Genomic DNA, 71160 nt, shown 5'->3' on the forward strand with positions numbered 1-71160 from the left:
GGTTCATCGTGATCGGAATTATATATATAATTTTTGGCCTCGTGAAGGAGAAAGTATCGCTCAAGCTTGGGGAGGCTTAATTCAATGTTATATTCATCCCCCAATCATGAGCTCTCAAGAGAAATTATTATTCAAAAAATTTATGCTCGGCTTTCTCATAATGATCGATCCATGCTCGATACTTCTTATACTGGTTCTTATATGATGAAGGATATTGAATTCAAATGGAATTTATTAGAAAGAATTAAATGCAACTCTGAAGATTGGGAACTCGACGAAGGTAAGGAGTGAGGTATGAGCCTTAAGTTTGATTGTGTTAAATCTTTTATGGATACCGATGCTTTTCATGATTTTAGCACTAAATATGGACTTGACTCTGAGATAGTAGCTTCTTTTTGTGAATCTTTTGCTACTCATGTTGATCTCCCTAAGGAGAAGTGGTTTAAATATAATCCTCCCATTGAAGTTAAAGTAGTAGAACCTATTAAAGTTGAAGAAGAAACTATTACCTATAATATTGATCCTATTATTCCTACTGCTTATATTGAGAAACCACCTTTTCCTGTTAGAATAAAGGATCATGCTAAAGCTTCAACTGTGGTTCATAAGAGTTATACTAGAACATCTACACCCCCTGAACAAATTAAAGTTGAACCTAGTATTGCTATGGTTGAAGATCTCTTGGTCGATAATATTGATGGGCATGTTATTTATTTTTGTGATGAAGCTGCTAGGATTGCTAAACCTGATACGAAAGATAAACATAGACCTGTTGTTGGCATGCCTGTTATTTCTGTTAAAATAGGAGATCATTGTTATCATGGCTTATGTGATGTGGGTGCTAGTGTGAGTGCAATACCTTTTACCTTATATGAAGAAATTATGAATGATACTGCACCTACTGAGATGGAAGATATTGATGTTAATATTAAGCTTGCCAATAGAGATATTATATCACCAATAGGGATTGTTAGAGATGTTGAAGTCTTGTGTGGGAAAATAAATACCCTACTGATTTTCTTGTTCTTGGTTCCCCACAAGATGATTTTTGTCCCATTATATTTGGTAGACCTTTCTTGAATACTGTTAATGCTAAGATAGACTGCGAAAAAGATATTGTTACTATTGGTTTGGGAGGTATGTCTCATGATTTTAATTTCTCTAAATTTCATAGACATCCCCATGATAAAGAATTGCCTAGTAAGGATGAAATTATTGGTCTTGCTTCTATTGTCATGCCTCCTGCTGATCCTTTAGAACAATATTTGCTAGACCATGAAAATGATATGTTTATGAATGAAAGAAGGGAAATAGATGAAGTATTCTTTAATCAGGGGCCTATTTTGAAACACAATTTGCCCGTTGAAATCCTTGGAGATCCTCCTCCACCCAAGGGTGATCCCGTGTTTGAGCTTAAACAATTACCTGATACTCTGAAATATGCTTATCTTGATGAAAAGAAGATATATCCTGTTATTATTAGTGCTAACCTTTCAGAGAATGAAGAAAAGAAATCATTGAAAACTCTGAAGAAGCAATGTGCCGCTATTGGATATACTCTTGATGATCTTAAGGGAATTAGTCCCACTCTATGTCAGGACAAAATCAAATTGGAGAAAGACGCTAAACCAGTTGTTGATCATCAACGACGGTTAAATCCTAAGATGAAAGAAGTGGTAAGAAATGGAATATTAAAGCTTCTGGAGGCAGGTATAATTTATCCTATTGCTGATAGTCAATGGGTAAGACTTGTTCATTGTGTCCCTAAGAAGGGAGGTATTATTGTTGTTCCCAATGATAAGAATGAATTGATTCCACAAAGAATTGTTACAGGTTATAGAATGGTAATTGATTTTCGCAAATTGAATAAAGCTACTAGAAAAGATCATTACCCTCTACCTTTTATCGACCAAATGCTAGAAATATTATCCAAACATACTCATTTTTGCTTTCTAGATGGTTATTCTGGTTCCTCTCAAATACATGTGTCAAAAGAAGATCAAGAGAAAACCACTTTTACTTGTCCTTTCGGTACCTTTGCTTATAGACGTATGCCTTTTGGTTTATGCAATGCACCTGCTACCTTTCAAAGATGTATGACTGCTATATTCTCTGATTTTTGTGAAAAGATTGTTGAGGTGTTCATGGATGATTTCTCCGTTTACGGAACTTCTTTTGATGATTGCTTAAGCAACCTTGATCGAGTTTTGCAGAGATGTGAAGAAACTAATCTTGTTTTGAATTGGGAGAAGTGACACTTTATGGTTAATGACGGTATTGTCTTGGGGCATAAAATTTCTGAAAGAGGTATAGAAGTTGATAAAGCTAAAGTAGATGCTATTGAAAAGATGTCGTGTCCTAAAGATATCAAAGGTATAAGAAGTTTCCTTGGTCATGCTGGTTTCTATAGGAGGTTTATTAAAGACTTCTCTAAAATTTATAGGCCTCTCACCAATCTCTTGCAAAAAGATGTTCCTTTTGTTTTTGATGATGATTGTGTAGAAGCATTTGAAATACTTAAGAAAGCCTTGATTTATGTGCTTATAGTTCATCCACCTGATTGGAACCTACCCTTTGGAATTATGTGTGATGCTAGTGATTATGCTGTTGGTGTTGTTCTAGGACAAAGAGTTGATAAGAAATTGAATGTTATTTAGTATGCTAGTAAAACTCTAGGCAGTGCTCAAAGAAATTATGCTACCACTGAAAAAGAATTTTTAGCAGTTGTATTTGCATGTGATAAGTTTAGACCTTATATTGTTGATTCCAAAGTAACTATTCACACTGATCATGCTGCTATTAAATATCTTATGGAAAAGAAAGATGCTAAACCTAGACTTATTAGATGGGTTCTCTTGTTACAAGAATTTGATTTGCATATTATATAGAAAGGGAGTTGAGAACCCCGTTGCAGACAACTTGTCTAGGTTAGAAAATGTTCTTGATGACCCACTGCCTATTGATGATAGCTTTCCTGATGAACAACTAAATGACATAAGTGCTTCTCGTAATACTCCATGGTATGATGATTATGCTAATTATATTGTTGCTAAATTTATACCACCTAGTTTCACATACCAGCAAAAGAAAAAGTTTTTCTATGATTTAAGACATTACTTTTGGGATGACCCACACATTTATAAAGAAGGAGTAGATGGTGTTATTAGACATTGTGTACCTGAGCATGAACAGGAACAGATCCTACGCAAGTGCCACTCCGAGTCTTACGGAGGACACCACGCTGGAGATAGAACTGCACATAAGGTATTGCAATCCAGTTTCTATTGGCCCACTCTCTTCAAGGATGCTCGTAAGTTTGTCTTGTCTTGTGATGAATGCCACAGAACTGGTAATATTAGTAGACGTCAGGAAATGCCGATGAATTATTCACTTGTTATTGAACCATTTGATGTTTGGGGCTTTGATTATATGGGACCTTTTCCTTCCTCTAATGGGTATACACATATTTTAGTGTCTGTTGATTACGTTACTAAGTGGGTAGAAGCTATTCCAACTAGTAGTGCTGATCATAACACTTCTATTAAGATGCTTAAAGAAGTTATTTTTCTGAGGTTTGGAGTCCCTGGATATTTAATGGCTGATGGTGGTTCACATTTTATTCATGGTGCTTTCCGTAAAATGCTTGCTAAGTATGATGTTAACCATAGAATTGCATCTCCTTATCATCCTTAGTCTAGTGGTCAGGTAGAATTGAGCAATAGAGAGATTAAATTGGTTTTGCAAAAGACTGATAATAGATCTAGAAAGAATTGGTCTAAGAAACTTGATGATGCATTATGGGCTTATAGAAGTGCTTATAAAAACCCTATGGGTATGTCTCCATATAAAATGGTTTATGGAAAAGCATGTCATTTACCTCTTGAACTAGAACATAAGGCATATTGGGCTATTAAAGAGCTCAACTATGATTTTAAACTTGCCGGTGAGAAGAGGTTATTCGACATTAGCTCACTTGATGAATGGAGAACCCAAGCCTATGAGAATGCCAAGTTGTTTAAAGAAAAAGTTAAAAGATGGCATGACAAGAGGATACAAAAGCGTGAGTTTAATGTAGGTGATCATGTTTAGCTATACAACTCTCGTTTAAGATTTTTTGCAGGAAAGCTTCTCTCTAAATGGGAATGCCCTTACATTATCGAGGAGGTCTATCGTTCCGGTGCCATAAAAATCAACAACGCCGAAGGCACAAATCCGAAGGTGGTAAATGGTCAAAGAATCAAACATTATATCTCAGGTACTCCCATAAAAGTTGAGACCAATATAATTGACACCATAACACCGGAGGAGTACATAATGGACACTTTACAAAACATTTCAGACTCCGAAAAGGAATAGGTATGTGGTACGGTAAGTAAACCGACTCCAAAACGTTTCCAATGATAAATTTTATCCGTTTTGGAATATTTAAAAAATTAGGAAAATTAAAAGTAGTCTGAATGAGACACGAGGCCACCACAAGGGTGGAGGGCGCGCCCCCCATCCTTGTGGCCACCTCGTGTGCCCTCTGGACTCCGTTTTCTTGCACAATACTTCTTTTGGTCGGTAAAAATTCATTATATAATCTCCCGAAGGTTTTGACCACCGTACCACGGCAAAATCCTCTGTTTTTGTTTTGAGTTGTTTCTGTAGCAGATTTAGAGCAAGATGTCTTCGCAAGAGTCGGTCGAGGAGAGTCGGGTATCTCACCTGGCACTAGGCCTAAGAGCATACAGCGAAGCTGACCACTTCGGGCAATCAAGGGAGGAAGAGATGGAGGCTGACTTGAAAAGGGTGGATGCCATGGAAGAGGATCAAGAACTTACCTCTCGTCTTCAAACAGATTCATGATGGAGGAACTTCAGAGCTCAGCAATACCAAATTCGGTCATTCCTCCCAACGCTAGATTTCTCTCTTATGAAAATATGAAAAAGAGTGTTGATTTTTCTCCCGCAGCTATGAAACATCCATGGGTGAATGGAGCTCTAGCCGTCACGGGTAAACTTCGCAAGGAAGTAATGGATCTTAAGCAGCAAATTTATAAGCTTGAGGAAGAGAATCTAATCCTAAGGGGCATCATCGCCAACAATATCACATCACCACCTCCGAAGAAAGAGACATAAATACATGGGTATGGGCACTCCCCTTGGAAATTGCCAAGCTTGGGGGAGGTGCCCCGGTATCGTATCACCATCACACCTCTATCTTTATCGTCTTTCTTAGTTCGATCCTTTTGGTTATATCTTGATCTAGTAGAATAAAATTTTAGTATGATCCAGCTTTGAGTTTTGTTTTGATCTATATCTTTGTAATCGAGTTCGTGAGTTATATATAATAAAGAGTAGTTTTGAGTTGAGGGCTTTGCTTTCTTGCTATGACCTTGAGGGAATTAAATAAAAGAAAGAATAAAAAGAAATAAAAAAATAATCATATGTTGATCTTATGGATAGTAATGACTTCACATATAAAGAGTATGATGAATAAAAGTTGTTGAGAGTTGACAAACATAGTTCTGGTCATTGTTGCAATTAATAGGAAGTAATAAATAAAGAGAGGTTTTACATATAAATATACTATCTTGGACATCTTTTGTAATTGTGAGCACTCATTAAAATATGACATGCTAAAAAGTTGATGTTGGACAAGGAAGACAACATGATAGGTTATGTTTTCTTATATCCGAATAGAAGTTATATTGTCATGGATCCTCCAACATGTTGAGCTTGCCTTTCCCTCTCATGCTAGCCAAATTCTTTGCACCAAGTAGAGATACTACTTGTGCTTCCAAACATCCCTAAACCCAGTTTTGCCATGAGAGTCCACCATACCTACCTATGGATTGAGTAAGATCCTTCAAGTAAGTTGTCATCGGTGCAAGCAATAAAAATTGCCCTCTAAATATGTATGATCTATTAGTGTGAAGAAAATAAGCTTTATACGAACTTGTGATATGGAAGAAATAAAAGCGACGGAGTGCATAATAAAGGTCCTTATCACAAGCGGCAATATAAAGTGACGTTCTTTTGCATTAAGATTTTGTGCATCCAACCATAAAAGCGCATGACAACCTCTGTTTCCCTCCGCGAAGGGCCTATCTTTTACTTTTATCTCCTACCCTTATACAAGAGTCATGGTGATCTTCACCTTTCCTTTTTACACTTTTTCCTTTCGCAAGCACTATGTGTTGGAAAGATCCAGATATATATATATATATATATATCCACTCGGATGTAGGTTTTCATAAAGTATTATTGTTGACATTACCCTTGAGGTAAAAGGTTGGGAGGCGAAACTATAAGCCCCTATCTTTCTCTTTGTCCGGTTGAAACTTTGTACCCATAAGTATCGTGTGAGTGTTAGCAATTGCGAAAGACTAAATAATAGTTGAGTATGTAGACTTGCTGAAAAGCTCTTATATTGACTCTTTCCGATGTTATGATAAATAGCAATTGCTTCAATGACTGAGATCATAGTTTGTTAGTTTTCAATAAAGTTTCTCATTCATACTTTACCTTGTGAACGAATTGTTACTTTAACATAAGAAATTATATGACAATATATGTTGCTGTTCTAAAGATGATCATGGCCCTCATGTCCGTATTTTATTTTATCGACACCTCTGTATCTAAACATGTGGACATATTTTTCGATATCGGCTTTCGCTTGAGGACAAGCGAGGTCTAAGCTTGGGGGAGTTGATACGTCCATTTTGCATCATGCTTTTATATTGATATTTATTGCATTACGAGTTGTTATTACACATTATATCACAATACTTATGCCTTTTCTCTCTTATTTTATAAGGTTTACATGAAGAGGGAGAATGCCAGCAGCTGGAATTCTGGACTGGAAAAGGAGCAAATATTAGAGACCTATTCTGCACAACTCCAAAAGTCCTGAAACTTCATGGAGCATGTTTTTGGAATAAATAAAAAATGTTGGGCGAAGAAAATACCAGAGGGGGGCCACCAGCCAGCCACAAGGTTGGAGGGCGCACCCTACCCCCCTGGGCGCGCCCCCTGACATTGTGAGCCCCCTGGCAAGCCTTCGGTGCCCATCTTCTGCTATATGGTGTCTTTTACCCTGGAAAAAAATTAGAAGGAAGCTTTCGGGACGAAGGGCCTCCATCTCGAGGCGGAACCTGGGCAGAACCAATCTAGGGCTCCGGAGGAGCTGTTCTACCGGGGAAACATCCCTCCGGGAGGGGGAAATCATCGCCATCATCATCACCATCGATCCTCTCATCGAGAGGGGGGTCAATCTCCATCAACATCTTCACTAGCACCATCTCCTCTCAAACCCTAGCTCATCTCTTGTATCTGATCTTTGTCTCAAAACCTCAGATTGGTACCTGTGGGTTGCTAGTAGTGTTGATTACTCCTTGTAGTTGATGCTAGTTGGTTGATTCAGTGGAAGATCATATGTTTAGATCCTTAATGATAATTAATACTCCTCTGATTATGATTATGATTATGATTATGATTATGCTTTGTGAGTAGTTACGTTTGTTCCTGAGGACATGGGAGAAGTCTTCTTATAAGTAATCATGTGAATTTGGTATTCATTCGATATTTTGATGAGATGTATGTTGTCTTTCCTCTAGTGGTGTTATGTGAACGTCGACTACATGACACTTCACCATGATTTGGGCCTAGGGGAAGGCATTGGGAAGTAATAAGTATATGATGGGTTGCTAGAGTGACAGAAGCTTAAACCCTAGTTTATGTGTTGCTTCATAAGGGGCTGATTTGGATCCATATGTTTCATGCTATGGTTAGGTTTACCTTAATTCTTCTTTCGTAGTTGCGGATGCTTGCAAGAGGGGTTAATCATAAGTGGGAGGCTTGTCCAAGGAAGGGCAGCACCCAAGCACCGGTCCACCCACATATCAAATTAGCAAAGTAACGAACGTGAATCATATGAGCATGATGAAAACTAGCTTGACAGTAATTCCCATGTGTCCTCGGGAGCGCTTTGCTTTATATAAGAGTTCGTCTAGGCTTGTCCTTTGCTACAAAAAGGATTGGGCCACCTTGCTGCACCTTGTTTACTTCTATTACTTGTTACCCGTTACGATTTATCTTATCACAAAACTATTTGTACCGATAATTTCAGTGCTTGCAGAGAATACCTTGATGAAAACCACTTGTCATTTCCTTCTGCTCCTCGTTGGGTTTGACACTCTTACTTATCAAAAGGACTATGATAGATCCCCTATACTTGTGGGTCATCTGTACATCGAATAGATCTCCAAGAACATCAAGGAGAACATTGTATTGAAGATCAACGCGAGAGAATAAGTCATCTAGCTACTAACTATGGACCCGTAGGTCTGTCGTAAACTACTCACACATCATTGGAGGGGTAGGAACGTTGATGTAGAACCCCGTGGTCGATTCCCCCTCTGCCAGAGTGCCAGAAAAGGCCCTAGATGCCGTCTCTCGAGAACAGAAGCTTGCGGCGACGAAAAAGGTATTTTGGGTGGCTCTCTTTTGGTTTCCCAATTTTAGAGAATTTATAGATTCAGAATTTGGTCAAATAGTTGAATGTGGGCCCCACAAGCCACCAGGGCGCGCCTGCACCCCCTGCCGCACCCTGGTGCCTTGTGGGCTACTCCTTCATCTTCTAGCCCTCTCCCGAAGCTTCCAGGGTCTCTTTTGTCCAGAAAAAGTTGTCAAAAAGTTTCGTGGCATTTGGACTTCATTAGGTAATGGTTTTTTGGAAAACCAAAAACAGGCAAAAAACAACAACTGGCACTTGGCGCTAAGTTAATAGGTTAGTCCCAAAAAATGATATAACACTGCATATAAAACATCCAAGATTGATACTATAACAGCATGGAAGAATCAAAAATTATAGATATGTTGGAGACGTATCAGGCACTCTGCCAGAGGGGGAATTGATCATGGAGGGATTCTTCATCAACCTTGCTGCCCTTCCGATGATGTGTGAGTAATTTACTATAGACCTACGGGTCCATAGCTAGTAGCTAGATGGCTTCTTCTCTCTCTTTCATCTTCAATACAATGTTCTCCTCGATGTTCTTGGAGATCTATTCGATGTAGTACTTTTCTACGGTGTGTTTGTTGGGATGCGATGAATTGTGGGTTTATGATCAGATTATCCATGAATATTATTTGAGTCTTCTCTGAACTCCTTTATGCATGACTATTACAGTTTTGTATTTCTCTCTGATCTATCCGTTTGGTTTGGCCAACGAGATTGATTTATCTTGCAATGGGAGAGGTGATTTGTGATGGGTTCGATCTTGCATTGCTCAATCCCAGTGACAGAAGGGGACATGACACGTACTTGTGTCATTGCCATTAAGGATAAAATGATGGGGTTTATTCATATTGATTGGATTTACTTTGTCTACATCATGTCATCTTGCTTAAGGCGTTACTCCGTTCTTTATGAACTTAATACTCTAGATGCATGTTGGATAGCAGTCGATGTGTGGAGTAATAGTAGTAGATGCAGGCAGGAGTCGGTCTACTTGTCTTGGACGTGATGCCAATATACATGATCATTGCCTTGGATATCATCATGGTTATTTGCTTTTCTATCAATTGCCCAACAGTAATTTGTTTACCCACTGTATGCTATGCTCAAGAGAGAAGCCTCTAGTGAAAACTATGGCCCCGGGGTCTATTTTAATCATATATTAAAATCCAAAAATACCTTGCTGCAATTTTATTTACTTTATTTTATTTTGTATTTTTGTTTATCTATCTATGACTACAAGATTTGATCCTTGCAAGTAACGGCCAAGGGATTGACAACCCCTTGTTTGCGTTGGGTGAAAGTATTTGTTATTTTGTGTGTAGGTACTGCTAACGAGGTATTGCATGGTTCACCTACTGGATTGATTACCTTGGTTCTTAACTGAGGGAAATACTTATCTCTACTATACTGCATCATCATCTCCTCTTCGTGGAAATCCCAACGCAGCTCACAAGTAGCACATACCTAACCCCACAAAGAACCCTCACATAGACCATGGGTTAGTACACATACCATGGGGTCACTTGATCACTCTCGGTACATCTTCTATGCTTTATGTGTTGATCAACTTGAATCACTCTTTGACTTAGTCTTGATCAACCCTGTATCTTATCTTCTTTCTTCATAAAGATGATGTCTTGAAGATAAAAATGAGTGTTCACACAATCTTCTTCTTCAAGACAGGCTTGCAATAGACTCAACTCTCACATGACCAATCTTCAGATAACTCCTTGAATAACACCTTGGTCAACACATAATCTTCTTCTTTCAACCTTGAAACCAACAAATGGTCTTCAAGCAATGCCTATGGACAAACCCTTTAAATACAACTCAAGGAAACCATTCGTCCATAGGTATTGTCATCAATTACCAAAAACAAACATGGGGCACCATGCTCTTTCAGCTTTGATAGGAGAAGCAAGGTTTGAAGGGCTCTTAGGGCATCTCCAATGCCAATCCACAAATTTTCTTCGGCATCCGTCCACTGACAGGGGGGCAGTCCGCGGACATTGGTGCCGGAGGCGGCCATCCAACACTACCCACATACATTTCAAACACGGTTCAAACTAACCGGATGAAATTCATGCAAACACCATGGATTATCATATAAGCGGGACAAGATTCATTACGTTTCGGATATATTTCATATAAACCAGACAAAATTCATTACATTTTGGACAATTTTTTACTAAACCCTATTCTAAAACTAATCTAAATGATCGCCGGCTCCCGTTCCCCATGTCCGGCAATGAGTCCCGAGAACTAAAGCTCTGGCACTTGCCTTTGCCTTCTCCAATTCCACCTCGGTGCTCTCCAGCTTTGCCTCCGCAGCCTCCGCCACCACAGCTTGAATGGCTAATCGATCGACAATTTTCAGCCTGCCAAGCTTGGCTTCAGGCAGAGGGGAAGAGCGGTGGCCTTCCTGGGACCTGAGAAGCGGCAACCTACCACGCACTACTCTTCCTTGCTACTGGCGGCTCCCGCGGACGTGACAGCTTCGTCGTCCTGGCGGCGGGGCGCGGCCTTGGTAGAGCCGGCAGTGTCCTCCTCAGCGTCACTCTTGCCCCATAGATCGTCCGTTGCCTCATCCATATCCTTGTAGGCGGCATCTAGTTCCGCCTAACGCTGGCGGTACCACCAGTGGTCGCGGCTGATCTCGCAGGCGGAGCGGTTGGACTCAAGCAGCGCCACCTACTCGCCACGTCCGCGTCTGGGGGGGGGCCCTGCCAGCGGCGAGCTGTGATGTCTACTACGCAACCTTCTTCTTGTTGACGTTGTTGGGCCTCCAAGTGCAGAGGTTTGTAGGACAGTAGCAAATTTCCCTCAAGTGGATGACCTAAGGTTTATCAATCCATGGGAGGCATAGGATGAAGATGATCTCTCTCAAGCAACCCTGCAACCAAATAACAAAGAGTCTGTTGTGTCCCCAACACACCCAATACAATGGTAAATTGTATAGGTGCACTAGTTCGGCGAAGAGATGGTGATACAAGTGCAATATGGATGGTAGATATAGGTTTTTTTAATCTGAAAATATAAAAACAGCAAGGTAACTATTGATAAAAGTGAGCGTAAACGGTAATGCGGTGCTAGGAAACAAGGCCTAGGGTTCATACTTTCACTAGTGCAAGTTCTCTCAACAATAATTACATAATTGGATCATATAACTATCCCTCAACATGCAACAAAGAGTCACTCCAAAGTCACTAATAGCGGAGAACAAACGAAGAGATTATTGTAGGGTACGAAACCACCTCAAAGTTATCCTTTCTCATCGATCTATTCAAGAGTCCGTAGTAAAATAACACGAAGCTATTCTTTCCGTTCGATCTATCATAGAGTTCGTACTAGAATAACACCTTAAGATACAAATCAACCAAAACCCTAATGTCACCTAGATACTCCAATGTCACCTCGAGTATCCGTGGGTATGATTATACGATATGCATCACACAATCTCAGATTCATCTATTCAACTAACACAAAGAACTTCAAAGAGTGCCCCAAAGTTTCTACCGGAGAGTCAAGAAGAAAACGTGTGCCAACCCCGATGCATAAGTTCACAAGGTCACTGAACCCGCAAGTTGATCACCAAAACATACATCAAGTAGATCACGTGATATCCCATTGTCACCACAGATAAGCACATGCAAGACATACATCAAGTGTCCTCAAATCCTTAAAGACTCAATCCGATAAGATAACTTCAAAAGGGAAAACTCAATCCATTACAAGAGAGTAGAGGGGGAGAAACATCATAAGATCCAACTATAATAGCAAAGCTCGCGATACATCAAGATCGTGTCGAATCAAGAACACGAGAGAGAGAGAGAGAGAGATCAAACACATAGCTACTGGTACATACCCTCAGCCCCGAGGGTGAACTACTCCCTCCTCGTCATGGAGAGCGCCGGGATGATGAAGATGGCCACCGATGAGGGATCCCCCCTCCGGCAGGGTGCCGGAACAGGGTCCTGATTGGTTTTTGGTGGCTACAGAGGCTTGCGGCGGCGGAACTCTCGATCTATTCTGCTCCTCGATGTTTTTAGGGTATATGGATATATATAGGCGAAAGAAGTCGGCCAGGGGAGCCACGAGGGGCCCATGAGGGTGGGGGCGCGCCCAGGGGGTAGGGCGCGCCTCCCTGCCTCGTGGCTTTCTCGTTGCTTCCCTGACGTATACTCCAAGTCTCCTGGATTGCTTCCGTTCCAAAAATAACTCTCCCGAAGGTTTCATTCCGTTTGGACTCCGTTTGGTCTTCCTTTTCTTCGAAACACTGAAATAGGCAAGAACAGCAATTTGTGCCGGGCCTCCGGTTAATAGGTTAGTCCCAAAAATAATATAAAAGTGCATAATAAATCCCATAAACATCCAAAACAAATAATATAATAGCATGAATACTTCATAAATTATAGATACGTTGGAGACGTATCAGCATCCCCAAGCTTAATTCCTGCTCGTCCTCGAGTAGGTAAATGATAAAAGAAATAATTTATGTAGTGTGAATGCTAGCAGGAGCACAAGTTTGATCAATGATAATTTCAATCACCTTTTCTAGCATCATTATATATCATAACAGTAGCTCATCTAATAAAGCTTCTCATGATCAAGTAACAAGCTATTCACATGTTAAAGTATAGATCATAAACTTTCTTGAAAACTAACAAACCGTGTTATTAATCATCAAACAATTACAATTCATCTTATTTTCAGGAAGAGTCTATGTCAGAGCTTTGATTTAGCAAACTCCACATACTCAACTATCATTTAGTCTTTCACAATTGCTAACATTCACGCGATATTTATGGGTTCAAAGTTTTAATCAGACACAGAGAAAGATAGGGGCTTATAGATTCGCCTCCCAACCTTTTACCTCAAGGGTAATGTCAACAATAATAGCTCATGATGCCTTACATCCAATTGGATATATATATCAGAATCATTCCAACACAATGTGCTTGCCAAAGGATAAAATGTAAAAAGGAAAGGTGAAGATCACCATGACTCTTGCATAAGGTAAACGACAAGAATAAAAGATAGGCCCTTCGCAGAGGGAAGCAGAGGTTGCCATGCGCTTTTATAGTTGGATGCACAAAATATTAATGCGAGGGAACGTCACTTTATATTGCCACTTGTGGTAGGGGCCTTTATTATGCAGTCCGTCGCTTTTATTGCTTCCATATCACAAGATCGTATAAAGCTTATTTTCTCCACACTAAAAGATCATACATATTTAGAGAGCAATTTTTATTGCATGCACCGATGACAACTTACTTGAAGGATCTTACTCAATCCATAGGTAGGTATGGTGGACTCTCATGGCAATACTGGTTTAAGGGATGTTTGGAAGCACAAGTAGTATCTCTACTTGGTGCAAAGAATTTGGCTAGCACGAGGGGGAAAGGCAAGATCAACGTGTTGGGCGATCCATGACAATATACTTTATTTCGGATATAAGAAAACATAACCCATTACGTTGTCTTCCTTGTCCAACATCAACCTTTTAGCATGTCATATTTTCATGAGTGCTCACAATTACAAAAGATGTCCAAGATAGTATATTTATATGTGAAATCTCTCTTCCCTCAATATTCTTTCATGAATTGTTCAAGTGACCAATACAATGTTTGCTAACCTTCAATAAATTTACCACCTCTACTTCTTATATGTGAAGTCATTACTCCCCATGGGATAAGCATATGAAACATATATAATTTCAGATTTATTATATTCAATTCTTTCAACCATTTACTCATAGTATATAAGTGAAGCACACGAGTAAATGACAAACTACTCCAAAAAGATATAAGTGAAGATCAATGAGTAGTTAAATAATTATGTAGCTATGTGAAGACTCTCCCATTTAATAATTTCAGATCTTGATATTTTATTCAAATAGCAAGAAAAACAAAATAAAATGACATTCTAAGAATAGCAAACATCACGTGAAGAAGCAAAAACTTAGGATCAACCGAAACTAACCGATAGTTGTTGAAGAAGAAAGGTGGGATGCCAACCGGGGCATCCCCAAGCTTAGACACTTGAGACTTCTTGAAATATTATCTTGGGATGCCTTAGGCATCCCCAAGCTTAAGCTTTTGTGTCTCCTTAATTCTTCTCATATCACGGTCTCCCTAAATCTCAAAAGCTTCATCCACACAAAACTCAACAATGACTCGTGAGATAAGTTACTATAAACCAATGCAAAAACCTTATCATACTCTACTGTAGCAAATCACTAAAATTATTATTCAACATTGCATACTAAATGCATCTGCATATTTAATAGTCCTATCCTTAAATAGAATCATTAAACAAGCAAACATATGCAAACAATGCAAACATAACAGCAATCTACCTAAACAGGACAGTCTGTAAAGAATGCAGCAAGATCCATACTTCCCTAGCTCCAAAAATTATGAAAGAAAATTACCACTGTAGTAAATTTATCAGAGCTTATTATGCAAGAGGTTTCATCATTTTATCATTTTCTGACTTTTCTAGGGAATTTTTGCAATAGCGGTAAACTTTCTGTTTTGAAACAGCAACATGTATACTTGCAAAATAAGCATGGTAAAGGCTATCCTTGACATTTTTATTGAAAATATAGATGCAAAACATTATTCTAAATAACAGCAAGAAAAACTAAATAAAATAAAATGATGCTCCAAGCAAAACACTTATCATGTGGTGAATAAAAATATAGCTCCGAGTAAAGTTACCGATGGACGAAGGCGAAAGAGGGGATGCCATCCGGGGCATCCCCAAGCTTAGGCTTTTGGTTGTCCTTGAATATTACCTTGGGGTGCCTTGGGCATCCCCAAGCTTAGGCTCTTGCCACTCCTTATTCCATAGTCCATCGAATCTTTACCCAAAACTTGAAAACTTCACAACACAAAACTTAACAGAAAACTCGTAAGCTCCGTTAGTATAAGAAAATAAATCACCACTTAGGTACTGTTGTGAACTCATTATAAATTCATATTGGTGTAATATCTACTGTATTAGAACTTATCTATGGTTCATACCCTCCGATACTACTCATAGATTCATTAAAATAAGCAAACAACACATAGAAAACAGAATCTGTCAAAAACAGAACAGTCTGTAGTAATCTGCATCAAACGCAAACTTCTGGAACTCAGAAAAATCCGCCAAAATAGGAAGGCCTAGATAATTTTATTATTAATCTACTTCAATTGGAATCAGTATTTTATCACTTTCTGGTGATTTTTAAAAATTGTTTTCGTGAGCAGAAAGTTTCTGTCTTTTTCAGCAAGATCAAATAATTATCATCCAAGAAGATCCTATAGGTCTTACTTGGCACAAACATTAATTAAAACATAAAACCACATCTAACCAGAGGCTATATGATTTATTTATTACTAAATGGAACAAAAATCAAGGAACAAAAATAAAATTGGGTTGCCTCCCAACAAGCGCTAACGTTTAACGCCCCTAGCTAGGCATGATGATTTCAATGATGCTCACATAAACGATAAGAATTGAAACATAAAGAGAGCATCATGAAGAATATTACTAGCACATTTAAGTCTAACCCACTTCCTATGCATAGGGATTTTTTGAGCAAACAACTTATGGGAACAATAATCAACTAGCATAGGAAGGCAAAACAAGCATAACTTCAAAACTTTAAGCACATAGAGAGGAAACTTGATATTATTGCAATTCTTACAAGCATATATTACTCCCTCATAATAATTTTAAGTAGCATCATGAATGAATTCAACAATATAACCATCACATAAATCACTATTTTCATGATGCACAAGCATAGAATTTTTATTACTCTCCACATAAGCAAAATTCTTCTCATTCGGAATAGTGGGAGTATCATAAGAGACTCGAATAATATAAATTGTTTCCACATTAAAAGAGTAATATTCAGAAAAAGGGTAATCATAATCATGACAAGTTTTATAAATATAATCATCACTACTCTTTATAGCATAAGTATCATCACAATAATCATCATAGGTAGCAACTTTGTTGTCATCATAATCCGTTGAAACCTCTTCCAAGATACTGGAATCATTACTAAATAAAGTCATGACCTCTCCAAATCCACTTTCATAATTGTCACAATAAGATTCAACACCCTACAAAATAGTGGGATCATTACTTCCTAAAGTTGACACTCTTCCAAACCCACTTTCATCAATATAACCATCATAAATAGGAGGCATGCTATCATCATAATAAATTTGCTCATCAAAACTTGGGAGGCTAAAAATATCATCTTCATTAAACATAGCATCCCCAAGCTTGGGACAAACATTAATTGCGGCAAATAAATTCTCAGACATGTCATTCTCATCAAACATAGCATCCCCAAGCTTGGGCCTTTTCATATCATAAGCATAATCACTCTCGTCATTAATAGTATGGATAGCACCAATAGTATAGCAATTATCATCATCACAATGAGTAATAGGAGCAACATCATTTGGGAGGGATACCTTTTTACCTTTGCTTCTCCGTCTTTTCTTTTTCTTCTTCACATCATGTGTGGGTTTAATCCTCTTTTTGGAGCTCCTTATTAATGAGATTGGTTGAATAGAAACCTCCTCCTCGTTACCTAATTCATCATAAGAAAGAATAGGAGGATATTGGGAAATCTCTTCCCTTTCATTAGTATTCTCTTCTATTTGTTTTCTTGTCTTTATGTAATTGGCAATATAAGGATTTTCAATGCAATTCACCGCACAATACATATAAATTTCTTCTAGATCAAAATCAAGAAATCTATCAAGATTAAATTTTGGAATACCCTCAGTTATACGTTTCATTTATTCATACCCCAAAAGAAGACTAAGCTCTTTATGATGCTCAAGGGTAATCAAGTTATCACAATTTTTGGACACGATTTGATCATGAAACAAATAGCATTGGAGCTTTAAATGACCATGTTCATTGCAAAGTTCACAAGGATGGCGATAAATATTGAATCTTTCAGCACAATCATCTAGCCTTTCTTGCAACCATTTAGTTTCCAAATACTTATGCCTCTTGCAAAATCTATCTTCCCTATTTGGCGTGTACTTGCAAGCTCTATGTATTCCACAAAAGTTGACATGCTTATAAGAGACATTTTCATCATGACTAGTGCAATCATCATTAGTACTATGGATATTTAAAGAATTCATACTAACAACATTGCAATCATGCTCATCATTCAAATATTTAGTGCCAAACATTCTAATGTATTTTTCTTCTAACATTTTGGCACAATTATCGGAATCCTTATTTTCATGAAAGACATTAAAAAGATGAAGCATATGAGGCATCCTCAATTCCATTTTTTTGTAGTTTTCTTTTATAGACTAAACTAGTGATAAAACAAGAAACAAAAAGATTCGATTGCAAGATCTAAAGATATACCTTCAAGCACTCACCTCCCCGGCAACGGCGCCAGAAAAGAGCTTGATGTCTACTACGCAACCTTCTTCTTGTTGACGTTGTTGGGCCTCCAAGTGCAGAGGTTTGTAGGACAGTAGCAAATTTCCCTCAAGTGGATGACCTAAGGTTTATCAATCTGTGCGAGGCGTAGGATGAAGATGGTCTCTCTCAAGCAACCCTGCAACCAAATAACAAAGAGTCTCTTGTGTCCCCAACACACCCAATACAATGGTAAATTGTATAGGTGCACTAGTTCGGCGAAGAGATGGTGATACAAGTGCAATATGGATGGTAGATATAGGTTTTTGTAATCTGAAAAAATAAAAACAGCAAGGTAACTATTGATAAAAGTGAGCGTAAACGGTATTGCAATGCTAGAAAACAAGGCCTAGGGTTCATACTTTCACTAGTGAAAGTTCTCTCAACAATAATAACATAATTGGATCATATAACTATCCCTCAACATGCAACAAAGAGTCACTCCAAAGTCACTAATAGCGGAGAACAAACGAAGAGATTATTGTAGGGTACGTAACCACCTCAAAGTTATCCTTTCTAATCGATCTATTCAAGAGTCTGTAGTAAAATAACACGAAGCTATTCTTTCCGTTCGATCTATCATAGAGTTCGTACTAGAATAACACCTTAAGATACAAATCAACCAAAACCCTAATGTCACCTAGATACTCCAATGTCACTTCGAGTATCCATGGGTATGATTATACGATATGCATCACACAATCTCAGATTCATCTATTTAACTAACACAAAGAACTTCAAAGAGTGCCCCAAAGTTTCTACCGGAGAGTCAAGACGAAAACGTGTGCCAACCCCGATGCATAAGTTCACAAGGTCACTGAACCCGCAAGTTGATCACCAAAACATACATCAAGTAGATCACGTGATATCCCATTGTCACCACAGATAAGCACATGCAAGACATACATCAAGTGTCCTCAAATCCTTAAAGACTCAATTCGATAAGATAACTTCAAAAGGGAAAACTCAATCCATTACAAGAGAGTAGAGGGGGATAAACATCATAAGATCCAACTATAATAGCAAAGCTCGCAATACATCAAGATCGTGTCGAATCAAGAACACGAGAGAGAGAGAGAGATCAAACACATAGCTACTGGTACATACCCTCAGCCCCGAGGGTGAACTACTCCCTCCTCGTCATGGAGAGCGCCGGGATGATGAAGATGGCCACCGGTGAGGGATCCCCCCTCCGGCAGGGTGCCGGAACAGGGTCCTGATTGGTTTTGGTGGCTACAGAGGCTTGCGGCGGCGGAACTCGCGATCTATTCTGCTCCTCGATGTTTTTAGGGTATATGGATATATATAGGCGAAAGAAGTCGGTCAGGGGAGCCACGAGGGGCCCACGAGGGTGGGGGGCGCGCCCAGGGGGGTAGGGCGCGCCTCCCTGCCTCGTGGCTTCCTCGTTGCTTCCCTGACGTATACTCCAAGTCTCCTGGATTGCTTCCGTTCCAAAAATAACTATCCCGAAGGTTTCATTCCGTTTGGTATTCATTTTCTTCGAAACACTGAAATAGGCAAGAAAACAGCAATTTGGGTTGGGCCTCTGGTTAATAGGTTAGTCCCAAAAATAATATAAAAGTGCATAATAAAGCCCATAAACATCCAAAACAAATAATATAATAGCATGAATACTTCATAAATTATAGATACGTTGGAGACGTATCAAGCTGCTCCTCCGCCTGCTAGTGCTCCTCGAGGATCTGGAGGTTGTAGGCCTAGTCGCCCTTGCGCCTCCCAGAACTGCTTCCTCCCGCACCATGTCCATATAGTGGGCACGGGCCACGCCAATGGTCTTGCTGACATGCACCAGCGAGTAGGATGGCGCCGGCTCGTCCTTAGCCTCATCCTCCATTGGGACGGTGGCGGCCTCCGACTGCCTACCGGTAGCAATGGCGGCCATCTCCTTCTTCTGCTCCGACGGTAGTCCGTCCTAGAGGTATTTGGAGCAGGAGGAGGCCATGGTGGGAGTGGTGTGGAGAGGAGAAAGGGACTGGAGGAGGATGACTGCGGCTATGGCTAGCGCTGGAGTTTTTATAGCGGGATATGGTAATGGTAGGCGGCAGAAGGATGGGTGTGACGCCCAGATAATTAGGCTACAATAATCCCACGTTAATGATGCCACGTCACCACGGTTACTGTTGTTAATCTCGTGTTAGTTCAAAATCGATTCGAAATTCAAACTTAAAATAAAGTCAAACGGTAAAGATTTTCAAATGTTAAAACTAAAATGTTGGGGTGTTGCCAAATAATGCATAGGTAATTATTGTGGAGAAACCACATTTTTATAAAAGGTTTAAATGCACTTAAATGATTAAAACAGTAGGTAAAACTATTAAATAAATGCCTTTTGAATATTATAAAATGCTAAACTATTTTGATCAGGGGCAAAACTTTCGGTGAAAGTAGTTGGAATTGTAACTCTATTTTAGGTATGGGTTTTACTTTTTGTAAAACTATAAATTATTAAATAAATAAAAGAAGGCAGAAAAGAAAAAGTAAAAATAAAACAAAACAATAAAAGGAAAAGAAAACGGAGGACCTAACCTACTGGGCCATTTGGCCCACCTAACTAAAACAGGCCTAACCGGCCGAACCACCAACTCCCTTATCCCCCCACGTCCTGAAACCCTAACCCCCCCCCCCCCCCCCACCACGCACTCCCTCCCCCACTCGCTCTCTCCCCCCCACTCCCCCGATCCAGATCGGGATCGGGGCGACCACGCCCCCGCCCCCGTTGACTCCTCGCCCCTCCTCTCCCTCGCGCGACGCCCGCCGGAAGCCGCGGCCACGCCTCGCGCCAACCGCGCCGCCGACTGGATCGCCACCTCGCCGTCGACCAGGACCACCTCGCCGGCCTGCCCCCGTCCTCCCCGCCGGTCTGCCTCCTCCACGACGCACCGTCTCCGTCCTCCTCCTCACGCACCACTGCCCCGTCCCTACGCACCCCGGTGAGGACCCCGGTCCTCCTTCTTCCCGTGCCTCGCACCTCACCGCGGCCGCCCTCGCTTCACCTCGCCTGCGTCGCTCCCTCGCCCGCGACGGCGCCATCCGCGCCCGCTGGACATCGCCGCGCTCACCGCCCCGGTCTACAGACGCGCCCCTGCCCCTCCTAGCTCGTCGTCGACCGCGTCCCCTGCTCTGGCGGCGACCTTGGCTGCCCGCGCGCGCCCAGCACCCATCGTCCTCCTGCCCTACGCGAGCCACGGCTGCGCCTACGCGCGTGCCCGGACCCCGCCGCTGCCCTCGCCGCGCCGTTGCTGCGGCCTGCTGTCCGCGCACAGCCGCGCCTGCCCCGTCTCCGCCTGGCCACACCCCACGCCATCCCCGCCTACTCCTGCACCACGTTGCAGCTCTGCTGCTCCGCTGCCTGCCTGTTGCGGCTCCGGCCGACGCCAGTGGACCACTTCCATGCCGACCCCATCGCTCTGCTGTCGCCGGCGAGCACGCACGCGCCCGTGCCCATCCAACCCCCTGGTGGCCCTATAGGCCACTGCCATATGGGATCCGCCCCTGTAAAATGAAAAAAATGGGGTAAAAGGAAAATGATACTAATCAATTAATAAATTAAATTAATTAATGTAGCTTAATTAGTTAATTAACTTCTAATTAGCTTGATGTGTCAATGACAGTAGGGCCCCACCTCTAATTAGACTGTTTTAAGCTTTTTGTTAAAACACATGTGACACTGACATATGGGGCCCCATTGACCCAGTTGAGTGGTCAACTTTGACCAAGTCAATGCTGACTGTACTGCTGACTGGACTTTGGCTGGCCCCACATGTCATCGATTGTGGCTGGCTCAGTCTGTGTTTAAAAAGTATTTACTGTTATTTTCAAATTAAATAAATTCCAGAAAATTAGAAAATCTTTTAAATCTTTGAAAAATCATAGTAAATAATCCGTAATTCGGATGAAAATACTTTGTACATGAAAGTTGCTTAGAACGACGAGACGAATTCGGATACGCAGCACGTTCGCCCGCCACACATCCATAGCATAGCAAACACGCAACTTTCCCCCTCCGGTTCATCTGTCCGAAAACGCGAAACACCGGGAATACTTTCCCGGATGTTTCCCCCCTTTCCCTGTACCACCTCCTACCGTGTTAGGGCACACCTAGCACCGCGCATTGACATGTCTTCCATCGTCATGCTTATGTTTGCATTATATTTCTTGTTTCTTCCCCCTCTTCTCTGGTAGACTACGAGACCGACGCCGCTGCTGGTGCCCCGACCGACTACGCTGTTGATGACCCCTCCTTCTTGGCTGAGCTTCCAGGCAAGCCCCCCCCCCCCTTGATCACCAGATATCGCCTATTCTTCTCTATACTGCTTGCATTAGAGTAGTGTAGCATGTTACTGCTTTCGGTTAATCCTATTCTGCTGCATAGCCTGTCATTGTGACTACAGTTGTTACCCTTACCTGCTATCCTACTGCTTAGTATAGGATGCTAGTGTTCCATCAGTGGCGCTACACTCTTGTCCGTGTGCCATGCTATACTACTGTGCCGTGATCACTTCGGGAGGTGATCACGGGTATATACTATATACTTTATACATGATACATGTGGTGACTAAAGTCGGGTCGGCTCGAGGAGTACCCGCGAGTGATTCACGGATTGGGGGCCGAAAGGACCTTTGTCCCGACGGCCCTCTGGGTGGATCTTTGTGGCGGAGCGACAGGGCAGGTTGAGACCGCCTAGGTGAGAGGTGGGCCTGGCCCTGGTCGGTGTCCGCGATTACATCAAATAACACGCTTAATGAGTTCTTAGTATTTGATCTGAGTCTGGCCATTTGGTCTATACGCACTAACCAACTACGCGGGAACAGTTATGGGCACTCGACGTCGTGGTATCAGCCGAAGCCTTTGTGACGTCAGCGACTGAGCGGCGCGCGCCGGATTGGACTGAACGCCGGCTAGGCTAGGTCTGCTTCCGACCACGTTCGCAATGTGCAGGTGTGCAAGGGCGATGGGCCCAGACCCCTGCGCCATAGGATTTAGACCGGCGTGCTGACCTCTCTGTTGTGCCTAGGTAGGGCTGCGACATGTTGATCTTCCGAGGCCGGGCATGACACAGGAAAGTGTGTCTGGCCAAATGGGATCGAGCGTGTTGGGTTATGTGGTGCACCCCTGCAGGGAAGTTTATCTATTCGAATAGCCGTGTCCCTCGGTAAAAGGACGACCCAGAGTTGTACCTTGACCTTATGACAACTAGAACCGGATACTTAATAAAACACACCCTTCCAAGTGCCAGATATAACCCGGTGATCGCTCTCTAACAGGGCAACGAGGAGGGGATCGCCGGGTAGGATTATGCTATGCGATGCTACTTGGTGAACTTACCATCTATTCTCTTCTACATGCTGCAAGATGGAGGTGGCCTGAAGCGTAGTCTTCGACAGGATTAGCTATCCTCCTCTTATTCTGGCATTCTGCAGTTCAGTCCACCGATATGGCCCTTTACACATATACCCATGCATATGTAGTGTAGCTCCTTGCTTGCGAGTACTTTGGATGAGTACTCACGGTTGCTTTTCTCCCTCTTTTCCCCTTTCCTTTCTACCTGGTTGTCGCAACCAGATGCTGGAGCCCAGGAACCAGACGCCACCGCCGACGACGACTCCTACTACACCGGAGGTGCCTACTACTACGTGCAGCCCGCTGACGACGACCAGGAGTAGTTTAGGAGGATCCCAGGCAAGAGGCTTGCGCCTCTTTCGATCCGTATCCCAGTTTGTGCTAGCCTTCTTAAGGCAAACTTGTTTAACTTATGTCTGTACTCAGATATTGTTGCTTCCGCTGACTCGTCTATGATCAAGCACTTGTATTCGAGCCCTCGAGGCCCCTGGCTTGTATTATGATGCTTGTATGACTTATTTATGTTTTAGAGTTGTGTTTTATATCTTCCCGTGAGTCCCTAATCTTGATCGTACACGTTTGCGTGCATGATTAGTGTACGATTGAATCGGGGGCGTCACAAGTTGGTATCAGAGTTGACTGCCTCTAGGAATCCCCCTTCCACACTCCTTGGCCGAAGTCGAGTCTAGACATTACAAAACTTTTACTAACATGGCTATGTGTCTTACGGGCCCACGTCGCCATTGGGTAGTATTAGGATCTTTTATTCCTCGTCTATACTCTGGGACTCTGATCACTCTTCTATTCGGGTTAAATGATTTTGCTGAAAACAAAACTAACTTTAGGTTCTCGAAAATACTTTCTCCCGGAGAGCCCCTAAATTCAGATGATCGCCTGCTACACTAGAAGATTCCGAAGTTACTCTATGATGTTCTCTCAAGTCTTTGTGCCATCGCATTTGCGATTTCCTTCCACCGTCAACCCCTATGAAAACTGCATACACTTGTCATTCATACAATCATTCCCCGTTGATCTTGTTATTACAAGATGCCCCAAAATACTCTCTGTTCTCCTGACAATCCTTTGAGCTTACTGCCTTGTAGTTCCTTACCACATGAATACTCCTACGGATAATTCCTCACACTTACCGAGTATCCGTACATCCACAGTTGATTCCTGTATTTCACAAATGACTTTCAAATACCATTCAATCTTTCGAAAATCCTCATGAGCCTTTTTGCTCTTGAAATTCTTGCTTACTTGCATTATGATTAATCTTAAGTCTCGTAATATTATTGGCATCTCTTGTCATTATCATTTTGAGTCCGTTGATTCAATTTGTTGCGAATGCTCGCAATCCTCAATCAGATCCTAGAATTCATCCTTCCGGCTCAGACGTCATTTGAAACGTGACCTGGTTCTCGCCAATCAAATTGTCGTCGATTGTGCCCCTATATCTATTGAACTTATCCATCCTTGATCAGAGCATCTGTTTCTGATCCTTCGCTTTGTAAATCATAATTCCTTTGCAATTGAGCTCTAAGTTACTTAGTTGTTTCTATAATCCAAGGTCCTTGCATTGATTCTTCCTCTGGTTGTGTGTCGATACTCACATCAGATCCTTTATGGACCATCAGAACCTTGTTGGATTTTATCTGACGACGTCCTTCATATTCAATAACTTTGTGAGTCTTTTCTCGGATACATAATGCCTTTGGTAAATTGTATCATCTGCTTTGTCAACCATGCTCTACTTTTGAGCTGGTGATAATTACTCTCGAAGCTGGTGGCATATGTTTCTAAGTTGCCCTGATGGGTTGAACCTATGCCTTCCTTAATCTGTGTGAACCCGAAAGTTTTCCAAGGTTCATACTCCTCTGGTAATTCACCAGGTAGGTCTTTGCACTCAAATTATTTTTAATAGAGCAGTGAATGAAAGGTTATGCATTGCAGAAGTGGGAGTCGACCTTGAACTTTGTGTTCATGCCCATGGACACGATGTAGATCTTATCATTAAAAGCTTCTCTTATATTAATTATTCCCTTTGTATAAGTTCATCTTATATCTGGGATCTGGCCTTTTGCAATCGTGGTTCCGACCATGTTCTCCTTTAAATACCATTTCTCGTACAAGTTAAACACTTGTCTTCTGCAGAGCAATACCCCAGTCCAACCTCTACTTTGGTTTGTCATCGAGTATTACCCCCCTGGTATCTCGAGATTATCACGGAACTGCATAACTTCTTATGAGTTCTCCATCAAGTGCTACATTCTCATTGATTCCAATTTTTCACGGGCTTCGAGTTTTTAAACACTCAAAACCACCGATAACTGAATCGAGTCTGCACTGCGATTAAACAACTCTTAGTAATCTTCTTTACTTATGAGTTTGTACCCGATCACGTCATTCCTAGCCTGATTGGCTACATCATTATCGTGCTGAATTTTAACTGTGCTACTTGGCCCTTATTCCCGGAACACAACTCTCGATGATGAGCTAAGCTTAAGTCGATCTTCCTCGTCATATCATTTCTCCTTGAACAGAAAACTTGATTTCAGGTTTTTGTTGTACCCATGGTTATAATAGCCTTTTGCTTCATCATTCCTTAAATTTGATGTCATCGTCGATCGATTACATCTTCATGAAATCTCTCGACAAATGTGTCGTGATCATCATCAACATTCTGAGCATTTCCAGAATGTCAATCAAATCCATGATGAGAGATATCATCCTTTCCCCCTTGATGATTGTGTTAACATCGACAACATTCTTGCATTTCTGCAACACAAAACTTGTTCTAGTTTTGCGTTGTACCTTGAGTTCCTTACCATCCGACTTATGTTATGCTCTACCTTGAAGTATTACCATCTTTTATGTCAAGAAGGTCGTGAGAATTGCTCCGCCTCTTAAAATTTCTTGGTATAGTGATACTTCTCACCATCACCATTCTTTCTTGGTCCCAATGTTGATTCTAACCGGAATACCAACAAGTGAACGATGCTGCTTGGATTTTGTACTCCTAGCAACCCTATTTGCATTGGAGTTAATGGTCGACAGTTCATTCTTAGACTATTGGATAATTAATCACCATTCTAACATTGATCGTGCTACCTAAGCCCATATGTCGGGTGCACCTTTTTCAACCATTTTTAATTGTGTATGATTTCCTCGAGCATACATCATTATATCATTTGATCTGACTAATGATATCTCCTTGTTCACATAATTGTGGAAACCCATCTTTTGGAAGTCTCGATGAATTGTCGCTGAGTTCATCAGCTACCTCCTTATCCCTTCATTTGTTTAATGAAGAGCTCTTGTTTCGAAACTCGCTTCCATAGTACATTTCCCGAGAATCTTACAATGTCGTCTCATCAATTTGTGTTGCACCTTTCCTTCTCAGGCATCCTGAGTCTGAGGTATCCTGCCACCTATCAGATCTGAATCTCTGTCAGATTTGATGGTTGGAACATTTTCCAAGAGTTATAACATTGGTCTTTATATGACCCGGTAAGGTGATGTCATGCCTAGCACACCTGGCTGGAGGGCCTATTGTTATAGTTCTTCCTTTTAGCAATGTTAACCATTCTTCCATGAGGAAATTGAAAGACTTATTCTATAAGTTGTTCCTGATGAATCCATTGAGTATCCAATGTCCGACCTTTGCTTCAAGTCCATGTCAATGCTATCTCGAAGCATGTCTGTGGTACTCCGATTTTCAACAAGAACATTTGAAGCCCAATGCTAAATGTTCCTTGCTCAATTATCCAAACACCGTTGTATGGGTAATGTCATGAAGTTTCTCTCCCCTTACCTAAAGGGTTTTCTACATTATATCTTGTCACAGATATCATGCTCTGCTTGTCCTTGGGAAGGATATGCCCCTAAAATATGTGTTTAAACACATTTTCCTTTCCATTGTTTTGTTTAATCTGATAATCATATTTTCCTTTCCATTATTTGGTTTAACCTTTCTTGTGATCTATATGATCTAAGCAATAATATTCTCCTGCTTATGTAAACACCACGGTGTACAATTCTATCAGCAAGACCTTGTTACTATTGTGGATGACATTCCGGTAACCACCGATGGACGAGAACTTTGCCTATTGGTCCGCCTCGTTCAACGAGCTGGATAATGGTTCTCTTCGTCCCTCGCCCTTGGTACCGATGTTGTTGCCGACATAACTGACAGGCTATCCTCTGACATGCCTTGCTTACATGATCGTGTAAGACGTCATCGCCTTCCTACTTTTAACCCACATGGTGGGCCCATAACCCACAGTTCCACAGGATCAAAACCTGACTCTCCTGTACACCCCCTGTTCCCAAGGTTGTTCCTCGGGTGTGGCCTCGTATGTAATTCACGGGCCACCTTCCTAGTGATCTATTTTCGTAACAGACGCAATACTTAATCTCGTTGCTCTAGACCCCTTTCGCACTTTGTTTCAGACATCGAACCATTGACTATCCGTTTGAAACTTCTCATGGTACCTTCTTACTTTGCTCTCGATATCTTCTTAAGTTTCAATTCGAGAGATACTTATGCTTCTTCCCCCGAGTTAACCGTCTGATGCTCAATCCTGTTAGAATCCGTCCTTATAGAGTTTTCCCTCTTAACCTTTCGTAAGTACGGTGAAGATCCTGAAGGAAGGACGGCAACTTCATCATGATGACCTGGAGAAGAGGAATGAAGGCATCAACTTAATGGATCGACCTCTTCGAGAAGAGTAACCAAGGCCGAGAAGATCCGTTAGAATTTCGTAACTAAACCTTCCCCCCTTTTCACTACCTCTTAAATTTCGGGACGAGATTTCTTGTAGTGGAGGAGAATTGTGATGCCCGGATAATTAGGCTACAATAATCCCACGTTAATGATGCCACGTCACCATGGTTAGTGTTGTTAATCTCGTGTTAGTTCAAAATCGATTCGAAATTCAAACTTAAAATAAAGTCAAACGGTAAAGATTTTCAAATATTAAAACTAAAATGTTGGGGTGTTGCCAAATAATGCATAGGTAATTATTGTGGAGAAACCACATTTTTATAAATGGTTTAAATGCACTTAAATGATTAAAACAGTAGATAAAACTATTAAATAAATGCCTTTTGAATATTATAAAATGCTAAACTATTTTGATCAGGGGCAAAACTTTCTGTGAAAGTAGTTGGAATTGTAACTCTATTTTAGGTATGGGTTTTACTTTTTGTAAAACTATAAATTATTAAATAAATAAAAGAAAGCAGAAAAGAAAAAGTAAAAATAAAACAAAACAATAAAAGGAAAAGAAAACGGAGGACCTAACCTACTGGGCCATTTGGCCCACCTAACTAAAACAGGCCTAACCGGCCGAACCACCAACTCCCTTATCCCCCCACGTCCTGAAACCCTAACCCCCCCCCCACCACGCACTCCCTCCCTCACTCGCTCTCTCCCCCCACTCCCCCGATCCAGATCGGGATCGGGGCGACCACGCCCCCGCCCCCGTTGACTCCTCGCCCCTCCTCTCCCTCGCGCGACGCCCGCCGGAAGCCGCGGCCACGCCTCGCGCCGACCGCGCCGCCGACTGGATCGCCACCTCGCCGTCGACCAGGACCACCTCGCCGGCCTGCCCCCGTCCTCCCCGCCGGTCTGCCTCCTCCACGACGCATCGTCTTCGTCCTCCTCCTCACGCACCGCTGCCCCGTCCCTACGCACCCCGGTGAGGACCCCGGTCCTCCTTCTTCTCGTGCCTCGCACCTCACCGCGGCGGCCCTCGCTTCGCCTCCCCTGCGTCGCTCCCTCGCCCGCGACGGCGCCATCCGCGCCCGCTGGACATCGCCGCGCTCACCGCCCCGGTCTAAAGACGCGCCCCCGTCCCTCATAGCTCGTCGTCGACCGCGTCCCCTGCTCCAGCGGCGACCTTGGCTGCCCGCGCGCGCCCAGCACCCATCGTCCTCGCGCCCTACGCGAGCCACGGCTGCGCCTACGCGCGTGCCCGGACCCCCGCCGCTGCCATCGCCGCGCCGTTGCTGCGGCCTGCTGTCCGCGCACAGCCGCGCCTGCCCCGTCTCCGCCCGGCCACACCCCACGCCATCCCCGCCTGCTCCTGCACCACGTTGCAGCTCTGCTGCTCCGCTGCCTGCCTGTTGCGGCTCCGGCCGACGCCAGTGGACCACTTCCATGCCGACCCCATCGCTCTGCTGTCGCCGGCGAGCACGCACGCGCCCGTGCCCATCCAACCCCCTGGTGGCCCTATAGGCCACTGCCATATGGGATCCGCCCCTGTAAAATGAAAGAAATTGGGTAAAAGGAAAATGATACTAATTAATTAATGTAGCTTAATTAGCTAATTAACTTCTAATTACCTTGATGTGTCAATGACAATAGGGCCCCACCTCTAATTAGACTGTTTTAAGCTTTTTGTTAAAACACATGTGACACTGACATATGGGGCCCAATTGACCGTGTTGACTGGTCAACTTTGACCAAGTCAATGCTGACTGTACTGCTGACTGGACTTTGGCTGGCCCCACATGTCATCGATTGTGGCTGGCTCAGTCTGTGTTTAAAAAGTATTTACTGTTATTTTCAAATTAAATAAATTCCAGAAAATTAGAAAATCTTTTAAATCTTTGAAAAATCATAGTAAATAATCCGTAATTCGGATGAAAATACTTTGTACATGAAAGTTGCTTAGAACGACGAGACGAATTCGGATACGCAGCACGTTTGCCCGCCACACATCCATAGCATAGCAAACACGCAACTTTCCCCTCCGGTTCATCTGTCCGAAAACGCGAAACACCGGGAATACTTTTCCGGATGTTTCCCCCCTTTCCCTGTACCACCTCCTACCGTGTTAGGGCACACCTAGCACCGCGCATTGACATGTCTTCCATCGTCATGCTTATGTTTGCATTATATTTCTTGTTTCTTCCCCCTCTTCTCCGGTAGACTACGAGACCGACGCCGCTGCTGGTGCCCCGACCGACTATGCTGTTGATGACCCCTCCTTCTTGGCTGAGCTTCCAGGCAAGCCCCCCCCCCTTGATCACCAGATATCGCCTATTCTTCTCTATACTGCTTGCATTAGAGTAGTGTAGCATGTTACTGCTTTCGGTTAATCCTATTCTGCTGCATAGCCTGTCATTGTGACTACAGTTGTTACCCTTACCTGCTATCCTACTGCTTAGTATAGGATGCTAGTGTTCCATCAGTGGCGCTACACTCTTGTCCGTGTGCCATGCTATACTACTGGGCCGTGATCACTTCGGGAGGTGATCACGGGTATATACTATATACTTTATACATGATACATGTGGTGACTAAAGTCGGGTCGGCTCGAGGAGTACCCGCGAGTGATTCACGGATTGGGGGCCGAAAGGACCTTTGTCCCGACGGCCCTCTGGGTGGATCTTTGTGGCGGAGCGACAGGGCAGGTTGAGACCGCCTAGGTGAGAGGTGGGCCTGGCCCTGGTCGGTGTCCGCGATTACATCAAATAACACGCTTAACGAGTTCTTAGTATTTGATCTGAGTCTGGCCATTTGGTCTATACGCACTAACCAACTACGCGGGAACAGTTATGGGCACTCGACGTCGTGGTATCAGCCGAAGCCTTTGTGACGTCAGCGACTGAGCGGCGCGCGCCGGATTGGACTGAACGCCGGCCAGGCTAGGTCTGCTTCCGACCACGTTCGCAATGTGCAGGTGTGCAAGGGCGATGGGCCCAGACCCCTGCGCCATAGGATTTAGACCGGCGTGCTGACATCTCTGTTGTGCCTAGGTAGGGCTGCGACATGTTGATCTTCCGAGGCCGGGCATGACACAGGAAAGTGTGTCTGGCCAAATGGGATCGAGCGTGTTGGGTTATGTGGTGCACCCCTGCAGGGAAGTTTATCTATTCGAATAGCCGTGTCCCTCGGTAAAAGGACGAGCCGGAGTTGTACCTTGACCTTATGACAACTAGAACCGGATACTTAATAAAACACACCCTTCCAAGTGCCAGATATAACCCGGTGATCGCTCTCTAACAGGGCAACGAGGAGGGGATCGCCGGGTAGGATTATGCTATGCGATGCTACTTGGTGAACTTACCATCTATTCTCTTCTACATGCTGCAAGATGGAGGTGGCCTGAAGCGTAGTCTTCGACAGGATTAGCTATCCTCCTCTTATTCTGGCATTCTGCAGTTCAGTCCACCGATATGGCCCTTTACACATATACCCATGCATATGTAGTGTAGCTCCTTGCTTGCGAGTACTTTGGATGAGTACTCACGGTTGCTTTTCTCCCTCTTTTCCCCTTTCCTTTCTACCTGGTTGTCGCAACCAGATGCTGGAGCCCAGGAACCAGTCGCCACCGCCGACGACGACTCCTACTACACCGGAGGTGCCTACTACTACGTGCAGCCCGCTGACGACGACCAGGAGTAGTTTAGGAGGATCCCAGGCAAGAGGCCTGCGCCTCTTTCGATCCGTATCCCAGTTTGTGCTAGCCTTCTTAAGGCAAACTTGTTTAACTTATGTATGTACTCAAATATTGTTGCTTCCGCTGACTCGTCTATGATCAAGCACTTGTATTCGAGCCCTCGAGGCCCCTGGCTTGTATTATGATGCTTGTATGACTTATTTATGTTTTAGAGTTGTGTTGTGATATCTTCATCTTGATCGTACACGTTTGCGTGCATGATTAGTGTACGATTGAATCGGGGGCGTCACAATGGGCGGGTGGCGCCGGAGTAGGTTCCTCAGCAACCGCATGTCATTAATGTAGGGCATCAGACGGTCATGGTGTTGTTTGATCGCGGAGCGGTCGTGTGCACTGGGACGGCGCGGGCGACGCTCTCTCGGCCGGCACGCCGCTTCAATGCCGACAGCAGTGAGTGGTCGCGTCCGCTCTGGCTGGGCATGAATGTAGCACTGACGCTGTGGAGCGACGCTGACCATTTCGGGTAGGAAGCCCATGCGGGGCGAGGGAGGGGGTTTTTGTGGGCCACGACAGTCAGGAGCGGACATGGCAGCGGTCCAGGCGCCCGCAAAGACCTCCCCCATTTTGTCTCCGGTTTGCTCGAGAAAGTGCGTCCGGACCGCCGAGCGGACTGATACAGGACCGCGTTGGATGCCACAACATGCCCATACCACGCGGTCCAGACGTATGCAGGCGGTTTAAGGGTCCATGATTGAGATGCTCTTATGCGGAATGACTTTTGCTCTCTCAAGATTTTTTTTAAAGAACCAAATCATGTAGTTTGATTTCTACTGAAAGGGGGAGGAGAACAAATCAAGATTGGCTGACTTACTTGGAACGAAGCGAAACTTGACTGCTTGGATAGAGTGGGATATATCTATTGCCAAAGGTAGAAACAAATAGGTAGCTAGACTTCCAAGTTGAGGCGCGAAGTAGCGAAGACACTTTCTTTAAATTTTGCGGATGCTAGAGTGGGTTTTTGAGAAAGAACAAAAATATAGACTTTAAAGGAAGAAGGTCAACAGCCCTTCCTATGCCTTTTAGAAAGTAGTTTTAGGGCCTTAAAAAAGGTAGACCGCCGTGGTAAGGAAAGGGTCGATGTACATAGATTTTACCTATAGAGCCATGTATAGCTAGCTTCCTTCTTCATACGATGACATCTTTTAAGAGTGAATGAGATAGTTTGTATGAGGTCTTACGCGGATACTCCTTATATAGGGTCTCATTATGATCGACTGTAACATATGGGGAGGATGGACAAGTTCGTTAGAATAAGTTAGCCGAGTACATACTTTAACTAGGGACCAGGAAATAAAGAACAGGAAACCTCGAGCAACCGGGAAGGTATGGAGATCGTTCACTCTTTAAAAGAATGTGTTACAACACGTATGAACTTATGTTGTGTGATGTTGGCTTACCAATTAGGTCCATACTAATCTAGGGCGGAGAGCTCTTTGCATGATCTAGTCTATGCTATTTTTTGTCCCTTCTTGGTTGTTGTCCTTACTGTGAATAAATTGGAACACCTTGGTTATGTTCGTTCATGCCCTTCTCTTCAGGCCATAGTGCTTATGAATTGTTTCTCTGCCCCTTTGGTGATGCGGCCCCTGACTCTCATGGGCAAACTCCTACTTGATTATTTAGAACTTCTCTGTCTCAACTCATGGACCTATATATCTTCTCTTCTGGCTATTCTCATGGATTTCTCATTTTTGTTTGTCCCATTGAATAGTATTGCCTTGTTTCAGCCAGTCCATATCCTAATCTCTCTTTATGGGGAAGACCCTTCATCTGACCGTGAGCTACCATGTCAATTGTAAAGTAGTTTAGTCGTGTCTTGCAGGAGCAAAAATAGTGAAATGAGAATGCAAGCTCGCTAGGTCTTCCTCTTCCTTCTAAACTAATTGCTTTTGCTTGACACTTCCAGCAAAATTGTATGTTGGGCGGTTAAAGGAAAACAAAGAAGGAATGGCTTTTTCAAGTACCAGACCCTGTGAGGCAGACATCAAGCAAAATGCACAAGCAATCAAAGAGTAAGGAGTGGATTACAATGATTGGTGGATTGATCAGAGGTACAAGGAGCGACTCGGTTATGGTGCGATAGAGTGCTTGCTTCAATCCTCGGATTCATGTAGAAAGTACGGCAATGGCATATTCAGGTAGAAAGTAAGAGTAGTAGCATATATCTACTACCCCCATAAAAGAACCGAAGGGGCAGATCAAAATCATCTCAGCCATTTAACCACGTGATCTAATGGTCCATAGTCTCCCAATGTCGAGCGCTCGCAAGCCACCAACCCCACCAATCAACCCCTAATCTTGCGTACAGTTAAGCCACTGATCTTGGTCCTGCCTTTCCCCACCTATCACTCTCACCTCACCCGTTCAAACAACATGCATGACGCAGGACGCCCACATCACCAATGCCAGAACCACAGAAGTCGGGCCGCAAATGACAACTGTCGTCGCCGACCAAATTCAAAGCACTCCATCTCCTCGATGGACTCAAACGACGCAATAGTGAAGATGGATTCCGCAACGTGGGACATGACTCTCCTGCTACTGCAAGGCTGCTTCAGCCCAATCCATGTCGCTTCCCCGACGTTCTGGTGAGCACAGGCGCCAAGCCGGATTCTCCCTGCCACCGGCCGCCCCGTTTCAATGGCCCTGTTTGGATCCATGGGTTAGAGTTAGTTTGGGTTAGTTTGGACTCAACTAACCCAAAAAATATCCAAACAGGAGGGTTAGTTTGGGTTAGATGCATCTAACCCATCCAAAAAATCTAACCCACCCAAGAGGTGCTTATTTGGGCTAGTTCTTCTCGGGAACACTAAAGAAACACATTTTTCTCTCGCTCTCCCCGTAGCAGATCACTCCCCACTTCCTCGAAGCTTCTCGTCCTCTCCCTCCCTCCCTCTCGCACCGCCCGTGAAGGCGCCTCGCCGTATTCGCGCTCCATCTAACCCTGCCATCCAAACACCACTTTGGCTAGAGTTATTTCAGGGTTAGTTCAGGGTTAGAATCTAACTCTAACCTCTAACTGAGTTAGAGTATCCAAACAGGGCCAATGTGGTCGCTGCTTCGGCCGTCGTGTCTCCACCGTCAGGCGATGGCACGACCGCTGCGTTTGGACGCGATTCTGCGTGATTCCGACGGGTCCAAGGCCAAGACCCACTACTATGGCGAGCCCACCATCGAGAGCGTAAGCAGGTGCATCCAAGTATTATTTGGTTATGGTTTGTGTTGTATGGTGGCATTGGATAATGTTGCATAGGTTCTGTTCAACTCATCAGGATTCATATCACCGAACAGAACTACGAGTATTACTTGTTTTTAGGTGTCTTGTAATCAAAGAATCACTGAGCAACATCATTCAGATGGATATATTTAGGTGTCTTGTATACATCGCTGATTAGGGCTGTGTTTGCATAAAAGAAGCATACTGTGTATATTATTGGACGAGCTGCGCCAAAGGTGTCCATATAGAGCAGATGGTCCTCAAAGTCATGAACGCCATATAGCATCAATGCGATATTCAGCTATCGCAGATGCATTGATCAAACATGATGTACGTTGAATAATTACTCCACTCGTACTTTGCTTTCGCTTAATGCCCACATTAGCTATCAATGAACTTTCGAGAGTAGTTTTTGTTGACCTAAATTATGAGACAGCTGTAAAATCAGTCCACTAGAAATGACAATTTATAGAGATCTATTGAATTTGTAGTCGATTTTGTTTTGTTACCTTCTATGCTTTTTCCAAAGAGTACAAAAGCTTTTCGATTTATTTCCCTTCTCAACTTTCTGCTGAGATGGTTGCCGCTTGTACAATTTTACATATTTATTTGAAAAGTTTGGTTGTATTTGGTAACCTATTTTTGAATTTCCAGTTTCTTTTAGGGAAGCAGCCTATTGTTTAGTATGTCTAATATCCCACGCAATTTGTACGAGGACCAAATGATCATCCAAGATCCCCATAAAGAGGGAATAGCATAGAGAGAAAGAGCCGCACATAGATAGATCAAATTTCATTGTCATGGGTCTCAAATGATACTGTTTTATTTTTATTTTTTTGTGAGGATTGTTTTATTCGTCTTCGGCCAGTCGCCCGCTCACATGCGCTCCTGTTTCGCGGGGTCTCACACGAGATGAGACAGCCCGACCTTATCCTTCTCACTGTCCACTCATTTTTTTCCCCAGCGACACATGCATGTCCTCCGATCCCGCCGCTGCAATCCCATCACGGCTGCAAGGCCGCCGTCTACCCCTGCTTCGGCCCCTACCCCGTCACAGCCCAATCTCGCCAGTGAGGTCGTCGTCCACCCCATAGCCGGCGACTTGTGGCGCTGGAGATGACATGCACAAGGGTCGGAGGGGGGGGGGGGCGTGCTGCATATGGTACCCACTGGTGCCGAAGACGAAGAGCCCCAGACAGGAGTGTGCTGCAATCAAAACTTGCCGGCGCTGGAAACGACGGACACCCCGGGGTCCTGGTCGTGCTACTACGCCCACTGATGATGATAAAATAGCGGCGCATCCTTCTTTTGAAAAGTGACCAAACAGTCCCCGTGCTACAACCGGCGATCGAATATGCTGCAAACCACGACAGTGAAATTGTGGCAACGACGACAGTGCACGATTTTTGCTACAACCAACAACAAAAAAAGCTACCTCCGATGACGTGATTTGCTGTAATGGCAACACCGAAGTTTTGTGGTGGCAACCGAGGTGATGCGATTTTTTGCTGCAACCAGAAGCATGAAAAGCTACCACCCACGGTCATTTTTGCTACAACCGGCAATGAAAAAGGTACAATCAGAAATGTGATTTGCTGCAACGGCACAGCGGCGCTGTGATTTTTGCCGCAACCAACAACGGAAAAGCTACAACCAGTGTCACGTGATGAAGGTTGAAGCAAATCATGGTCACCGTGACTGTCAACATGAATGGTTGTAATTATTCCTGTCACCTGTCATAGCAAATATGAACAATGGTTGAAGCAAAATATATCTGCTCGTGGATGATGAAGGGGAGGTTGGGCGTGGCCATGGCGACAGGGCTGCGGCAAGAGGCCGCAAGGCAAACGAAGTGCCACATCTTAATAATTTACTGATCGTATCGTTGTATGGAAATTTTTAGCAAGCGCCACATCTATGAAGTGGAAGGGGAGGAGCCTAAATCGACCACCTTCTTTCTCAACATCTTTTGCTTATGACATTCGCCAGGACTGATCCTACCGTTGTATGGTAATCGAAGGGCCACACCTATGCACTAGAAGAGGAGCCTAAATCGACCCCATTGTTTCTTTTTAATTCTTTCTATTTAATTGAAAGACACAAACAGCACGGTATGGACGTTCCTGACGACTGGTTTCCTTTCATGGCACTGTTGCATGGAAATTTATCAGAATAGATCACTAAACTAGAGATAGCAGAAATCTCATTACATCATCTCAATTTCAACATGGAAATACAATTTGTGCACAGATTTACAGACACCAATGGCCAACAACAAAGCAATGGACCTCCCGGAAAACGAGCAGTATAGTGGTGTTTGGAATGATTCTCCAGTTGTGCTGCCAGGTAGTGACACAAAACTGAGCGGTGCTCCACAGTTTCTAACTGAACTGGTGGCAGACTTGCAAATTCAAAAGCATCTCCGGGGTGCTCAGATTCTAGTGTAGTCATTCGCAAAGATGTCACTGCTGCACAATCACTTCTAGCTAGATTGTTCCATAAGAATCATAAAGCAAACTCTCAGTGAAAACAAAGAGGAAATAACATAAAAATACGCATTGAAACCAGAAGAAAGTGTCCACTGATGCTCAGATTCTATGGGTGTATAGATGTCGTTCACAGGGATTTCCCGTCAGTACGAGGAATGTTTTATAATCACTGCACCAAAACAGGATCAATCATCAACAACAAAAAAAGAACAGAGATTAATCTGGAATTTGGGGGCGAGCGTAACGCAAGATCCATCTGGACGGATCTGTACTTTAAAAGCCACCTGAATACATCTCAGGAGCGTTGTAAACTCGGCTGCCAGAACAGCAGCCAAACATTCAAACAGTGCTCCCCACATAAAGATAAAACATCGAACAAAATACAACAAAATATGAGGATATTCATAAGGCTCGGACATCCAAGGAAGGAATTAGCAGCATTAGCTCTCAAGCCTGGCTGGGCGAAAGCTCTTAGGCGGCATCTGCGAATGTTTTGAGAAACAAGCCTTAAATTTATCATCATCGCCATAACATATCCCCAAAAGCGACAAGTGAGCCAATACAAAAATATTTTAACCACAATGCCAACCAAAGTAAAACACAGTTTCCTATCAACACAAAAGAATCCCTCAGAGACCCATTTAAAATCATGCACACAGCTGAAACAAACCAGGTGCAAATGGAGATTCCAGCCCTGACCAAACCACAAAGGTTATAGCCAAAGGAGGACACGTGCAGTGGTGAGAAACAGCTGTTGTTTACAGTGTCATACGGCACTTCCTGGTCTAAGAATCTTCACCGGGATAATTCAAGTTGAACAAATATTGCACTATTATTAAATAAAGATAATCATTCACTTTGGTGTTGCCTCAGAAAGCCGCAAAAATATCGTCATTCAGAATCAGACGGTAATTCCAACTTAAGCTAATCATCATAGGCTTCTGTTACTTTGCAGGTCTAGTGTAAACGTAAACACGGCCCAGAAGACAAAAAACGAAAACAATGCCTAAGAAAACATGGCGTATCATCAGAATATAAAAGCCTTCTCATCCACAGGAAAATAGGCACTGTGTCAGAAGGTGTCCTAAGATTGAATAAGGTTTCATCACATGATACTGACGAAATCAAGAAGAAAATAAATAAATAGAAACTGATTTATATTGGATTCAGTTGCAAAGATGACATCACACAGGCAGCTCATGCCACCCCTCGGATCAAGTGTTGGATTATGCATCAATACCTCCTCACAATCCAAAGAGATGATCTAAATCAATAGGCAAGAATGACAGCCAAAAAGATCAAAGAAAGATATAGTTGCTCAGTGGTGGCAATGTTTAATTGGTTCGATTCTGCCTGCAATGTCGTCAATGCTTTCAGAAGAGGGAGCTTGTTATCCTCATCGCAACTACACTCTTCAAAGGAAACAAACAGACGAGACAAAAAATAGGAATGAAAAACAACAAACGGCAGATTAAAAATGAAGGGTATCAGATGGCTCGGTTCAGCGGGATAATCGGCATACAAATCAACTCCTGAGAGAAGACCTGTGATTTGGTCTGTTGAGCTTGAATATTTGCAATTCGTCACTGCCATCAACAAAGGAAATTAAGTATAAGAAAATAAAACCAACTATTCTATTTTCATTTGCTGAGTCAGATTTAATAGTATGTCAATCAGCACAGATCCGCCTACACGGACCCTAAGACTGGGGCGACAAATTTGTAATCATCATCCTCATAATTAAAAAAGATCTGCTAACTTGTTCCTTCTGTACTGTACAAGATTATTTCAGTCAAAAAAATTCAAATGATAATATCTAAAAAAGAAGACTCAGAATATGGGTGGTGATATAGCAGGATGGTCGGCAAGGCAAATAAATGCCAGTTACGACGAACGAGACCAAATATCAATCTTCACCGTCCTCTACAACAAATTCAGATATAAGATAGCAAAAATATTAAAAACCAAACGAACATACATATTGCTTGATTCTCCAGAGAAGGATAAGGTTGCAAGGTCATCAGATAGGAGCGAAAGACTATTTTTGTTCAAGTAATCACGATTTGATCATATGAACTATGCACTTGTGATCATCATTCGACCTCCTTGGCAAACCAATAATTTAAGAGAAAAACAAAACAAAACGACTGAAAAAAGAAAAAAGGATTCAAGGGATCGTGATGCCTCAGAAGGAAGGCAGTAGGTTATGTAATCACTAGAGATTTCATTGAGAAAGGTTCACACTAATCATCATCGGCACCACGAAACCACGAAATAAAAGAAAATTAAAAAATGAGCAATATCATTGGCCTCATAGAGAAGATTAGATCGTTCCACATGAAGAAAATTCGGACATATGCTTGTCTATAATTTATTTTAATCCTCGGCCAGCCATAATAAACAAAGAAAAAACAAGAACAAATCAGCAGAAAATTTACTCGGGGAGAGGTAATTCTAATCGAGAAGAGGACTCGGAATATGGGTGGTGATATAGCAGAATGGTCGGCAAGGCAAGGAGATGCCAGTTACGACGAACGAGACCAAATATCAATCGTCACCGTCCTCGAGCACGATGAAACAATCCCCGCGGGAAGAACAAACCGAAAACGGGTTGCAAATCAAAAAGACGGATCGAGATCTGATGGGAGGAGACGGATCGAGATCTGATGGGAGAGTATTCTTAGGTTGCTGGGGATGGATGGGAGGTGGCGGCGTGGGGAAGAAGGCCATCTTCGCCGCTGCTTATATAGCAGGGTTCTGGGGCGTTAGGGTTTGGCAGGGGCGCCGGGCCGACTTGTGCCGTTCGATGGGCGGTCGTGGCTGCGTTTGGTGTGATCTGCTCGGCCCGTAGGCCCAAAACTAACGGGCCACACAAACCCATCCATCCGACTGACTGTTTCTCTCTTTTTCCAATATAAAGAGGAAGAGGCCCTAAAAAAAAAGAGGAAGAAACTTGCTATTTTCCAAAATTTGCCTGGGCGCAGTTCACTAGGAGATGAAAATATTATTAGGCAGAGAAAAGGTAGTTAAAGTATCAGGTAGAAAGGTAAAAGTGTACTTCTATATGCCTTCAGATTTTTCACTCATCATTTGTAGTCGGTGTCACAATGGACTTGCGACGATGATCATTAGGTGTGCAGAAAACCGTCCACGTCATCACAAGCACCGATGATACAATAGCAAGAGGGCAAGATAATGCTGGAATTTTTTTCAAGCAAATCGTCGTTAGAAGGTAACAATTAGCCCAAGAATCTGTGGAAAGACACCTCGGACAGTAAGGCACCCCAATGAGACTTTTTGCTCTCGCAAAAAAAGTGACACATTTTGTTGACGCTGAAGGCTAAGTGATACTCCAAGCGACCATAAGTAAACAATTAAACAGCTGTAAAACACAAATGCAAGGACAACTATGTAGAATATAGGGTGGTACAAGAAAGTACAAGCCAATTGTACAGATATACATCGGATAAGAACCGTGTGTGAGTTACGTACTTCTACTTAATTACATGTCATTTTGATCCTCGAGAACGATAAATCAAAGGGTGGCAGACCTCATTGATACATCAAACTGGTCATGGAAGCATGAGGTGGTCACGGAGACTTTCATTGCCCCGGATGCTGAGGCCATTCTTAATATTCCCATCCGGCAAGGGGGAGGTGATGATTATCTTGCTTGGGCATTCGAAAGATCAGGCAAGTACACTGTGAAGTCGGCGTACCGTGCTCTTGTGACTCGGAACGAGCGTTTGGCTCTAGACGAAGGGACGGCTACCGGTACCTCAAATGATGAACAACAGATGTGGGAAGCCTTGTGGAAATTGAATGTTATCCCAAAAGTGAGAGTTTTTTGGTGGAGAGTTCTTCGTGGGATTCTTCCAGATGAAGCTACTCTCAACTATAGACACATTGCAGAAATTCGCACATGCAAAGTATGTCTTGCTATGGATGAGGATCTGAAACATGCATTGATACATTGCTCGCATGCTAAGCGCTTTTGGGAGGAGGCATGTGCATGGTTCGGGCTCCGGCTTCCCCGTCTACACCCGGACTCGTGGGCTCGCGACATTTTATGTGACCTGCGTTTTACGGATGATGACAGTGCAAAGATCACCACTATTATGTGGTCTATCTGGCATTCCAGGAATCGTATCAAGCACGGTGAAGAAGAACGAGACCCTACAGCAACGATCCGAGCTACAAAGGAGGCCATTGCACTCCTTCACTTGCCGCGCAAAGACACGCTGGTCTTGCCGGGCTATGGGTGGCGGCCTCCTGATGATGGGTTTGTAAAAATCACAACCGATGGAGCTCTCAACCTGGCGGATGGCAGGGGAGGCGAGGGAGGCATTGCTCGTTCTCCTACGGCTCTACTAGGTGCCTGGTGCAAGCCATATGTGGGGATATCAGATCCCTTGATCATGGAGGGACTTTCTTTGCGAGATGGAGTTCGGTTCGCATCTCTTCGTGGATTCTCGCATGTGATAATGGAAGTCGATTGCTTGGAGTTGGTGTCACTCTGGACCACTCGCCACAATTCTCGTTCGATTGTGGCTCCTTTACTTTTAGAGATTGGAGAGCTTAGTACTCATTTTTCCTCTTTTGTTATCCAACATGTAAACATGTTAGCTAATCTACCGGCTCACTTGTGTGCAAAGCGTGCCTGCACACTTAATGTGACTGATAGTTGGCTTGACGAGACTCCTAGCTTCTTGGTGTCCGGCCTTTTGGCTGACTGTTCCAAGAATGCGTTTACTCAATAAAGCTCTCTGAATTTCCCCGCAAAAAAAAAGAACGATAAATCGGTCAATACATTGGGTCCATGATTTTGTTCGACGCAATCGTCTGGTATGTGAACTCTGTTATGTATCTGATCATCAAATAAAACGAAAATGATTCAGGTGGGGGGCTTTGCCCCCCCCCCCACCCCCGATGACCTTCAAAAAAAGGTTTTATTTGTTATTGATGAATAAGTATGCAAGTAGTTTTCCACGGACTCCGCTCGCTCCCGTCAGGGGGCATTGACATGCCACCATATAGAATGATCTTTCCGAAACAACTTGAAAATATGTCAACATCTTTTTCACATGTTTCTAAAGCAAACTATCAAATAAGATACTGAAGGGAGAGATTAAGATGGGTGGTCGAGACCTTTGTGGCGTGTGCCTCTCGGGCGTGTAGCAATGCAAGTACAATTGGATTCAATTGATGTGGTTGAGGCATCCGCAAGCCAATAAACCATACATAATGACATGCCACCATATCGAGGAGGTGGAGTTCATCGTTACCCAAGGGAATTGAATGGAGCGGCATACAAGATTGTGAGGCCTTGCTTGATGAACCACCTAGTTTTTCTGAAGTTTCAATGTAAATAGTATTTGATATCATTGACCTTCCCCTGAGAAAGAGACTATAGACGTCCTCGGTGGATGATAGACAGTGGAAGTCGGTGTGCTTTTTAACATTTAAGAGGAGCTTACCTTTTCTTTAGAAACTTCATGTGTGGTAACTTGTTACAGCATTGTAAGAATTCATTTTTTTTGGTAAGCCACGCACACCACTCTGTGAAGAAACTAAGTTAAGGGCTACGCGAATAATTCTGGAACAACGAGTAAAGTCGCACCTACTAGTACACATTTGTACCTGTTTCCTCTTTATAAGTACTAAGATGTGAGTGGTGACATGATCATATAGCCGGGCATAAAAATATAGATTGGTTCATCTGCTCGTCCAACTACATATCTTTAAGTGGGAAAACTCTGTTGTAATTGCTAATCTGGAGTGATTATGCTTTAGGAATGAGCGGTGCTGGGAAATATAATTCAACTAGCAATACTCAAAATGCACAAATTGAAATAATGGCTACCCGCAATATTTTTGATACAATTAGTAGAGTTGCACCTACTAGTCCACCAAGTTATCCTTGTCCTCTTTACACATACCAGAGATGTGAGTGCTAACATCAATGGCTCCAGTACACTGCTACCGCTACCGCTGGTTAGAACGACCTCTCAGGTCGCAACGGTGAACATGAGAGGTCGGGATCATGTACAGCACAACTATGGTTCTCGAAGCCATGTTGGAACGAACTAATGAATGTTGTGTGCGTGTGCCTACACTTGCATATTTTTATGTCCCGCAATGTTGTGTGTGCAGCAGGAGAAAGTCATGTGTATACGGGGCGGTCGATCACACTTGAATTGGTGAACCACGCATGCAAAAATGATAAGAATGCCTTGAAATTGTCCATTGAAAACACCTAGGTGGTCGCCACTTGCGTCAAATTGTGCAAAGTTTATCAGCTAATCATTCGAGTGAGTCTTTCAAAATCAGGGATTCCACCATTGTTGGTCTATGGTCTACAATCGGTTGACCAATAGGTGGTCAACTAGTCCAAGAATTCAATGTAAGACACCTCAGGCAAGCTTTGTTTTCTATTACAGCAAGGCAGCTCAGTAGACATTGATGATGCCGCAAGCTAATTTCGACCCCAAAACAGCAGAAAACAATTAAACAATAGTGTGAAAATACAAGTACAACTAAGAAGCATCCGGGACGGTGGTACAAAGACAAAGTCCAAGACAATAGTACGAAATCCATCGGATCAGCGACGCGTGTCAGTCACCTACTTCTTCATTATAGATCATTTGATCCTCAGGTGACATATTGCTAGTGCATCGTGGTCAGGATCTAGTTTGCCAAACTGGCGTGATCTGTGTTGAAATTTTTACTTGGTATCGACGAACGGGTATGCAAGAAGTTTATCTCAGCTTTTGCTCGCTCCATCGCAGTCTGTGTGGATTTCCTGCAAATGTGGATGTGGATCCAAGGGTCGACAAAATCTGGAGCATTAACATACCACCAGACACAGCGGTGGCAGCAAAACAGTTTGGAAATATGTCAACATCTTTTCATATACTTCTGATCATCAAACAAGATTTTGAGAGGAGAGTGTAGGAACTACCAATGCCTTCACGCACAGAAAGATTGGGCCTTATCACATCCTTTGAGTTCACCATAATAAAGGATATTGCACATTCAGATGAGGCAAAGCTATGCCTTGGTGAGAACGAACAATAGAAAGGTTCATTTTGAGTATTTTGTGGGTATTCCTTGCCATCCTTTACAAGGCGAACTAGTCAAATTTGTTGATGTCGAGAGCTAAGTGGTACTCCGAACATTCAGAAGAAAACAATTAAACAATAGTAAAAAAAGATACATGTATGACTGTGAAGTATCTATGGTGGTGCAAAGTATAAGCCAACTATACAAATTGCATCAGAAGCAATGCGTGTGAGTCACCTACTTCTACTTAATTGCACATCCTTCTAATCCACGGGCGCGACAAATCGCTACTACATTGTGTTCATGATCTTGTTTGGCGAAATCGTGTGATATGAATTCAAAGTTCGATTTGTTATCGATGAACAAATATGCAAGTAGTTTTCCCCGACTTTTGCTCGCTCTCCTGTGACCTGCTTGGATTGTATGTGGATGTGGATCTAGGGTTGACAAAATCTAGGGCATCGACATACCACCATATACGACGATCTTTGCAGAACATTGTGGAAACATGTCAACGCCTTTTTCACATGTTTCTGAAGCAATTATCAAATAAGGTACCGGGAGGAGAATTTATAAAGGAGTGTCCAAGACCTTTGTGGTGTGTGCCTCTCAGGTGTGCAGCAATGCTAGTAGAAACAGATTCAACTAATGTGGTTGAGGCATACACAGACCAAGAAACCATAAAGAACGAGGCTACGGTGATTTATAATATTGTGTGACGTTAGCTGGACTTATCGAGGAGCCAGGGAGGTAGGGTTCATCGTTACCAAGGGAATTAAATGGAGAGACACCCACGAACCATGATTGTGAAGTCTTGCTTTTCTAATCAACTTTCATGTAATAGAGTTGATGAACCACCTAGTATTTGAATCAATAAAGCTAGCAATGATAGCCTTCCCTAAAAGAAAGGTTCGGTGTGTCCTTGGTGGATGAGAAACAATGAAAACCGGTGTTTTTTTAAACAGTTATTAAGAGGAGCTTACCTTATCTTTAGAAACTCCATGTGTGGTAACTTGTTACAAGAAAGTAAGATTTCAATTTTTGGTAAGGCATACAGTACTATACACCAGTTTGTGAAAATCTGAATTAATAGCTACATGAATAATTTGGTACGACGAGTAAAGCCGCACCTACTAGTTACATTTGTATATGTTTCCTCTTTATAAATACTACGGTGTGAGTGGTGACTTGACCCATGTAGCCAGGTAAACAATTATAGATTGGTTCCTTTTTTGCTCGTCCAACTTCATATCTTTAAGTAAGAAAGCTCCGTCGTAATTGCTATTCTAGAGTGATCATGCTTTAGGAATGGGCGGCATTGGGAAAAATAATTCAAGTGACGAGGCAACACTCGGTGCACAAATTGAAATAACGGCTACCCGGAATATATTTGGTACAACGAGTACAGTCGTACCTACTAGTTCATCAGGACAGTGTTGTCCTATTTACGTATACTAGAGATTTAAGTGCCGACATCAATGGTGGAGTCAGCATCAGCGACCCAGGGCAGCTGCCTCGGCTCGCCGTAGCCGCTAGTTTGAGCGAAGCTCTGATGGCAAGCAAGTCCTGTGCGTTGAACAATAGTGAAGCCAAGATCATGCTCATGACAACCATGGTTCTGAAAGCCATGGAACGAACTGATGAATGCACTGCCAAACCAAGTGCTTGCACATGCTTATTTTACATCCTATCGTGATGGTGTGTAGCAGCCTAGCAGGAGCAGGTCAATATGTAGTGTAAATCGGCCAGACATTGAGAAATGTCATCAAATTTGTCCATTGAGAAATGACAATGCTTGGGTTGGTCACCACCAGCGTCAAATTGTGCAAAGTTTATCACGTCAGCTAATTGTTCCAGCAGATTGTGCAAAGTTTGTCATATCAGCTAATTGTTCCAGCAAGTCTTTGGTTCCAGTTCCACCATTGTTGGTCTAGTGTCTACTATCGCCTGACCAGAGGTTTGGTTATTCCAAGAATTGAAGGTAACCCACCTCAGGCAGACATTGTTTTCTTTACAACATGGCACCTCAGTCAGCCATTGTTAATGCCGAAATCTAATTTGGACTCCCAAACAGCCATAAGAAAACGATTAAACAACAGTAAGAAGCATCAGGGGCGGTGGTGCAAAGATAGAGTCCAGGCCAATTGTACAAAATCCATCGGATCAGCAACGCGTGTCAGTCGGCTACTTTTACTTATGGATCCTCAATCCTCAGGCGTGACAGACTGCTAGTGCATCGCGCTCAGGATCTCATTTGCCACACTGGTGTAATCCGTGTTGAATACTCCCTCCGTATCAAAATATACGACGTCTTTTACGCAGTCACAATGTAAAAAAGGTCTTATATATTTTCATACGGCTGGAGTACCTAATAAGATAAGTCTGTTTGCCTCGGATTCTGCTAGCTCCACCGTGGTCTGTGTGGATTGCATGTGGATGCGCATGTGAATCCAGAGTTGACAAAATCTGGGGCATTGACATAGCAACGAGTGAATTGCAGAAAACCACCACATTGACGCGTAGGTTTGCAGAAAACACTGGTTTACAAATTTGAGACAAAAAACATTGATTCACAGCCTAATTTTTTGCAAAAAACACTGATCGGTCACTTCGGGCATTTTAACCGCGATTATGACATATGGGTCCCACATTTGATGATGTGGCATAACAGTTCACGATAGACGACGTTAGATGACGGATTTTCTAAATTTACAAAATTGTCCCTGTAATTTTACAGGGATACCCTTCAAACAAAAACAAAAAAGCAATCAGCTCCTCCAGATTTGGGTTGCCCAAGCAGCCGAGCAGAGTAGAAGCACGCCGGACATGGGGCTCGTCGGCGGGGAGCAGAGGGCACGGGCACAGCTGCGCGGCTGCTGCGGCAGTCGGCGGCGGAGCTGGCCGGGGCAGGTGGGCCGCGCCTCGTCCCGCGCTTCGCTTCCTGCCGCCGTGGCTTGCCTCTGCTTGCTCCGGTGCCGCGCGTCCTGCCGCCACGGCTCGCCTCTGCTTGCTCCGCTGCTGCGCGCCGCCGCGCCGCTGCTTGCTCCAGTGATACGCGCCGCCGCCGCCGCAGCCGCTCGTTCCGGTGCGCACGCCGCCGCCGCCGCTCGCTCTGGTGTTGCGCGCCACCACCGTTGCTTGCGCCCTTGCTGTGCGCCGTTGCTGCTGCCTGCTCCGGTGCTGACACCCAGCACAAAGGAGGCGACGAGCACCGGTGCAGTGGGCCGGCCTGCGGGAACGGCGGCGAGGGCTTGCTGGAACGGCCAATTGGATCGGGGTAGGGGGGGGGGATGGATTTCTTTTTGGAAAGGAGGTGTTTTTTGGAAAAAGACCAGTGTACGTCGTCAATCCTGAGCTGTTATGCCACGTCATCAAATGTGGGACCCATATGTCATAATCGCGGTTAAAATGCCCGAAGTGACCGATCAGTATTTTTTACAAAAGATTAAGCTGAAAATCAGTGTTTTTTTTGTCTCAAATTCGTAAAACTGTGTTTTCTGCAAACCTATGCGTCAATGTGGTGGTTTTCTGCAATTCACTCCATAGCAACAGATACAACGATCCCTGTGTAACAACGTGGAAATATGTCAACCATCTTTCATGTGTTTTGAAGCAGATCATCGAATAAGATACCTATAGGAGAGTTTAGGAATTAACAATGTCTTCACATACAGAAAGATTAGGCCTTATCACATCCTTTGAGTTCACCACGAACGATACACAGTAAATGTCCTTTTGACCAGAATAGCTCTGTTATAACATAATGACGGGATATTATACATTCAGATGAGGCAAAGCTATGCCTTGATGAGAACGTACAATAGAAAATCGCGAAGGTGTGCTTTTTAACATTTATTAAGAGGAGCTTACCTTATCTTCTTTTTCTTTTTCTTTTTTTTTGCGGGGAGCTTACCTTATCTCTAGAAACTTCATGTGTGGTAACTTGTTACAAGGTAGTAAGATTTCAACTTCTGTAACCCACACGGTACTATACACCACTCTATGTGAAAATCTGAATTAATAGGTATGCGGATACTTTTGGTACGACGAGCAAAGCCGCACCTACTAGCTACATTTGTATATGTTTCCTCTTTATAAATACTAAGATGTGAGTGGTGACATGACCCTGTAGCCAGGCAAACAAATATAGACTGGTTTCTTATTTGCTCGTCCAACTTCCTATAGCTAAGTAAAAAAAACTCTGTCGCAATTGCTATTCTGAAGTGATTATGCTTTAGGAATGTGAGGCATTGGGAAAAATAATTCAACTGGCGAGGCATCAGTCAGTGCACAAATTGAAACAATAGCTACCAGGAATATTTTTGGTACTACCACTATACTCGCAGATACTAGTTCATCAGGATAGCCTTGTCCTCTTTACATATGCTAAAGATTTGAGTGCTGGTATCAGTGGCGGAGCCAGTTCCCGACGACCTGAGCCAGCTGGTTGGGCTCACCGCTCCTGCTGGTTTGAGCGAAGTCTCTGGTGGCGAGCACATCCTACATGCTGAACAGTCGTGAAGCCATGATCATGCACCCGAGCCAGTTCCCGACGACCTGAGCCAGCTGGTTGGGCTCACCGCTCCTGCTGGTTTGAGCGAAGTCTCTGGTGGCGAGCACATCCTACATGCTGAACAGTCGTGAAGCCATGATCATGCACCCGAGCCAGTTCCCGACGACCTGAGCCAGCTGGTTGGGCTCACCGCTCCTGCTGGTTTGAGCGAAGTCTCTGGTGGCGAGCACATCCTACATGCTGAACAGTCGTGAAGCCATGATCATGCACCCGAGCCAGTTCCCGACGACCTGAGCCAGCTGGTTGGGCTCACCGCTCCTGCTGGTTTGAGCGAAGTCTCTGGTGGCGAGCACATCCTACATGCTGAACAGTCGTGAAGCCATGATCATGCACCCGCCAACCATATGGTTCTGAAAGCCATGGAACGAACTGATGAATGCGGTGCCAAGACAAGCGCCTGCACATGCAGATTTTACGTCCTACCATGCTGGTGTGCAGCAGGAGCAGGTCAATGTAGTCTAGACTAGTCAGACCAGTCATCGAACCATGCACGAAAACCAAAGAAATGTAGTCAAATTTATCCATGGAGAAATGAGAATGCTTCACGAAAACCATAGAAATGTAGTCAAATTTATCCATGGAGAAATGAGAATGCTTGGGTTGGTCGCCACCAGCGTATTGTGCAGAGTTGATCACATCAGCTATTTGTTCCAGCAGATTGTGCAAAATTTATCATATCACCATTGTTCCAGCAGGTCTTTCAAAGTCAAGGTTCCAGTTCCACCATTGTTGGTCCAGTGTCTACTATCACCTGACCTAGGAGGTTAATTAGTCCAAGAATTCAAGGCAAGACAACTCAGGCAGGCATTGTTTTCTTTTACAGCAAGGCACCTCAGTCAGACATTGTTGATGCCGAAAGCTAATTTGGACTCTGAAACAGCCGGAAGAAAACAATTGAACCGTAAGAAAATATAAGTATGGCTAGGAAGCATCTGGGGGCAGCATTACAAAGACAAAGTCCAAGCCAATTGTACAAATCCATCGGATCGACAACGCGTGTGAGTTACCTACTTCTACTTAATTACAAGATCCTTTGATCCTCGGGCGTGACAGATTGCTAGTGCATCGCGCTCAGGATCTTGTTCGCCGCACTGGTGTGATCTGTGTTGAGAGTTCACTTGATATCGACGAACAGGTATGCAGGTAGTTTGCCTCAGCTTCTGCTCGCTCCACCTCGGTCTGTGTGGATTGCATGCAGATGTGGATGTGGATCCAGGGTTGACAAAACCTGGGGCATTGACATACCACCAGACACAACGATCTCTGCCAAACGGCGCAGAAATATGTCAGCGCCTTTTCACATGTTTTGGAGCAGATTAACAGATAAGATAACGAGAGGATAGAGTTTAGGAGTTACCAATGCCTTCACGCACAGAAAGATTAGGCCTTATCACATCCTTTGAGTTCACCATGAAGATATCACCAATGTAGAGATGGTTGGTCGGCACATAGACACAGTAGAGGTCCTCTTGACCAGAATAGCTCTGTTATGACGTAATGAAGGGATATTACACATTCAGATGAGTCAAAAACTATAGCTTAAACCAGAGCAAAAAACATAATGGTTTGCAAGAAAAGCATTCATCATCATTTTGAGTATTCTAAAGGTATTACTTTCCATCCTTTACAAGGTGAGTTGGTCAAATTTTGTGGTAAAACTGAATTTCAACATTCAACCATGCAAGAGTTCATGCCAGTGACTAAGATTACAAGGCAACATAACTGCATACTGAGCATAGAGAAAAATCATGAAAAATATATGTAAACTAGTCATCATTGGGAACTTGGCATAACATTGACGAGTATAGTAAACCTGGAGCGAGACTGATGAGGTAATGAATCCAAATGCATATTCCCCAATACGAGGATGTCGTATGATGACTGCCTCCTTGAATGCCTGTTTGTTTTGATCTGTAAAAAGAAACAAAAGTTAGGGCATAAGTTACTCTGCAGATTGAATATCATGATAACTGTGAATTTACCTGGCGATATAGCAGCACTAATTTGCTTGGATGCATTGTAGATATGGCGCACAAGTGGCATGCGCTTGATGATCCATTCACCAATGCCAAGAACAGATGCTCCAACCCAAGATGACATGAAGACTCCAACGAAAAATATGAAAGTAACAGAAGTGATGAAGCCAAGACCTGGGGATTCAAATGAGTACAGTGGGAAATAAGCTGGATAGGCAATAAGCATCCTTCTTAGCAATGAATAAGTTACAAAATAATAACTGATTTCAACTACCCAATTTCATGTCAAGTTTCTCAGATTTTGCACAGATGTTTAAGAATCTAATGACACGATAAACTAGAACTTCAAATAATTATCAAACTATGCACCTAAGTTTTTAGGTTCCGCATGTAAATTATGCAGACTGTATAATACACAACACCACAAAGTAACATATAATAAGTATAATAATAACACTACAGGATCAAACCCCAAAGTGGAAACAGGATGAAGCCAGTCATTTATTGAAGAAACTACAACATGACAGACAAACCATCCAAGAAATTTGATATTTCAATATCAAAAGAAGCGGAATAATTTACATACCAAAAATGTTGATTCCCAATTGTGCATAGATTGGAGAGAAGAATCCATCAACAAAATGAATGAACCACCAGGTGAAGTAGAATGTTATTGCTATGGGGAAGAGAATCACACTGGCATTATCCCACAAAAGAACATCAAAACAGTATCAGTGTGTGCGTGAAAACAAAATGTTTATATAACATCATGGTAACATAATTTCAGACAGGTATTGAGTGTGTAGAATCTCCAGAAGCAGGGCAGCTAGTAACGGTTGGTGTGCATATTCACTGGTTGTCGCAGAATAAGGATGTAACTTCGAGTGTGATTTATTAGGTTCAGCCAGTATTTCTAATGCCTGAATTGGTGTCTTCAAACCAATGCCAGACTTCACAAAAAGGAACAACAAATGTCTTGCTGGACAACCGAACTAGATAACAGCAGAGGAGCATAATTGTCCAAATGCTTAAGTTAACTGAAAATACTTGGATTTCCAAAATTCCCTGTTAATTGTGGCTTAAGGGTTGGCAACTGGGGAAAATATGGTAACACATCTCCTCTGGGTTCATGCCTCCCATTCTAGATGTTAAATAATACATAATGATGCACCAAGCATGACCTATTTGATATTCCCTTGATCTCTTATGCTGATTCTTTTCAAAGAAAGAGATAAGACCCAGAACCAGAGTAGATATCACACTGAGACACACTCCATACTATTTAGCTATGCTCCTGGCAACCTTATGACAAAATCTGCCTAAATTATTTCCTAATCAATAATCACTGAAATTGAATGCTGGCAAGATCATACAGCTCTACCATCCGTTTAACATGACCTTTTCGTGGGATTTATCTTAGTAGAATGACTTACCATCCAGTCATGAATTTCTTTGAGGCCCAGCTGCGAACCACCTTATGGAAAGCCTGTATTGCCGAAAAGAGAAAGAGAAAAAGTTCAACATTAAGTTGTTCTAACCTCAGAAATACAAGCAAAGTTACCAAACATCAAGGGCATACATTGGGTGCAAGGCAAGTATCAAAAGGGAAAAGCATGAATGAACAAGAATAAAGAACATCAGCAATCTACTTTCATCTTTGTCAGATAATGATTGGTCCGAATTTTCTGTCAGCATGGCAAGCACCCTAGGCAGATTAACAATCACTCAAGGTTCTAACACAAGAAAGCATTTATGCACTGCATTTTTGCCTTCTGTATGGGGATCATAACATTATAACATCATAATATGTTCCTCCAAGGGAGTTAAATAAAGCAATTCCTCCTCAAATTCATCGCTAAGAAGATATAAATATTACCCTCAAATTGCACCAAACGAGTGTGTTGCCTTATGTTTGGAGATTATAGCATCATAATAGGTTCCTCCCAGAACACTAAATGAAGCAGTTTCTTCTCAAATTTCATTGCTAGGCAGATATAAATATTACCCTCAAATTGCACCAAAAGAGTGATGGAGCTCATCACCAATTCGACCACTCAATCCAGTAGTTAGCCTCAGCACAACAGACACTCACCAAGGGTCGACATCCCCAGTCCTACGAACTCGCAGCGTTTAACATAAACAGTCATTTCGAACCCACTTTTCGCACAATCAACAAATCCGACAATAAGCTGTGAGCTGCCACAGGAATACCGACACAGACCGTGGACTAATTCCAACAGCCAGGCTACAGACCCGAAGCCGCAGCCGGATGACAGGGTAAACCCTAGGGGAACGAACGAGGCGTGAAGGGAGGGGGGCGAACCTCGCGGCCGGTGGAGGAGAGCGCGGCGGAGGCGGAGGGGGAGGCGGCGGTCCTGTCCAGGTCGTCGTCGTCTTCCCCGGTGCGGGGGACCGAGCCGCCGCCGCCGCCGCCGGAGACGGGGATGAGGAGCTCGCGGTCGCGGTCGCGGCCGCCCATCGGGCTGAGGCTCCGCGGGGCCTTGTCGTCGCCCATCATCGGGGGCTCGGGCTCCGCGCGCGGTGGCCGGCGCGGGTCGTCGCGACCGATCGCCGTGGAATGGGGTGCGTGCCGGGTGCGGCAGGGAGGGGAGAGGAGACGCTCCTTTTTTTTTCTTCTTCTTTTTCGCGTCTGCTTCTCGTTCGTTTTCGCGTGTCCTTTTCGTCGCGTTTAATTCCGTTAGCGGCCGTGAGCTGGCGAGCCGATCGCCGGCCCACCGTGGATTGGGCCACCGGGGCCCTCCGGCTGTACGCGGGAGATGAGGTGGCAGTTTGGATTCTCCTAGGGGCATAGTTTGGAACCTTCTTATCTGCAAAAGGATTTGTTCTTATCTCCGGGGGACATCGGATCCCGGTTAAGAAAAAAAGTACATTTGTCCTTGCTACAGTTCCTTGTTTTAAAATAATTGCTGCGATAATTGGGTTGAAGTGATATATTTTATGTCTGCCCCGAATGATTTCAGATTCACTAGTAGTAACAAAGAAAAGGTTGCCTTGTTAATTAACAGAAAATAGGGTGAAAACTATCACATGAGGCCGGTAAAAACAAGGCACACTGGGTTCAGCGTCATCGTCACTACAGCTGTGCGCGCGCGAGAAGTCTACATATCGAGGGGGCTACCGAGCGAGGCACCGAGACACAATGTTTGAGAGAGAAACCAATTGACAGATTATGATCAGATCAAGTTGTCACCCTTCTGCTGTCATTGTTGGGGGGGGGGGAGGGAGAGAAAAACGTATCGAGAGTGTGCGCGGTAGGCACAGAGGCACAACTAGCGAGTGTGTGTGTGTGTTTGAAAGAGGAGTAGATAGATTATTATCAAGATCGATGTGCCACCCTACTCCTTCGGTGCCGGGTAGTGTGTGTGTATGTTTGAGAGAGAAGCCAGTCGATAGATTAGTATCAAGATCGAGGTGTCACCCTACTCCTTCGGTGTTGGGAAGTGTGGGTGTGTGTGGGGGGGGGGCAGTGACACTCACATATCTCTACTCTTATAAAAAAACAGAGTTGGTGATGATGGTGTTCCTGCCATCCTGCAATATAGGCCATCCGATTTATATCCGACGGACAGGAAGGAAACTATGACAATTTTGCAAAAAGATACCCACACCCCTCTCCGCATTTGCAAATAAGGCATTCCCTCGTTCATCCTTTTCTCCCGCAAGATAAACTTCTCATGCAAATGCATCTTGATGTTCCGTGCAACGCATGGGCATCTTGCTAGTAGGGAAAAGGAGTTTGTGTGACACATATCTAGCTATATTAAGGGATAGATAGATAGCATATGTGTGAGAGACATTATTATACTTTGAGACATTAGTGGCTGTGGGTGGGCGGAATTAAAGGGGTGGGCGTGTTAGACATAGAGAGCGTGTGTGTTTATGTGTGAGAGACTTGTAGGACGGGGTAGAAAGACGAATTTAACCCTGACAGAGGGAGATAAATACACGAAGTGCGCGTGTGTGATTCCGATGCCCACAGGGAAATGAGATATGTATGCGTGTGAGAGAGATTGCACAATTCATTCACGTATCACTATCTAGCGATCGTGGACGTGCATCGCTTGAACATAAGTCAATATCTACTTCGTATCGTGGCCAAAGGTACAATATCGATTCAACGCTATAAAGATTGGACACTCACATATCATATTTTTTTCTATTTAAATAAACCTTTTCAGTTGTGCATGCCAAAGTTACAGTGATGTTTCTTCAAACAACCAATGTAGCTATCATGTATATGCACCATTGCTACTCTTGCATTCAAATTCATTAGTCTTGGATGATTTAAGTTTCTATTTTGAAGTAATATATGTAATATTCATATATGAATTCAATGGGTACGCAATTTATGAAATGGAGGCTATGTAATCATATGAGGTAACACTTTTAAGTAGCTGACTACAATATCCATTTCTTTTTGTGCGCCTGTACACTAACACGTCAATGCATTATGTTTAAAGTAAATAACCAATGGCACTAAATTATCTATTTACACGAGAAATACATAGGCTGAGCGTTTGATCCCTATTTTTGTGAACGCGCCACTACACCCGTACGATTGGCCGCGCCCGTCTGAACGTCCAAGTTATCGGCGCATCATCCCGAGTTATTGTCTTTTTTTCTGGGGTGGACTTCACACCAGTTATTAACTGCTGACGTGTGCCCCGTGTACACAGTCTAGCATGACCTTCCCACTAGCACGGTCCAAAATTAGTTGAAACTGGATACGAACGATCCCGCGGGCGGCAAAACTCCCGCCTCCTTCTAAAATTTCCGCCACCTTAGTCTTTAGCATGCGAAATCCCCCTTTTGTCCTTGGTGCACGGAGACCAACAGTTACAATACCGCTCTCATCTACATGATAGGTCGGGGCTGCTTTGGTAACTTCCGGTTCCCCCACTACACGGCACCCCCATTTCCTCTCCCCCTCCCGCAAAAATGACTAACTCCACAGCACCAGAGCATCTTACATCACGCCATCCATACTTCACCGCCCTTTCTCCCCTCCCCTCTCAAAACCCTAGACTGCTCATCCACCAGCGTACGATAGCCCATTCACTGCCAGCGGCATCCACCTCGCCGGATCTGCTTCTGCGGCAGCATCTACCCCTCCCACCTCCCCTAGAAACAAGTAGACTGCTCATCCACCACTGTACCACAGCCCATTCAGTGCCGGCCTTGTCCACGGCGCCGGATCTGCTTCGCCGGTACTCTCGTCAACCGCCGCGCATCTGCAGCAGCTCATTCGTACTCCCCACTGGAGACGCTTCGTCCACACCCCCCGGAGCCGCCCCACCGACGCCCCCGTCGACGGCCTATGATCCTCTTCGCCGACACCTTCCTCAACCCTACCGGAGCCGCTTCGCCGACACCTTCCTCAACCCTACCAGAGCTGCTTCGCTGACACCATCGTCAACCCTACCGGAGTAGCTTCGCCTATACCATTCTCAACCCTACCGGGGCCGCTTTGCCAACTCACAAGTCCACGGCCTCAGATCCGCTTCCTCGCACCCTCATCCAACCTATCGGAGCAGCTTCTGACGCCCCGTCCACGGCCGCAGATCCGCATCGTCGACACCACCCTTAACCCAACCACCGGAGCAGCTTCTGACGCCCCGTCCACGGCCGCAGATCCGCATCGTCGACACCATCCTTAACCCAACCACCGGAGCAGCTTCTGACGCCCCGTCCACGGCCGCAGATCCGCATCGTCGACACCATCCTTAACCCAACCACCAGAGTAGCTTCTGACGCCCCGTCCATGGCCGCAGATCCGCGTCGTCGACACCATCCTTAACCCAACCACCGGAGCAGCTTCACCTACGCCCTCGTCCACGACCACAGATCCGCTTCGCCCACACCGTAGTCCACCCTACCGGAGCCGCTCCACAAACACCCTACTCGACGGTTCTAGATCTCCTTACCGGACCCCGGCAGCCAGCGCAGCGTCATCACCCTCAATGTTTCTAACCTGATTCCCACCGTTTGAAGAGATGCCAAGCACCCGCCACGACCTAGGTACTTGTCACCTTTAAACCCGTCCAGCATCACCTGCCCGATGTACTTCAAATATACTAACTGGTCGCTGTTACCTGTTATGCAGCTGGCAAAAACTACAAGGACGATGTTTCTTCTGGATCTAACAGCTTGGCCAACCAAGATCCTGGACTGAGGCATTGCTATGATCTTGTAAGCGCGTCTCTCTCTCTTGTATTGTTCTGTGTCTGCCAGCGTGCTTTGCTAGGATTTTCGACCAGTAATCCCTTTGTGCAGACAATGATTTCTACTACTGGCTGCTAAATTAGATATGTAGATGTCATACATGATACTACCTCGTACCTCCGTTCCTAAATATAAGTCTTTCTAGAGATTCCACTATAGGCTACATACGGGGCAAAATGAGTGAATCTACACTAAAAAATGCATCTATATACATATGTATGTGGTCCATACTGGAATCTCTACAAAGACATATATTTAGGAACAGGGGCAGTACATTACACAAAATCGTAGGTGGCATGTAGGAATTCCAGTGCACTACATTAGGCTCCCTTATAGTGCCTGCTAGTCCAGCATACAGAGTCATGGCTAGTTTATGGTACACACATAATCGTTAATTGGTGGTTTAAATATGCGCAAGGGATATGCAATGTAGTATCATGTAGAGTCTGAAATTAGCCGTGTCAACTTGCAGATAGGGTTACACAATGAAAAAGTACAAGATGTATGTGGCAATTTCATGGAACATCGCAAAAAAGGAGAGGCAGCGGTGAGCCTATACAGTGTGCTATGGTACGTCACTCCTCCATTGCAATCATCGTGACATGTTATTTGTATGCCAGTTCTATTAGCCAAGTTTATTAGGGACAGTTATTACGAGTTATCCTAAGAAAATAAGCACCTGTGAATATAAGCTCCATGTAATAAGCCAACCAGTTCTTTTCATTGCGTTTTCAGCTTATCTTTGGTATGATCAGTGGAAAGTCTAGATTGCATTATATTTTTTTCATTTTGCTGCCCATATGGAAATTAATTTGACTTGCAAACATCACAAATTGAACCCAGTGCAGTAATTAATATGATAGGAAAACAGACCATCACTATTTGCTCAAAATGCAAATACAAAGATACCATCTACTTGGCACAATCTACTTTGGTCAATGTTTTCCATAGAGATCCCATTGCCTAATTTAAACGAAGAACGCATGACCCACATTTAAATGAAGAACAATTATTTATTGAAATTCGATGGTCCAAGTGGCTGGTTATTATCGTATAGCAGCACCACCTGAAAGCATCATATAGCAGCAGCAGCTCATAGCAACTCATCATACAGCAGCAGCAGTCTGCAATTCATCATATACCAGCAGCAGCTAGCTCATAGCAATTCATCATATAGCAGCAGCAGGAGCAGCTCATAGCAATTCATCATATAGCAGCAGCAGGAGCAGCTCATAGCAATTCATCATATAGCAGCAGCAGGAGCAGCTCATAGCAATTCATCATATGGCAGCAGCAGGAGCAGCTTGTAGCAATCATATAGCAGCAGCAGCTCATAGCAACTCATCATACAGCAGTAGCAGCAGCTCATAGCAACTCATCATACAGCAGTAGCAGCAGCTCATAGCAATTCATCATATAGCAGCAGCAGGAGCAGCTCATAGCAATGCATCATATAGCAACAGCAGAAGCAGCTCATAGCAATTCATCGTATAGTGGATCAGAATGAAAATTTGGCAAAAAATCAGAGGAGATCCTCACCTTGTTGGATGAGCTCATCCTTCAACAGCACCTCAAGGCCATGTCCTGGGAGGAGGGGAGGGGGAATAAGGTGCCTTTTGCCGCAGTGTGGCATCAGCCGTAGTTGTGCAACGCCCGCCGGAGTAGTGCGTTGGACGAACCACAGTGGAGCAGCTGCTGGAGACCATGAGAATGAGGGGCGGCGCCAGAGGGAGGAGCAGCCAGGGAGATTTGCCCCTACCCGCCGGCCATGTAGCCTAGCTGGACATAGCATCGTCGAGGACCAGGCCAGATGGGACCAGTGGCGACGGCTCGCTGGAGGAACCCTAGTGCTGTAGGCAGGGGATCGAGGTAGAGGGAAAGGGGAGAGGAGATGCAAGCGGGCAGGGCAATGAGTGCTTGTGTGTTTGTTTTTACTTGAGGGTCAGGTGTGACACGGGCGTCAGCAGTTGCATTTTGAGTGTAATATAGGCAGACAACAGAGTCATTTCACTATTCCACTTCCCATCATTTTTTAGTGAGGTTCTACCCGAAACACCCCCCTCCAAAGCGAAATTAGTTAAGCCCAAGCCCATAACTCAAAAATGACTTCTTTACATCTTTTATGGCTTATTTTGACAATATGCCCTGAAAAGGCAGAATTGAACTGGCCCTTAACCTGCAATTCAATTGTGCGTGCAATGATGAATCTCTCCTGCCTGCTATTTGTACATTTAGGAATCATCATACATGACATAACCTAATACATGTGCATTCCATTGTAGAATCTAGAATATGCAATGTTTATGTTAGTTCATACGTTGCACATGATGTTTAAATGCCCCTTAAATCTGGTCAGTCAAGTGATGGTCTTTAAGCCTCCTTCTTTGCTTCTTTTCTTGATATGTAAGATTTGCTCACACATCTGTTCAATTGCTTGTTTGCATCAGCCAGCCATACTAGGACTGTTTGCTTTGATTACTTGCTGTTCTTGACCTAACACTCTAACAGAGCTTGTCAACGATTTAAACACTAAGGGCTGCTGTAGTGGGGCCTTGTCTAACTCATAGGTGACATAAAGGTTTGGATGTACACTACAGTAGGCTCTCCAACAGTACCTGGAGATCGATTTCGAAGGTATGCCTAGTTTTTACATAGTGCAGACATAGTAAATGCTCATTTCATTATGTGCAAGTGCAAAGAGATGTGGCATGTTTCATTATGTGGTGTTGTTTTGTTATAATCTCATCCTTTTGTGTTCACGGACTGGAAAGTATGCATATTTATCTTACAAGGAGATGAGTAACTAGTTTGTGTCACCTTGCAGAGGGGGTGCAATGAAGATAAGATTGAGGATTTCCAAGTACAAGATGTTAGGAAGGAGCCTTGCAAGAGAAGTAGGAGCTGCGCTGAGCCTCTTCAACCTGCTAAGGTAAGTCACTGTATGCAACTCAACAGTTCAATTCCTTGTTTGTTTCAAGCATAGTTAATTTTCTCTTTTCAATTGCTTTATTTGTCCTCAGTTAATGAGATGCCCAAATAATCATGCCTGATATTCGGTACTTGTATCACTATTAGTTGACATAATTAAAGGCCTTACCATTTAATTACTCTGCCGAAGTGTGCCTGAAGCTTTGAAGTCTATTAACCAACTATTATTGCATGAGGCTCACAATCTAGTTTATACTACGCTAATGATTGCATAGTTTTGCCTGCTGTAGTATGTTTGTATGAAACCCTCTGCTGTTCATTATGCTCCCTAAGACTTTAATTGAGGCACAGAATGGCCAATTGCTTGCTTACTTATACGCAACGTGCTGTCTAAATTTGTAACTTGTCTGTGTTTTCGATTGGGCCCCAACATCATGCTCCTCTGGTGAGCTAAGAGGGATTTCTGTATGCAGGCTGCACAGACTATCTTTTTTATAATTTTTAAAATATCACCTGCTTATGCTTCATGACGTGTAACATTTTTTTTGAAAGTGACGTGTAACATTATTGTTAGTCCTGTTTTGTCATGTATTACAAAATAGTGTCTTGTTCGCTTCATTGTTGTAACTATATTTTTGCCCTAGTCATGTGTACTTACAGAAACATTTCAGGATGAAGTGACATCAACACAAAGATTTGCGAGAAGTGCGGCATGGCCGTTACCGAATGATTATGGATTGGAATTGGAATGTGCTGATGTTCTCGAGCATCAACTAGAGGTGGCAAGACAACGTGTACATGATTGTCAACGTATAATCAACAAGTTGAGACTGGATATGCAGGTATTAGATGCAGGAGTCAAAAAAATGAAACAAGACACTGAGGTAACCATGAAGGAATTGGAGATTTTGCAGACTGAAATTTGTGCTATCTGAATCCGGCCAATCCTATTTTCTGAAGAGATTATAGTTCAAATGGAGTTAAATTGATGCGCGTCCATGATGTATGAGCTGTATTTGCCCAGTGTATGTAATTTGCTGTTTGTGTATGCTTTATTATCACCTGTGCCGAACCATAATGCCCAGTGGGTATAATCGGCTGTAATTTCTTTATTGTATAGTGTAGGATTATTCTACCTTTGTATGCCTTGATCTCTTTGTTGTATAGTGTATGCTTTTTAGAGGTGATAGTATTGAGTAGGATAATTCTTTGAATATGCTATATCGTTCAAACGGGGGCCAACTCGCCCGACCATGGCCCTTCACGGGCCGTCGGATCCATGGGCCTTCTACATCTCGTAGGATCCATGGGCCTTCTACGTCTCGTAGGATCCATGGGCCTTGTACGTCTCGTAGGATCCATGGGCCTTGTACGTCTCGTAGGATCCATGGGCCTTCTACGTCTCGTAGGATCCATGGGCTGCCGACTCATTTATGGGTCTTGTACGGGCCTTTAATGGGCCGTAGACGGGCCTTTAATGGAAATCGTACGTTTTATGGGCTGACCATAACGGGCCGTTAATAGGCCGTATTTGGTGATGCTATGAAACTGGCCCAACAGACTAACGGTCCACAAACGGGCCGACTGTAACGACGGGCTGAATTTGGCCCACAAGCAGAAAATGACAGTAACGGGCCGTAAGTAACCGAATGCTGCAAATGAGCCCAAGAATAAATGGGCCCTCAGAAGGCCGAAAGTTAACTTGGGCTGGAAACGGCCCAACGGAATAACGGGTCGTTAATGGGTATAAAGTGATACGCTGTTCATTACGGGCCAGTTTCACCACTGGCCGTTAATGGGTGTAAAGTAATACACTGTTCATTACGGGCCAGTTTCAGCACGGGCCGCTAATGGGCCAAGAGTTACAAAGGGCCTCATATGGGCCGAAAGACGTCATGGGCTATACATGGGCCAGAAGTGAAAATGGGCTGGAATCATATTGGATGGCCCAGATGACGCTACTGGGCCTAATTCGGATAGGGCGTAACGGGCCTTGGGTTAGCGGGCTGTAAATGGGCTATATGCGAACATGCCGTTAACAGGCTTTCCATGGGCCGGCCCGCCAGCTTTTGACCAAGTCAAACGGGCCGGCCTTTTCACAGGAATGGGCCACTGTTGGGCCATGCCACGTGTCGACGTATCATAGGCGCCTTCTGTCCAGTGAGTGGATGACATCTGTCCCAACGATGAACCGACACGTGTTTCCTCTAGCCAATGATGATTTTACACGTGGAAAATCCCCATTGGTCGGGGCTGTTAACGGGTTATCGGATCCAAAACCCGACCCGATAGCTTAACGGCGTTCCGTTACGGTGGATGCCACGTGTTGGTCACCCTTGACGAAAGCACTTCTGTGACGCGCGATTTATCGTCATGGAAGTGGACACTTCCGTGATGATAATTTTGGTAATGTCATGGAACACTTCTACGACAACACAGGTATGACTATCTTGATTCTGTCATAAATTTGTCATGGATGTACATGCATGACAAAAAACGCGACCTACTGTGACAAACACGTATCATCACAGAAGTGTATTTTTTTTGTAGTGGACTATCATTTGAAGCACAAGAGCAAGGAGTTCATCATCAACACACCATTTTTTACTTCTTGGAGAGTGGTGTCTCCCAGATTGGCTAGGTGTCACTTGGGAGCCTCCGACAAGATTGTGGAGTTGAACCAAGGAGTTTGTAAGGGCAAGGAGATCGCCTACTTCGTGAAGGTCTACCCTAGTGAGGCAATTCCTTCGTGGGCGACGGCCATGGTGGGATAGACAAGGTTGCTTCTTCGTGGACCCTTCATGGGTGGAGCCCTCCGTGGACTCGCGCAACCGTTACCCTTCGTGGGTTGAAGTCTCCATCAACGTGGATGTACGATAGCACCACCTATCGGAACCACGGATAAAAAATCTCCGTGTCTCCAAATTGCGTTTGCACACTCCAATCCCATCTCTTTACATTCTTGCAACTTGCTTGCTTTACTTTCCGCTGCTCATATACTCTTTGTATGCTTGCATGTTTGCTAGATATGTATTGTGAATGTTTAAACTTGTGCTCAAACTCCACATCAACTAAAGGAAATTAAAACCGCAACTTTTCTTGATAAGAGTCTATTCACCCCCCCCTCTAGACACCTCTTCTCGATCCTTTCAGAAGGATAACACAGCATGTCATGATATTTTTCAAGGTTTTCTTATCCCAAAAACGAGCAGGACCATGGACAATGGCAAACCTAGATTGCAAAACACCGAATGCTCTTTCAATGTCTTTTCGGGCTGCCTCTTGCACCCTTGCAAATTCACACTATTTTTTAGTTTTGGGTTATTTGATGCTCTTGACAAATGTGCACCAAGGAGGGTATATACCATCTGCAAGATAGTACCCTTTTGTGTATTCATGCCCATTGGTAGTGTAGTTGCAAGCAGGAGCATCACCACTAGCAAGCCTAGCAAACAAATGAGACTGTTGCAACACATTGATATCATTGAGAGTGCCTGGCATACCAAAGAAGCAATGGCAAATCCATAAATCCTCGGATGCTACGGCCTCTAGCACAATTGTTGCATCATGAGACTTGCCATAATACATTCCTTGCCATGCCTTCGGGCAATTTTTCCATGTCCAATACATACAATCAATGCTACCTAGCATGCCAGGCCAACCTCTCCCCTCATTAGATGCCATCAATTTCTCTGTGTCATCCTCGTTGGGTGCCCGAAGATACTCAGGACCAAAGACAGGGATGATCACTTTTGCAAATCTACGCACTGACTCTATTGTAGTATCTTCACCAATGCAAAGGTACTCATCGGCATAGTCAGCCGGAACGCCATATGCAATCACCCGCATAGCTGCGGAGATTTTTTGATATGCACTAAATCCCTTTAAGCCCGCACCATTTCTTCTTTGAGTAAAATACCGACAATTTGCCTCGCAAGCTTGAACAATTTTCACAAAGAAGGATCGGCGCATTCGGTACCTTCTCCGGAAGAGGTGCGGTGGATATGTAGGATTCTCCGCGAAGTAGTCTTGCATCAGCATCTCGTTCCCAAGATGACGATTCCGAGGAATGCAAAGACGCCCGACGGTCGATCCTCGCCTCCTCTTCCGGTTCTCGTCTTCGTGCTCCTTCACGACAAGTGCCATGCCTAATGTCTGCTGCCGAAAGTTCGCAAGCATGGTCTCAACATCCGAGTCGTCCGAATCGGAGAGCAAGAACTTCTCGCACGGGCTCAACTCCATCTACATGCATACCGGCGCGTCAATCAACTATAACGCTCGCTCGCAAAAATCACAAAAATACGCACTAACCGGTGGCGGATGCGGCGGGTGATCCCGGGCGGCGACGAGGGGCGGGCTCGACGGTGGTCGATCCCCGGCGGCGGCAGCGACGAGGGCACCGCTCTTTCTCGCCGGATCCGGGGGGTCGGTGCAGCGTGACGGCGCGGGAGGGTGGGGGACGGCCCCGCGGCGCGATTCTGCACGCAGATTCGGCTGGAATCGCCTGCGGCGGACGGGCGGAAGCAAGGGCGGTCGGCGGCGGAAGGGGTGGGGAAAAGGCGCGCGGGCTAAAATGTCCCTCCCGCCAAATGCTTTGTGTGATGCAGGGCACCGCAGCTGCGAGGGGAAAACCCGCGTATTCACGGGTTGGGGCTGAGATTTTGTCGCGCCTCTTAAAATTTTTTGCGGGCCGGGGCGGTATGCGGGGTCTGATCAGGCAGGTTTTTCCGCCCCTACCCGCATTTTAGCGGTTATTTTCCGGGTCGGGGGCGGATGCGGGGTCTGCTAGAGTTGCTCTAAGACCATGGTCACACACTTGATGGGTTGGGTGATCCTTTTCAGTCCACCGTTTGTCAAGGCGGATGGAGCTGTAGGTACTTGGATGCTCCATCGAGATCCCAATGAAATGGTCATTTTTGCGCCATATAAATATTTGTCTCATCACAACAATGTCTTATAGTCCGAGATCAGTGCATTGCCTCTGCAATCGTCTAAGTTGTCCATCGTATATAATCCAATCTGACAACTGCTTTGAATATCATGTCATGCATTTCACTTGATCGATCTATTTATTGTCACCCGGTGGTTGAGATTAGGCGTACGTCACATGTGTGCTTCTGAGTTTTTCCTCCTTAAAGATTGAGCTTGATCACAATATGGTTGCTCAATGTCTAGCCAATTATGGCAGATCAGATGGTAGTTGCGCCATATAGCAGACTGCATCTCATATATAGTATTAGTTGACTGTAATCCTATAGTTGATGAATAAAACTTGCTATTTTCCTAAAAACACAAGAGAAACACAATACAAAATAGTTGTCGTAAGTAAATTGAGTTCTCATGAGTCCAAAACTGTTGGACTTTTATCAGTAGGAAAAGAAAACAGATGGTGACTAAAACCTGCCGCCGATAAGACTACATACATATCACATAGGAGGCGAATGACATGCGCATGATACTACAAAGAGATAGTGTGAAGCCTAGTCTGAGCATGATATTACGAAGAGATAGTGTGAAGCCTAATCGGAGCACCATGCATTGGACGCAACATCATCACGCTATGCGGCGTATGGGTGTATGATGGTGCGAGCTCAAACTCAAAATGCTGAAGGATCATGCACAACGCCATCTTGGCCTCAAGCAATGCGAAGTTCTGGCCGATACAGATCCGTGGCCCCCAACCGAATGGGAAAAATGCGCCCGGGTCCTTGGACGCCTTGGAGATCCCCTCGGCAAACCTATCCGGCTTGAATTGGTGCACATCTTCTCCCCAGATGTCTGTGTCATGGTGGATGTACAACACTGGCATCTCAAACATCACACCAGCTGGGTACGTGATGCCTCCGATCTCAATCTTCTTGTATGTTTTCCGGGTGAATACAGTAGCCGGCGGGTACAACCGGAGAACTTCATATAGAATCATTGTCACCTGCACATCATGTTAATAAGACATTTGTACCTCTAGTTCTTTCTAGCAAATTAAGTAACTTCAAATTGGTACTCACAATTTTGAGCCGATTAACACCCTCATACTCGAGTTTGTGTTTTCCAAATAGGCCAAGAACCTCCTCCCTTGCACGGTCCTGCCACTCCGGGTGCATGCTAAGCACAATCATTGTCCATGTAAGCAATATTGATGTTGTCTCCATTCCAGCAAAATAGAACAGCTTGCACTCCTCCATGACTTCATCTGCTGACATTCCTAGGGTGGATTGGCCGTTTTCATCCGTGTCTGACATGTTTGACTCGAGTAATAAGCCGAGTAAGTCATCTTTTGTGCTTTCCCCTTCCTGCATAGCTTGCATCCTTTTTGCAATTATGCCCCGCAAGATGGACTCAATCTCGTTGTTAATTTGATGCATCCTTCGGTTATTTTTGGTAGGAAAGGACCTGAAAATGGCATGGCATACCGTTACATAGCAGTACATGCAAATTAACCGAAAACTGAGGTTCACTCTAAAGCAGCTGCGGAAAATAAGGTTGTAAGGGAAAAAAATATCACTCTGCTGGCAACTACTCCCTCTGTTCTTGAATGTATAAGACGTTTTGGCAGTTCAAAACAGAGCTACTTTTTTTTTACAGTCAAAACATAGGTACTAGTAAATTATACGTAATTGTGTAAATTTTACTGCCGAATGATTGCAGTACTACATTTCATTTCATACATTTTTGCACACACAGATTTATTCAGTGAATACCACCAGTCTACTACCAAAAGTTAAAAGAAGTAGTAACTCACATGTAACCAGGAATCATGATCTTGCTAACCGCTGCCATGAATCGCCCAATTTGCTCAGTCTGCAGTTGAAAAATCCTTCTCCCTTCCAGGTAACTGCTGCCGAACGCGGTCTGCGAGATGACATCTCCGGTGAGGCTCTGCAGCTCCGGGCAGACATCCACCTCCCAGGAGCCGTCAGGCCCAAGGGACCGTTCCCACCGGCCAACGAGCTCCTCACAGCACGCAGCAAACGCCGGCAACATGAGCTGCAAATCAAGCAAGCTCAGCAGGCCAGCCATGGAAATTAAGCAGCGGCGTGCACACGGACGGAACAACTGAATGCAGGCGATGTACCTTGAGCTTCTCGGTATGGAAGGCGGGGTTGAGTATCCTCCGGTGCTTGGCCCACCTGTCGCCCTCGTAGTTCCCCACCCCGTCGGCGAGCAGCCTGGTGAGCGCCGGGAACTTGAACTTCTCGACGTCGCGGGCGAGCTTGCTGGACATCACCTCCCGGACCAGGGCAGGGTCGGTGATGCTCACCTTGGGGACCGGCCCGAACCAGGAGATGCACGGCGCGCCGTGCTCCTGGATGGTGCTGTAGAGGAACGGCATGGCGCGGGGGCCGACGTCGTGGCAGCGCGGCGGCATCGGCGGCCCCGACGACGCCTCCTTGGTCTGCCGGGCGTAGTCGTTGACGTCGCCGAGGAGGAAGCGGTACCGCGTGCCGCGGAGGCCCTGGGAGCGGAGCGCCCGCTCCAGCCGCCTCGGCCGCCACCACAGCTGGTCGAGCAGCCGGGCGGCTTGCCAGAGCAGCACGGTGGCCACGAGGCCGCCGCAGATCCATGGCAGTGCTGAGAGTGCAGGTCGACCACTCCACAACAGTTCAAGATCCATTGTTCTGCTCCTCACTCCCGCGAGAAGCTAGTGGTGGGTGAGTGAGAAGAAAGGTGATGCAGGACTGGATTGGTGATGTTTTTGGTCACGATTCTGGATATATAGAGGTCTCACTGGGACAGTGAGGTCTCAAGTGTCCATTTGTTTAAGGTTTCTTGCACCACGGTTGATGGTGCGCCATGGCGATGTGTCGGTCAAACCATGCCACAGGGTCAATTGCTTTGTTCCAAAGGAGTAAGGATCTTGGCAAATTCCATTTGGGGTCTTGGTGGTTAAATTAAAGGGGACGAAGGAGGATGGCCCCCCCACGCACCATGCGGTTGCAGTTTCATGGCTGCTTCCTGCTGCTTGTGTGAGGTCAGAGCATACGACATACCTGGGGTTTGCACCGAGCAGAAATTATCAGTTCGGTGTAAAAAGTCTCAAAAAGAGTCGTCGAACAGTAAGATGGATCATGGACCCAAAGATGGCAAGACGAGATATTATTTGTCGACCTAAAGATTAGGGGGTCTAGAGATTGAGAACCTCGAGATTAAAAATAAATACCTGCTGAGCAAGTGACTATATAGATTATCTCATGAACCGGAAGGCATGTGGGCACAAATTCTACGGAATAAATACCTACACTCTAAAACTTTGACTCAGGTAATCGTAAGACCTACTGACTCACCATTCTGGAAGAGGCTCATGAGGATAAAAGAGTCGTTCTTCCATAGGGTGAAATTCGTTGTTGGGGATGAAACGGCAACAAGGTTTTGGGAGGATACTTGGCTAGGTGAGGCACCGCTAGCCTTACAGTACCCTGCCCTGTATAATATTGTGCAACGTAAGGAGAATTACGTGGCTACAGTATTACAGACAGTTCCTTTGAATATCCAGTTCCGGCGCGCTTTAGTAGGGGAACGATGGACCTCCTGGTTGCACTTAGTGAGGAGGTTGATGGATGTTCAGCTCGCACCCCAAGCAGACGTCGTGCACTGGAAGTTGACGGGGATGAAGTGTTTTCGGTTAAATCTATGTACTTAGACCTTATTAATTCTGACCCAATCCCAAGATCGATACACATTTGGAAAGTTAAGGTTCCCTTGTGCATCAAAATTTCATGTGGCTTGTGCATAAGCGGGTCATTCTTACCAAAGATAACTTACTAAAGCGACGATGGGTCGGTAGTTCACGATGTTGCTTTTGTGTTCACGACGAAACAATTCATCATTTATTCATTGATTGCCCTCTTGCAAAGTTACTTTGGCGATCTATCCATATAGCATTTAATATATCGCCTCCACCTAGCATAGATGCGTTGTTTGGGACGTGGCTAAATGGAGTGCAACCGGACATTGCGTCAAATATTCGGATTGGAATATGCGCACTTCTTTGGGCTATATGGAACTGCAGGAACGGTATGATTTTTAACAGATTACATACTCTAAACTTCTTGCAGGTTATCTTCAGAGGTACGGTCTGGTTCCGTACATGGTTGGTACTCACTCCTACGGCTTCCAGGGAGCATTTGGCTACTGGGTGCAACCGATGGGAGATGGTAACACATGCTATTTTCAACCGGTTTGCATGGCGGTTGCATAATAGGATAGGTCATTGATGTCTACTTCATCCAACCGGTTGTGGCTTTGCTGTTTTTACTAGCTTTCATTTTTGTGTGCTCCTGATGCGAGCTATACTTCAAATACGAGACTTTGTTTTGGACAACCTTTTTTAATAATATGGCTGCATGCATCGTTCGGATGCAGAGGCCGAAAGAAATCCTTCTTTTCCAAAAAAACATGGATCATGGACCACTTGCCGATAGCTATGCGATAAGTAGCAGAAAGGCTGTACATTTCTAACCCAAGAAATGCACAAGTAATTATGTGAGTCTTTAGGCTTTAAAGAGTGTAACCACCGTGTTGCATGTTTCTATACATGAAACTCCACAGAAACATTTATACACAGTTTCAGGCTTCCAAATGTGCAAACTACCCATTTGCACATTTAGGTTTCAAAGAGTTGTACAAATTTAGGTTTCAAAGAATAAAGAGTCAATTACACCGGTGATGCCAGAACTTGGCGTAAACGGTCACTTTGGTGCTAGAACTTGCGGCATACATTAAAGTGATGCAAAAACTTGGCTTCAATTTGCAAAAACGGTGCAACTCTCGTTTGTATACGGATGTGACGATGATGAGGCATGACAGCGTGGCATAGGGCCCATCGTAAGTGACTGCATGGTGAAACAGGTTATGTATTTCTAAATCAATATAAATATGTGCGTAAAAAATTAGCCTAGTATGCCTCGGACTGCAGGTTCTCATATAAATACGTATTTACAATTACATGTACAATTATAGTTTACAGTTTTTCGGGCTAAAAATAAGAAAAGAAAAAAAACTAACATGTTTAAAATGAACCGCACTAACTGCAGTCTGTTTAGGCCAGCGGACGTACTGTCTTTTTTTGCGGGTGAGCGGGGGTACTGTTGTAGACATAAAGGTTAACAATCTTATATTAAGGCATGAAATGGCATTTGTTGTATATTTGCTAGGTCCTCCTCGTGGTAATTGTCAGGTCGCTGGTACGAAATCCCATGGCGGTATCTTTTTTATTTGAATGAAAATTCTTATTTTATGTTATTTGGCGAAGATACGGCGAAGATACAAAGACTAATTATGCTTATAGAACATCAGTTGTTAACTGGTGTGTTTCCAAGCCATGCTCTCGGTTGACAATAGGTCACCGGTTTGAATCCTTGCCTGGCTTCTGTTTTTCTTTCTAATACTAATAAAATTTGTGATGTTTGGCTGACAGGTGGGACCACCTGATGCCACACATACAATTTCTAGGTACACTTGACAGGGGTCTTTATCTGAGAAAAAAATGAAAAATTAAAAAATTGAGGTTTTTTTTTGCAAAAAGAAAACACACACCCAATCTGCACCATATGGTCACTAACAGCAGGCCCTACGCCATGCTGTCATGCCTCGTCAGCTTCGCCGGCATATACAAACGAGATTTGCACTGTATTTGCACGTTCAAGCCAAGTTTTTGCACCACTTTAATGTATACCGCAAGTTCTAGCATTAAAGTGACCGTTTACGTCAAATTCTAGCACCACCGGTATAATTGACTCAAGAATAAACTACACAAATCAAAAACTTCATGTGTGTATTCGTATCTATAGACATTGGAAAGAAATAGAGAAATGTTAGAATACCTCAACTACCTAACTCTTTTGTTTCTTGAGTAACAGAAGTAGAGTGTAAGTGCATC

At 44.1% G+C, this 71160-nt stretch overlaps 2 protein-coding genes and 13 non-coding genes across 15 annotated transcripts; all 15 read right to left on the minus strand.

Annotated features, from left to right (window-relative positions):
- Positions 1-37595: 37595 nt before the first annotated feature.
- On the minus strand, positions 37596-37681 carry LOC123183900 (small nucleolar RNA snoR8a). The gene has a single exon (XR_006492887.1). It is a non-coding gene; the product is annotated as a small nucleolar RNA snoR8a (small nucleolar RNA).
- Positions 37682-37909: 228 nt separating this feature from the next.
- LOC123183722 (small nucleolar RNA SNORD14) lies at positions 37910-38030 on the minus strand. The gene has a single exon (XR_006492754.1). It is a non-coding gene; the product is annotated as a small nucleolar RNA SNORD14 (small nucleolar RNA).
- Positions 38031-38126: 96 nt separating this feature from the next.
- Positions 38127-38307, minus strand: LOC123183834 (small nucleolar RNA Z112). The gene has a single exon (XR_006492827.1). It is a non-coding gene; the product is annotated as a small nucleolar RNA Z112 (small nucleolar RNA).
- A 56-nt stretch (positions 38308-38363) lies between these two features.
- LOC123183876 (small nucleolar RNA snoR77Y) lies at positions 38364-38443 on the minus strand. Its single transcript, XR_006492865.1, has one exon. It is a non-coding gene; the product is annotated as a small nucleolar RNA snoR77Y (small nucleolar RNA).
- A 79-nt stretch (positions 38444-38522) lies between these two features.
- LOC123183852 (small nucleolar RNA snoR31/Z110/Z27) lies at positions 38523-38619 on the minus strand. The gene has a single exon (XR_006492841.1). It is a non-coding gene; the product is annotated as a small nucleolar RNA snoR31/Z110/Z27 (small nucleolar RNA).
- A 43-nt stretch (positions 38620-38662) lies between these two features.
- On the minus strand, positions 38663-38756 carry LOC123183913 (small nucleolar RNA snoR31). Its single transcript, XR_006492900.1, has one exon. It is a non-coding gene; the product is annotated as a small nucleolar RNA snoR31 (small nucleolar RNA).
- A 60-nt stretch (positions 38757-38816) lies between these two features.
- On the minus strand, positions 38817-38912 carry LOC123183738 (small nucleolar RNA R30/Z108). The gene has a single exon (XR_006492767.1). It is a non-coding gene; the product is annotated as a small nucleolar RNA R30/Z108 (small nucleolar RNA).
- An 80-nt stretch (positions 38913-38992) lies between these two features.
- On the minus strand, positions 38993-39096 carry LOC123183860 (small nucleolar RNA Z107/R87). Its single transcript, XR_006492849.1, has one exon. It is a non-coding gene; the product is annotated as a small nucleolar RNA Z107/R87 (small nucleolar RNA).
- Positions 39097-39151: 55 nt separating this feature from the next.
- On the minus strand, positions 39152-39238 carry LOC123183901 (small nucleolar RNA U31b). The gene has a single exon (XR_006492888.1). It is a non-coding gene; the product is annotated as a small nucleolar RNA U31b (small nucleolar RNA).
- Positions 39239-39328: 90 nt separating this feature from the next.
- Positions 39329-39424, minus strand: LOC123183827 (small nucleolar RNA Z43). The gene has a single exon (XR_006492821.1). It is a non-coding gene; the product is annotated as a small nucleolar RNA Z43 (small nucleolar RNA).
- A 90-nt stretch (positions 39425-39514) lies between these two features.
- On the minus strand, positions 39515-39608 carry LOC123183791 (small nucleolar RNA snR60/Z15/Z230/Z193/J17). The gene has a single exon (XR_006492807.1). It is a non-coding gene; the product is annotated as a small nucleolar RNA snR60/Z15/Z230/Z193/J17 (small nucleolar RNA).
- A 75-nt stretch (positions 39609-39683) lies between these two features.
- On the minus strand, positions 39684-39761 carry LOC123183878 (small nucleolar RNA U83). Its single transcript, XR_006492867.1, has one exon. It is a non-coding gene; the product is annotated as a small nucleolar RNA U83 (small nucleolar RNA).
- A 208-nt stretch (positions 39762-39969) lies between these two features.
- LOC123183826 (small nucleolar RNA Z43) lies at positions 39970-40065 on the minus strand. The gene has a single exon (XR_006492820.1). It is a non-coding gene; the product is annotated as a small nucleolar RNA Z43 (small nucleolar RNA).
- A 9829-nt stretch (positions 40066-49894) lies between these two features.
- Positions 49895-53784, minus strand: LOC123182722 (protein LIKE COV 1). Its single transcript, XM_044595378.1, has 7 exons — positions 53437-53784; positions 52547-52599; positions 51700-51809; positions 51120-51287; positions 50951-51048; positions 50495-50621; positions 49895-50400 (listed from the first exon to the last, which is right to left on the minus strand). Exons 1-7 carry the CDS (start codon positions 53629-53631, stop codon positions 50291-50293), a joined length of 861 nt encoding a protein of 286 aa, XP_044451313.1. The 5' UTR covers positions 53632-53784; the 3' UTR covers positions 49895-50290.
- Positions 53785-65600: 11816 nt separating this feature from the next.
- Positions 65601-68014, minus strand: LOC123182723 (cytochrome P450 72A14). Its single transcript, XM_044595379.1, has 4 exons — positions 67357-68014; positions 67024-67268; positions 66290-66674; positions 65601-66213 (listed from the first exon to the last, which is right to left on the minus strand). The coding sequence occupies exons 1-4, from the start codon at positions 67894-67896 to the stop codon at positions 65782-65784; spliced, it is 1602 nt and encodes a 533-aa protein (XP_044451314.1). The 5' UTR covers positions 67897-68014; the 3' UTR covers positions 65601-65781.
- Positions 68015-71160: the final 3146 nt, after the last annotated feature.

This window comes from Triticum aestivum, chromosome 1D, assembly GCF_018294505.1.
Source record: "Triticum aestivum cultivar Chinese Spring chromosome 1D, IWGSC CS RefSeq v2.1, whole genome shotgun sequence".
Classification (NCBI taxonomy): Eukaryota; Viridiplantae; Streptophyta; class Magnoliopsida; order Poales; family Poaceae; genus Triticum; species Triticum aestivum.

Excerpts from the sequence above, each read along its gene's own strand:
- LOC123182723 (XM_044595379.1), bottom strand. The coding sequence starts at position 67,896 with ATGGATCTTGAACTGTTGTGGAGTGGTCGACCTGCACTCTCAGCACTG. Across the intron at positions 66,675-67,023 it reads ATCATGATTCCTGGTTACAT|GTCCTTTCCTACCAAAAATA; the intron begins GTGAGTTACTAC and ends TGCCATTTTCAG. Across the intron at positions 66,214-66,289 it reads GTGTTAATCGGCTCAAAATT|GTGACAATGATTCTATATGA; the intron begins GTGAGTACCAAT and ends CATGATGTGCAG.
- LOC123182722 (XM_044595378.1), bottom strand. The coding sequence starts at position 53,631 with ATGATGGGCGACGACAAGGCCCCGCGGAGCCTCAGCCCGATGGGCGGC. Across the intron at positions 52,600-53,436 it reads TCTCCTCCACCGGCCGCGAG|GCTTTCCATAAGGTGGTTCG; the intron begins GTTCGCCCCCCT and ends TCGGCAATACAG. Across the intron at positions 50,622-50,950 it reads CCTCATCAGTCTCGCTCCAG|AGCTATTCTGGTCAAGAGGA; the intron begins GTTTACTATACT and ends ACGTCATAACAG.